Source organism: Furipterus horrens, unplaced genomic scaffold (genome assembly GCF_987537825.1).
Source record: "Furipterus horrens unplaced genomic scaffold, mFurHor1.1.pri manual_scaffold_17, whole genome shotgun sequence".
NCBI lineage: Eukaryota > Metazoa > Chordata > Mammalia > Chiroptera > Furipteridae > Furipterus > Furipterus horrens.
The window spans coordinates 68,665,915-68,738,003 of NW_028327187.1; the positions used below are offsets into that span (position 1 = coordinate 68,665,915).

The 72,089-nt window shown below is 39.2% G+C and overlaps 1 protein-coding gene across 1 annotated transcript; it reads right to left on the reverse strand.

Annotated features, from left to right (window-relative positions):
• Positions 1 to 20,141: 20,141 nt before the first annotated feature.
• Positions 20,142 to 23,507, reverse strand: SLITRK2 (SLIT and NTRK like family member 2). The gene has a single exon (XM_090264564.1). The coding sequence runs from the start codon at positions 23,505 to 23,507 to the stop codon at positions 20,964 to 20,966; it is 2,544 nt and encodes an 847-aa protein (XP_090120690.1). The 3' UTR covers positions 20,142 to 20,963.
• Between the last annotated feature and the right edge of the window lie 48,582 nt (positions 23,508 to 72,089).

Sequence of the window (72,089 nt, forward strand, 5' to 3'; positions counted from 1 at the left end):
TGTTCCAATGAAATATTTGTTTAAGGCTTCCTGGGACAGCTAAGAATCGATTGTAATTATGCTTTGAAACTAGATCCTCCAGTTTTTAACCCTTTCATGTTCACATGAGAGCCAGAGTCTTATTCACTTATTCATTAAGGAAATATTTATAGAAGAGTTATGTTCTAAAACACTGTCAGGTGTTGATGACATGAAGGTGAAAGGGACTTGAGAAATGAGGGCCATGGCCAAGGATTACCTAGATAGACTACTTTCACCTATCCTGTCTGCCTAACCATCATTTTGGGAGCCAGAAGGTACCTGATATTCATGCTGTAGCCAATATTCTGTCAACATCAAATTGTCCAAACATGCCCAGTAATTAGATCCAACAGAAATTATCTCAAATGTTCTTTATAGGGTAAATTTGAGAACAAACATACAATAGTATTTGAAAATCGAATTAATAAAAGTGATGTTTAACTAATTACAAAACAGTTGCCCAGAGAAACATGGATCAGGTGCATTTCTAACCTTCATTCAAGAATTACAATATTTATCTCGACGGTCTTTTGCCAGTATCAGCAGACACGTGTAACTTCCCGATGTTTTATATTATGTATGTTAGGAAAGGATATTTGTACATTACTTTCATTCCCATTCAATTTCAACCAATCGTTTTAAGGAATCATATAACCTACTGTACTAAGCACAAACTTTTATTCCTCGACAAAATATTTTAAAATGAGACTACTTCAAGTGTTTCAGCTACCCTGTGAGGGGTACATGAATAACTTGAATATATTGTGCATAAAGCAATGAATAATCATGAAAGAATAATCTGTTTTTAGTCCTCATGTCTACCACAAGAATCTGAAATCCTTTGTTACACATTTGTGAATGAAGCATACCTGGCAGATATATTATTCTCTTCAACCACATGCAAACAACCAAAAGAGTCACTTTCTTATAATATTACCACAATAACTGCAACAAATGCACACACATGCACTCCCGGCATGTCTCATGTTTTAACTTTAGACTTGGGGAATACAGTGCTAGCATCTATACTGATGAATTCATAATTTCTACTCTATGGATTTGCATGTAAATCTCTCTTATCTTTCAAATTTATTAGATCAGTTACAGTATTAGAGCTTTATGAAGAAAATCAGCTGGCTGTGGTGTGGGTGGGTTTGCATGCTGAGGGCAGTGGGAAATTAATAGACTTTCAATTCCTAGACAGATATCGCTATTTGAATTGCTTTGTTGATTTTTAAAAGTCCAGTACTGCTGTGGCAAAAGTGGCTCAGTTGGTTTGAGCGTTGTCTCATGAACCCAAAGGTTGCAGGTTTGATTCCCGATCAGGGAATATGCCTAGGCTGCAGGTTTGATCCTTGGTCAGGCACATACAAGAGACAACCAATCAATGTTTCTCTCTCACATCAATGTCTCTCTCTCTTCTTCTTCCTCTCTCTCCAAAAGCAGTGAAAAAAATGTCCTCAGGTCAGGATTTTACAAAAGTCTGGTACTCATGGGCATTCATAGAAAAGTATCAATATGTTTTTAAAACATCTAATTTTGTCCTTAATATATATTATGACCTTAATTTGTAATTATTTAAACAGTGTATATCAAGACAAAGCGGATGGTTCCAGTTATACTTTGTCACTAATTCTTAAGATTCTGAACAATTTTCTAATACAAATGTTCATTTTTAGTAAGCATTTATTAACTGAAAGCTAACTACAGCATAAAATAACTATGTAAATAGATTACCTAATAAAAGATAGTATCATTTGATCATATTTCCAATATCTCATTTTACCTACTAAAAGCCCAAAATATGACATTCATTTTTTGAAACAATGTCAATATTTGGCACAGCAGGCTGTTTACATGAGAGCTTGTTTCATTTGGCATTCATTCCAATAACTTGAGAACAATTATTTGACACTAAATCTAACAGTATTTGCATAAGTACTTTCAAGTTAAAATACTGTTAAAAATTCCAACACACACGCAATTCCATATTTTTACATAATAACATATATTTATTATAAAACCTGTGACTGTAAGCACTTTATAAGGTGTGAATACAAGAGTCACTCTACACTCTAATGAATCATGGCCACATCTGAGAGCAGATGCTGCTGAGCAGAAGAGTTCTGTGTCAAATTGAGTTTAAATGGGTTGGCTACTCAAAGTGTTCAGGAATGTTACTGCGCCATCACAGAATCACTTGACAGATCAATTCACACAAAACTGCAGCATATTTTCAAGTATAAGCCCTTAGCAACAGAGAAACTGGTAGCACAAGCAGCATTGGCAAAAACACACCCTTCTTATGCAGGTGGCCTCGGTTTTAAGAGAAGTTGATATTGAAAATCCAAATACAGAAAACGTAAATTAAGGAGTGATTATTTATATTATAAAGTGGTTTTCTACTTTATAAAAGGATTCACAAGTTTCCTCTAAATGGTAGCTCACCTGATGCATTGAAAATACAATTTGAGAAGGAAGGGGGAAGATGGCTAAGGAGTGAGGAGAGGCTGCGGGTTCAGGCTCCCGAGACCTGTCTGCAGTTTGGGCTAACTGCAGACAGAACATCTCAGTGAGCAGCTGGACACTGGCAGGAGTCGAGCCAAGACACTGCTGGATTAAAGAAAATCCATCTGGGAACAACCTGTTTAGTGAGGATAGCGGAGAAAAAGGGGACGAAACGGGATTCCTGACTGGGGCGGCTGCCGGAGTTGTGGCTGGAAGGACACAAAGGATTTTTGGCGACCACAGGCTACCCGGGAGAGGAGTTGGGAGGAGAGCGGATCTCTCCCCATTGGCAGAGGCCGGACTTGACCAAGTGGCATTGGAGCTGAAGGACAGGAGACAGCGTGCTACCAGGCAAGTGAGAACATAATTCTCCTTTATATTTTTCTCTAGTGGACGGTGGAGAGGGGAGGAAAGTTTGGGGGTGGTAGGCCATTCTTGAGGAGCGCAGGTGCAGTGGTGCACTCATCCACTCTCCAACCCTCCCCTTGGGTCACGGGGGCGAGCATAAGGAAGTGCCCTCATTCACTGGCCCAGGTGCACAGGGCTGTGAGTCCAGGTGACCCTGGGACACATGCCAACAGACAAAATCAGTGACCCAACGGGTGCAGGGAGGGCCCACTGGACACGCAGAAAACTGTGCGCAGTCATCCCTGGCCAGCCCAGTGGACGCCAGGCTGAAGTACCAGGCCAGAATCTGCAGCGCAGAGCACTTGCCCAGGCTCTACGCGTGCCTGCTCAGGAGGTGCGGGAACGGTGGGCAGCAGCGACTCACAGACACTCACATCTACTGAGCACAAGTGTCTGCGGCCCTGCCCTAAGAGGCGAAAGACCAACTCCCAGAACACAGCACTGCAGGCCTGGGCTAGCTCCCCAGCCGCTTGGGTGCACACCGGCACTCGAGACAAAAAACAACTCGAGGGCACGGAGCGCGGCGAGGCCAGCTTTCTAGGAGCGCTGCGCGGCAGGCCGGAGCTTACTTCCCCGGACACCTTGGGCATGCACCAGTGCTCGAGCCAAAAAAACACCTGGAGGGCTTTCCCGGAGCTTGGCATGGCCTCCTTCCTAGGATCGCGGCGCGGCAGGCCTGAGCTTAGTTCCCTAGCCGCCTTGGGCGCGCACTGATGCTTGAGTGAAAAAAAACACCTCGCCAGCTTCCCCAGAGCGCGGCATGGCCTGCTTTCCTGGAGCGCAGCTTGGCAGACCTGAGGTGGGCTCTTGGATGCCTTGCATTGCATCCTGCCAGCCATGTCGCGCACATCACTGCTGCAAGGAATAGGAATCTCTGACCCATCACATTAGACCAGCTGTGGAAGCAGAAAAAGAAGACGACACAAGAACACTGAACTGAGTAAAAATATTCCTTTTTTTTTTCTTTTTCTCTTTTTCCTTTTCCTTTTCTTCCTGAAAGAGGAGGGGAGGAGGGAGGAGGGGGAGGAAGGAGGAAAAAACAAACTATATCTCTAATCTGTTTTATATAATTTTTCCTTTTTATCCCTCTTCTTCAATTGCTGTTTGTTTGTGGGCCTAGTTTAGCCTCCCTTTCACTCTAAATAAATAGACTATAACTACTATTTAAATCCAATACTATATTATTCCACTTTCCTACTATATTCTGCACTCTTCCCTCCTTTTTTTCTATAGTTATTAACATACAACATAAATATTTCTTACTGTCTTGCACAGTCTCAACTATTATTAAGCTGTTATCCGCTCTCTCAAAAATCATATATTTCCTTCACTAAAACAACTTCTATCTATTCTTCCTATAGTGTAAAAGCTCTAATCTCTTTACATTTATATTAATACTGGCTCATTGGCTGATGATAGCAGGATAAAGGGTTTGGGATATTTTTGAGGGTGCGGGTCTCCTGCTGGGGCTGTGTGTTTATGTTTTTAACAGCATCTCTACAAAAGAATTCGAGATAAAGTGGATAGAGTGACTCTCAATCAACAACCCAGAAAGAATATCATAACAAAAAAAAAAGTCTGAAATATAACCAGACAGCATAAACAAACGATATAAAAGGTACCCCAAGAACACCAGGCTCAGGAGATCAAAGAGACTGCACCACTGAAACCCCCAGATCTACCATAAAAAATCTCATACCACAAAGATGAGAAGGCAAAGCACACAAATCCAAATAACAAAAACAAAACAAACAAGAAGAATCCAACATGGTAAGACGCAGAAACAACCTCTCAATGAAAAGAAAAGAAGAATCCCCAGAAAGAGAGGTAGATGGAATAGACATAGCCCAAATGTCAGACATGGAATTCAAAACTATGGTGGTGAAGAAGCTCAATATGCTCGAAAACATCAAAAACAACTATGACAACCTCCAAGGAAGCTACCAACAGCTCCAAGAAAATTACAGGGAACTTGCAGAGAACTACACCAGCATAAAATAAGACATAGAAACGATCAACAAGAACCAGGAAGAATTGAAGAATGCAATATCTGAACTGAAAAACACAGTAGAATCATTCAAAAGCAGACTAAACGAAGCAGAGGATCGGATTAGTGAGTTAGAGGATAATGTAGGTAATAATTCTCAAATGATACAGCAAAATGACAAAAGATTGAAAAAATATGAACAAGACATAAGGGAATTACAGGATAGTATTAAAAAAATAATATCAGGATCATAGGAGTAAGAGAGGGAGAAGAAAAAGAGCATGGAAATGAAAAACTGATAGGAGAAATAGTGATAGAAAATTTTCCGAACCTGATGAGAGAAAAAGTTATGCAAGTCCAAGAAGCACTGAGAGTTACAATAAAGAGGAACCCCCAAAAACCTACTCCAAGGCACATCATAGTGAAAATGGCAACATTCCATGACAAAGAGAGAATCCTAAAAGCAGCAAGAGAAAAACAGCAAATAACTTACAAGGGAGCTCCAATAAGGCTATTGACCGATTTCTCAACAGAAACATTACAAGCCAGAAGGGAATGGTCAAAAATATTTCAAACAATGAAAAAGAAAGGCCTACAACCAAGAATACTCTACCCAGCAAGGCTCTCATTCAAAATAGAAGGTTAAATAAGGAGTTTCTCAGACAAAGGAAGGCTAAAAGAATACATCTCCATAAAACCAGCATTGCAAGAGATGCTAAAGGGAATATTCTAAGAAAAAGGAAGAGGAAAAAAAAAAGAGTAGAGGAACAGAGATACAAAAGGCAAATGAATAAATACATGTCAATAATAACCTTAAATGTAAATGGATTAAATGCTCCCATTAAAGACATAAGGTAACGGAATGGATAAGAAAACAGGACCCACATATTTGCTGTCTACAAGAAACACACCTCAAAACAAAAGATTTACATAGACTGAAAGTAAAGGGATATAAAAAAATATTTCAAGCAAATGAACCTGAAAAAAAAAACTAGGGTAGCAGTCCTCATATCAGACAAAACGGATTTCAAAGTAAGGGCAATAAAAAGAGACAAAAAAAGGACATTTCATAATACTTAAAGGAACGATTCATCAAGAAGATATAACACTGATAAACATATATGCTCCTAACATAGGCACAACCAAAAACATATAGCAAATACTAAAAGACCACAAGAAGGACATTAACAACAACACACTCATAGTAGGGGACTTCAACATTCCATTATCAACAATAGATAGATCATCCAAGCAAAGAAACACCAAGGATATACAGACATTGAACAACACACTAAAACACATGGACTTAACTGATATATATAGAACTTTTTACCCCAAAGAAGCAAAATATACATTCTTTTGAAAGGCACATTGGGACATTTTCAAAGATAGACCACATAATACGACACAAAACAAGCCTCAACAAATTCAAGAAAATTGAAATTATATCAAGCATCTTTTCAGACCATAATGCCTTGAAACTAAAAATCAACCTCAGGGAAAAAAATCAAAGACACCCAAACTCATGGAGAATGAATAACACGCTCTTAAATAATAATCAGGTTAACAAGGACATCAAAGAGGGAATCAAAAAATTTCTAGAAACTAATGACAATGAACACACAACAGCCCAAAACCTATGGGACACAGCAAAAGCAGTCCTGAGAGGGAAGTTCATCGCAATACAGGCATATCTGAAAAGGCTAGAAGAATCTCAAATAAAAAACCTAAACATAAAGCTACAAGAACTAGAACAGCAACAACAAACGAAGCCTAGGGCAAAAATAAGAAAGGAAATCATCAAGATCAAAGCAGAATTAAATGACATAGAAACTAAACGAACAATACAAAAAATCAACAAAACTAGGAGCTGGTTCTTTGAAAAAATAAACAAAATTGACAAGCCTCTATCCAGGCTCATTAAGAAAAAAAGAGAGAAGAAACAAATAAACAAAATCAGAAATGAAAGAGGAGAAATCACGATTGATACCTCAGAAATATAAACAATTATAAGAAATTACTACAAACAACTATATGGCAAGAAATTTGACAACCTAGTAGAAATGGACAGATTTCTAGAAACATATAACCTTCCAAAACTGAATCAAGAAGAAGTAGAAAGTCTCAACAGACCAATAACAAAGAATGAAATTGAAACAGTAATCCAAAATATCCCTGCACACAAAAGCCCTGGACCGCATGGCTTCACAGGCAAATTTTACAAAACATTTAGGGAAGAACTAAGTCTTACCCTCCTCAAACTATTCCAAAAAATCCAAGAAGAGAGAAAAATCTCAAACTCTTTCTATGAAGCCAGTATTACCCTAATCCCAAAACCAGGTCAAGACACAACAAAGAAAGAAAACTACAGGCCAATATCACTGATGAACATAGATGCTAAAATCCTCAATAAAATTTTGGGAAACAGGATCCAATAATACATCAAAAAGATCATACACCATGATCAAGTGGGATTCATCCCAGGGATGCAAGGATGGTTTAATATTCGCAAATCAATCAATATAATACATCACCTAAAGAAAATGAAAGACGAAAATCACATGATCATATCTATAGATGCAGGAAAAGCATTTGATAAAGTACAACACCCATTTATGTTGAAAAGACTCAGCAAAATGGGAATAGAGGGAGCATACCTTAACATCATTAAGGCTATATATGAGAAGCCTGAAGCCAACATCATACTCAATGGACAAAAACTGAAAGCATTCCCCTTGAAATCAGGAACTAGACAAGGCTGTCCACTCTCCCCACTTCTATTCAACATAGTGTTGGAAGTCCTAGCCACAGCAATCAGACAAGACAAAGAAATAAAAGGCATTTAAATTGGGAAAGAAGAAGTAAAACTATCACTATTTGCAGACGACATGATAGTATACCTAGAAAACCCTATAAAATCCACTAAAAGACTACTCGATATTATAAGTGAATTTGGCAAAATAGCAAGGTACAAAATAAACATACAGAGATCTAAGGCATTTTTGTACACCAAAAATAAAATATCAGAGACAGAGACAAAAAAGAAAATACCATTAATTTAGCAACAAGAAAAATAAAGTACCTAGGAGTAAACTTAACCAAAGAGATAAAAGATATGTACCCAGAAAATTATGCAACATTGAAGAAGAAATTAAGGAAGATACAAATAAATGGAGGCAAATACCATGTTCTTGGATGGGAAGAATCAACATAATCAAAATGGCCATACTACCCAAAGCAATTTACAAATTCAATGCAATCCCTATTAAAATACCAATGACATATTTCACTGACCTAGAACAAATACTCCAAAAATTCATAGGGAAACAATAAAGACCCCGAATAGCAAAAGCAATCTTGAGACAGAAGAACACAGCAGGAGGAATCACGATACCAGACATCAAACAATACTACAAAGCCACTGTGATCAAAACAGTCTGGTACTGGCATAAGAACAGACATATGGATCAGTTGAACAGAATAGATTCTAGAAATAAACCCAGCCCTCTATGGTCAACTAATATTTGATAAAGGAAGAAGGAACATAAAATGGAGTGAGAAGAGCCTCTTTAACAAATGGTGCCAAAAGAACTGGATAGGGACTTGCAAAAAAATGAAACTAGACCACCAACTTACACCACACATGAGAATAAACTCAAGATGGATTAAAGACTTAAATGTAAGCCGTGATACCATAAAAGTCCTAGAGGAAAACATAGGCAGGAAAATTTCAGATATCACATGTAACAACGTCTTCACGGATACATCTCCCAAGGCAAGAGAAATAAAGGAAAAAATAAACAAATGGGACTACATCAAACTAAAAAGTTTCTGCTCATCAAAAGAAAACATCAGCAAGATGAAAAGGAAACCAACCATATGGGAAAACATATTTGCCAATGATATCACAAACAGGGGACCTATCTCCAAAATATATAAAGAGCTTATACAACTCAACATCAAGAAAACAAACAACCCAATTAAAAAATGGGCAAAGGACCTGAACAAACACTTCTCCGAAGAGGACATACAGAAGGTCCATAGGCACATGAAAAAATGCTCAACATCATTGGCTATCAGAGAGATGCAAGTAAAAACCACAATGAGATACTACCTTACACCTGTCAGAATGGCCATCATCAACAAATCAACAAACAACAAATGCTGGCGAAGATGTGGAGAAACAGGAACCCTACTGCACTGTTGGTGGGAATGCAGACTGGTGCAGCCACTATGGAGAACAGTATGGAATTATCTCAAAAAACTAAAAATGGAACTGCCATTTGAACCAGTGATTCCACTGCTAGGATTATACCCGAAAAATCGTGAAACCCTAATTCAAGAGAACTTATGCATCCCTATGTTCATAGCAGCCCTGTTTACAATAGCTAAGTGCTGGAAACAGCCTAGGTGCCCGTCTGTGGATGAGTGGATCAAAAAACAGTGGTACATCTACACAATGGAATACTATGTAGCGGAAAGAAAGAAGGAACTCCTGCCATTTGCGACAACATGGATAGAAGTAGAGAGAATTATGCTTAGTGAAATAAGCCAGGCAAAGAAAACAAAATACTATATGATATCACCCAATACAGGAAACTAAAGAGCAACACAAACAAACGAACTAAATAGGCAAAGACTAGAGTAGTAATCAGTAGGGGGAAGGGGGGAGGGAGAGAAGGGGGATAAGTAAGGGAAGGGTCTAGTCAAGGAACGTATATGAATGACTCATGGACATGGACAAAGGGGAGGGATATAATTGTGGGAGAAGGGATGAGCTGGGAGGGGGGAGCAATGGGGGAAAAATGGGACAACTGTAATTGAATAACCAAAAAATAAAATTAAAAAGAAAAGAAAAAGAATATAAGGAGATGTGAATAAAGATGAGTAATTAAAATTAAAAAAAAAAAAAGAAAATACAATTTGACTTACAAAACTTCAACTTACATGCAACTTTTTCACAACCATAGTGAGAAGCAAAGTACACTTATATACAGTATTTAATTTTCTCTCTGCGGATTTAGATGTCTTGTCATTGTATTGTTAAATAACCTCTTAAGGCAAAATGCTATATTTGAAGCCATTGATATATAAAGTAAATATTGTTTCTAACACATGGACACATCAGAAAATTTAAGTATCTTTGTGATGTTGTATTTACATTTTTAGGACGCATTTTTACAATGGAGGTCTTTAGATAGGCCATAATATTGGGCATTGTAATGCAGAAATTTGTTTTATTTTATTTTAGTGTTTTTTTTTCTTTTTTAGCTATGTAAAGAGATGGCAATGGTGGTTACAGTGTAGCTAGTTTATTTATATCAGTTTATGCTTCATTTGAAAGAGTCACTTAAAGAACGCAGCTTCCTGCATTTCATTACTGTTTCCAGCATTTAATCGGGGTGACTGTCATTCACATCCTTTATTAACACTAAGCTTATTGCCGGAAATACACGTAATGGGGCGGAGCAGAGATCCTGTCGATTGTATCTCTGCACCCCTTTAGCAAGCAGCATAGAGCCTTGCATCTAAGAAAAAAGCACTCAATAAATATTCACTGAATGAATGAAGAAATGACTGGATTGGGAGAAATGTCTGGACAACATGCCATCTAGTATGTTTCTGATATATTTGCAATCAAAATAAATTTCCAGAATATGAAAAGTCTCAGAAATTCTTTTTCTTTATACACTTTTGGTAAAATTCATAATATATTGATCCTTTGATGACATGGAAATAATTAGAAAATTAAATCATCTTAGAAGTCAGAGACAAAGCACAGGGTCATTTCCTTACTCACCAGTTGCTGGTGTGAACTAACATGGCACACAAGCTGACCAAACTCCAGAACCAATTATACTTCTGGCAATTGTGTCCAAACTAAGAAGGGGTACTTTTGAATGTTTCAATACAAACTTAGCCACAGGTATATTCAGAAACAATGAAAGCAACTAATTAAGAGCTATAATCAAGGGGAATTACCATATGTCATTTGTAGGGCCACACACACAAAAAAATATTCCAGGTAGAGCCAGGGGATGTCGATCACATCCTGTTGGCTGGAACTATTTCACTCTTCTGGTGCTCATGCACATTACAAGCCGCATGTGAAATAACAGTGAAATAGCAAAATCTAGCTATAGGAGATAAAAATAGAAATCCTAAAATAAAATATGTTTGAAAGCACTTGAGTGGATAAAGCAAAACAGTATAGTCAGTGGGGATGTTGAAAACTTAATGAACATAAAGTGTTTGTGATTGTATTATAAATTATAAACTGAAACTTCAAAGTATGTGATGTATTATACCTTAAACTGAAATACTCTGGGCCAAACTCAAATGATTTCATCTTAAAAACTAGTATAATAAGGCACAGATTTTTAAAATGTGAGAATCTGGAATTAAAAAATAATTATTAAGCAAACGAGTTTATGACTCTGAATATTTCCAGGGGGGCCTCTTTCAAATCATGTGACTAAGTGAATATTAAATTATCTTTATTTAAATTTAATAAATTCATTTTACTCTCATAGATCCCCAGTAGCCTCCAACAGTCTGCCTAGGACCAGACTGGAACACAATCTGATGCCACCAGGGTCAGATCCAGGAAGTGCAGAACAATCTAAGAAGCAGCAACAAACAAGAAGAGTCACAAAAATGGGGAGACAGAGAAACAAACTTACATCAAAATGAAAGGTAGAATCCCCAGAAAGAATGCTAAGTAAAATAGATGGAAGCAAACTATGAGATATGGAATTCAAAACATGGATTATGGGAAAGATCAATGAGCACAGTGGGCTCAAAGAAAACTACAAAGAACTCCAGAGAAACTACAAGAAACTTACTGAGTATTACACCACCATGAAAAAGGACATAGAAGCTATCAGGAAGATTCAGGAGGAAATGAGAATAAAATTTCTGAACTGAAGAACAAAGTAGAAGAAATTAAAAGCAGACTAGAGGAAGCAGAAGATCAGATCAGCTAAATGTAGGCCAACGTAGACAAAAACTCCCAGACAGTGCAACAAAATGAAAAAAGACAGAACTACAGTGAAGAGATTTTAAGACAGCTCCAGGACAACATGAAATATAATAATATGCATATCATAGGAACTCCTGAAGGAGAAGAAGAAGAGCAAGGGGTAGAACACTTTTTTGAAAAACGAATGGCAAAAAACTTCCCGAAAATGATGAGAGAAAAAGTCACGCAAGTCCAGAAAGCACAGAGGGTCCCAAAGAAGATGAACCCCAACAGGCCCACTCAGAGACACATCATAATTAAAATGGCAACATTCAAAGACAAAGAGAGGATCCTAAAAGCAGCAAGAGAAAAACAACTAATAACATACAAAGGTACTCCAATAAGGCTATCATCAGATTTCTCAGCAGAAACACTACAAGCCAGAAGGGAATGGCAAAAAATATTCCAAGCAATGAAAAACAAAGGCCTACAACCAAGAATACTCTACCCAGCAAGGCTCTCATTCAAAATGAAAGGTGAAATAAGGAGATTCCAAGACAAATGAAGGCTAAAAGAATACATCTCCACCAAACCAGCATTGCAAGAGATGCTAAAGGGTCTCCTTTAAAAAGATGAAGAAACAGAGAGGAACAGAGAGGAACACAAGTACAAAGGGGGAAAAATGACAATGGATAAGTACCTATCAGTAATAAACTTAGATATAAATGGATTAAATGCTCCAATCAAAAGACATAGGGTAGCTGAATGGATTAGAAAGCATGACCCACATATATGTTGTCTACAAGAGACCCAGCTTAGAACAAAAGATCCACACAGACTGAAAGTGAAGGAATAGAAAAAAGTATTCTAAGCAACTGGACATGAAAAAGAAGATGGGGTAGCAATACTTATATCAGACAAAATAAATTTCACAACAAAGGCAATAAAAAGAGACAAAGAAGAACATTTCATTATACTTAAGGGAAAAATCCATCAAGAAGATATAACCATGGTAAACATATGTGCACCCAACTTAGGAGCACCCATATATTTAAGGACAATTTTCAAAGACTTCAGGAAAGATATAGACAGCAACACACTCATAGTAGGGGAATTTAACACCCCATTTTCAACAATGGACATATATTTGAAGCAAAGAAACACCAAAGATATTGAGGCATTGAACAACACTTTAGATCAAATGGACTTAGTCGATATATATAGAACTTTTCACCCCAAAGAAGCAAAATATACGTTCTTTTCAAGTGCACATAGAATATTTTCAAAAATAGATGACATGGTAGGACACAAAATAAGCCTCAACAAATTCAAGAAAATTGAAATTATATCAAGCATCTTCTCAGATAACAATGGCTTAAAATTGTAAGTCAACCTCAAGGAAACAACTCGAAAACATTCAAACTCATGGAGAATGAATAACATGCTATGAAATAATGAATGGGTTAACAATGACATCAAGGAAGAAATCAAAAAGTTTCTGAAACTAATGATAATGACACACAACAACCCAAAACCTTTGCGAAACAGCGAAAGTAGTCCTGAGAGAAAAGATCATAGCAATAAAAGCCTACCTAAAAAAGATAGAAAAATCTCTAACAAAGAATTTAACTCTACAGCTACAAGAACAAGAGGAAGAAAAACAAACAAAGCCCAGAGCGAATAGAAGGAAAGAAGTCATCAAGATCAGAGCTTAATTAAATGACATAGAGACTAAACAAACAATTCAAAAGATCAACAAAAGTAGGAGCTGGTTCTTTGAAAATATACACAAAGTCGACAAGCCTTTAACCATGCTCATCAAGAAAAAATGACAGGAAAAAAAAAAATGACAGAGGCCCCAAATAAATAAAATCAGAAAATGAAAAGAAATCACAACCAATACCACATAAATACAAAGGATTTTAAGAAATTATTACAAACAACTGTATGAAAAAAAAATTGACAACCTAGAGGAAATGGACAAATTTCTGTAAACATATAATCTTCCAAAACTGAATCAGGAGGCAGAAAGACTTAACAGATCATAGCAACCAATGAAATTGAAGCAGTAATAAAAAAACTCCCTGCACACAAAAGCCTTGGACCAGATGACTTCACAGGTTAATTTTACAAAACATTTAATAAAGAACTAACTCCTATCCTCCTCAGACTATTCCAAATAATTCAAGAAAAGGGAAGACTCCCAAACACTTTCTATAAAGCCAGTATTACCCTAATTCCAAAACCAGATCAAGACACAACAAAGAAAGAAATATATAGGCCAATATTGCTGAAGAACATAGATGCTAAATTCTTCAACAAAATATTGATAAACCGGATCCAGCAACACATTAGAAATATTATACACCACGATCAAGTGTAATTCATCCCAAGGATGCAAGGATGGTTTAATATTCTCAATCAATAAACATAATACACCACATAAACAAAATGAGAGAAAAAAACAACAAAATATTATCAATAGATGTAGAAGAAGCATTTGATAAATTACAACACCCATTTATGACTAAAATTCTCAGAAAAATGGGAACAGGGGGAGCATATCTCAACATGATAAAGGCGATATATGAGAAACCTGAAGTCAACATGTCACTAATGGGCAAAAACCGAGCGCATTCCCCTTGAAAGCAGGAACAAGACAAAAATGTCTACTCTTTCCACTATTATTCAACATAGTCTTGGAAGTTCTAGCCACAGCAATCAGACAAGAAAGAGAAGTAAAAGGCATCCAAATTGGAAAAGAGGAAGTAGAACTGTCATTATGTGCAGATGACATGATAGTGTACATAGAAAGCTCTATAGACTCCACAAAAAAACTACTCGACCTAATAAGTGAATTTGGCAAATAGCAGGGTACAAAGTCAATATTCAGAAATCGAAGGCATTTCTGTATACCAACAATAACATTTCAGAGATAGAAATTAAAAGAAAAATCCCATTTACCATAGCAACAAGAAAAATAAAGTACCTAAGAATAAAGTTAACCAAGGAGGTAAAAGACTTGTACTCAGAAAACTACATAACGCTGAAGAAAGAAATTAAGGAAGATACGAATAAATGAAAGCATATATACCATGTTCATGGATGGGAAGAATCAACATCATTAAAATGTCCATACTACCCAAATCAATGTATAGATTCAATGGAATCCCTATTAGAATACCAATGAAATATTTCACAGACCTAGAACAAATACTTCAAAAATTTATATGGAACCAAAAAAGAGCCCAATTAGCCACAGCAATATTGAGGAAGAAGAACATAGTAGGAGGAACCACAATACCTGATATCAAACTACACTACAAGGCCATGGTAATAAAACCAGCCTGGCAATGGCGTAAGAACAAATATATAGATCAATGAAACAGAATAGAGAGCCCAGAAATAAATCTAGGTCTATATGGTCAACTAATATTTGATAAAAGGGGGAAGGAACATAAAATGGAATGAGAAGAGCTTGTTCAACAAATGGTGTTTGGAGAACTGGACAGGGATACGTAAGAAAATGAAACTAGACCACCAACTTACACCGTACACCAAAATAAACTCAAAATGGATCAAAGACTTAAATGTAAGTCGTGGCACCATAAAAGTCCTAGAGGAAAACATAGGCAGGAAAATTTCAGATAGTCCATGTAGCAACACTTTCAGTGATATATCTCTTAAGGCAAGGGAAATAAAAAAAAGATGAAACAAATGGGATTACATCAAACTAAAGAGTTTATGCTTAGTAAATGAAAACATCAGCAAGATGAAAAGGGAACCAACAGTATGGGAAACTATATTTGTCTATGATACCTCAGACAAGGGATTGATCTCCAAAATATATAAAGAACTTATACAACTTAACACCAAGAAGACAGACAACCCAATTAGAAAATGGGCAAAGGACCGGAACAATCACTTCTCCAAAGAGTACATACAGAGGGTCCATAGACATATGAAAGAATGCTCAACATCACTAACCATCAGACAGATGCAAATAAAAACCACAATTGGATGTCACCTCACTCCAGTCACAATGGCCATCATCAACAAATCAACAAACAACTTGTGCTGGTGAGGATTTGGAGAAATGAGAACCCTTGTGCATTGTTGGTGGGAATGCAGACTGGTGCAGCCACTATGGAAAACTGTTCGGGATTTCCTCAAAAAACTAAAAATGGAACTGCCCTTTGATCCAGCAATTTCAGTGCTAGAATTATATCTGAAATATTCTGAAACACCAATTCAAAAGAACCTATGCACCCTTATGTTCATAGCAGCACTATTTACAATAGCCAAGTGCTGGAAACAACGTAAGTGCCTGTCTGTGGATGAGTGGATCAAAAAACCGTGGTACAGTTACACAATGGAGTACTATGTAGCAGAAAGAAAGAAGGAACTTCTATCATTGGCAACAACAGAGATGGAACTAGAGAGAATTATGCTTAGCAAAATAATCCAGGAAACGAAAGAAAAATACCTTATGCTATCTCCTTTTATAGGAAACTAATGAACACAAACAAATGTGCAAAATTGAACCGGAGGTATGTAAACAAGGAATAGACTAACAGTAACAAGAGAAAATGGGGGAGGGATATGAAGAGGTAAGAAGGGGAAGGGTCTAGTCAAAGAACATGTATAAATGACCCATGGACAAGGACAACTGTTTGGGGACTGACTGGGAGAAAGTGTGGGCAGGGTGTGGGAAAGTAAGAGGGAAAAAATGTGGGACAAGTGTAATGAAAAAACAAACAAAAAAATTTTTAGTGGGGGAAAAATGAAAATACAAAGCATGGAAATGGAATTTCATTGAATATTAGGAGGACAAGGATTTTCCCTCACATTGTATACTTTTCCTCCTATCTAACCCCTCCAGAATTTGGCATTCTGAAGAAGTAAGTAGTGACATAAGGTTCTTTGCATAAAACTAATAAGACCAGTTATTAATAGTTGTTTTTTGACCAAGACGTTGACTAGAATATCCTGCCTAAAGGAGACATGCTTGGGCTCTGGTTGTTACCAAAAAGCCCTGAGGAACTACAATTGACTTTTGAAGGTAATAAAAGCCAGTGACATAAAATGCCTGGTACCTTGGTTGGTTTTGTGGTCCATGGCAATCTTTCCAGGGAAGGAATGAAGGTTGTTTTCCTGAAAGATGGCTAGAAGGGACCTTAAGGCACAATGGAAAACCTGAAGGACATGGAAAAGACAGATGTTTACAGGCAAGGCTGAGTGCCAGGTATGTGACTCAGCTTCTGTGTCCTGAAGGGTAGACTGAAGGTCACCTTAAATGTTCCTTGTGTAAGTTCTAGCAAAGCAGAAGTAAAGATCAGAAATGATCATTTGCTGCTATTGTTGTGTTTATGCAAATGAACAGCATAAATTAAAAATGGACCTAATGCAGTCCCTGTAATGACAAGGAGGGCAATCTTGAGAAAAATTGTGATTGAAGGAAAACCTCAATGCTCAGTGGTAGACTATAAAGTAGTGCAGCTAACTGTTTTTAAAGTTTCTTTTCATTTATAGTTTGTTTTCATTTGAAAGTTAAACTATGTCTGTGGTATCATCAAAGATGTTTAACTATAGGCAAGAAGAATGTTAAATGCCTTGCAACTGGATGCCTTTCCAATAAGACAGTCTTACAGATTTAGAGACTTGTTTGTGGGTTATGTTACATAAATTAACATGCGTTTTCTGTTTTCAAAGAGCATAAGTTGATGATCTAATTACCTGAGTGATTGTCTGTACGTATAGGCCTCACTTAATCCTGTCTGAGTCGCTGCCACTTGAGACTCAATGGTTTGGCTGAACTTAGTGAATGGGTTGGTGAAGAATGGAGTGGTCTGTGGGCTTCACTTTAAAACTGGTTTCTCTTTTCTATCCTAATGGCTTGGACAGAAAGGGCCCAGAGGTCTGAGAGCGGGGAAACCTAAAATGTTTCTCTCAGCCCAAACTAAGTATACTTGGCAAAAGTTTTCGACAGGTGAGATGTGCCTGGTACACCTTCCTCCAAAGAAGCCATTTTTTGCCCTTATGTGGGACATTGAAAAATTAATCTCTGCCTTTTGTTATCTAGTGGTTATAAATTGAACAATGTATTTTAACCCAGTTGCCAAATCTGTTGCCCCCAGAATACATCAAGTATGCCAACCTGTTAAATCAAGCTCGCCATTGTCCGGGGACTGCCATCTCACCTGGAATCTGCAGGATTCTTCCTCATGTGGGAAGGCTACAGCCCCCTCCACACTCCCACTGTTATTAGGGATTTCTGGACCCAAGGGTCATAGGACAGTGACCATGTCCAGCTCTAAGTAGCTAGAGGAGCTCAAGACCTTTGCCCACTGTCCTTTATAAGATTATAAAGGGTCTTAAGTCTGAGAGGGAGGGATTGTTATTTTTTATTGTTAAAAATTAATTAATTAATTATCTAAAAAAAAGAATAATATATGAAAGGGTGAAGCCAGAGAACTTGTATGTATGACCCATGGGCATCGATGGGGTGGTGTTGGGTGGGATTGCTGGGGGAGGGGTGTTGCTGAGAAGAGGGGAGCCGAGGGTAAACAATTGGAACTCTTGTAACAATATAATCAATAAATTATACTTAAAAATTCATTTTACTATCAGTAATTGCATTTTACAAGAATCACTTTACTTTCAGGAAAATAAGAACAAACACTGAAGTGGAATCATAAATTGGCATTTCTAGTCATATAATTTAAACCTAAAAACTATCTTAATATAATATGCACACAGATTTGCCTTCATAATCATTTCCAAAACATCTACCTCTGTATTCTGTATTTATCATTGCACCAAATGAAAACAACCACAAGAGTACTTTTGCAACTCTTGCATATATAAATACTTCACTCAAAAAAAAGTGCTTTCCAGGATAATTCTCCAAGTTCAACTAGCTTAACACTCTAGCTCTTTTTCTGTGAAATGTAAAATCTCTGTGCATTAACTTTCGTGTAAGTCATTTCAGCCCAGCATTTTCAATTTTTATCTAATAGATTTAAATATAAATTATGATCTCTAGTCAAAGAATGAATATGTTACCTTGTCACTGTAGATATTTAGAGATTTTAGGTTGAGGCATTTTTTCCTGATTGCCTTTTACATTTATGTACACACAATTACCTTCTATTGTTTAAAAAAAAAAAGCTATTTTGCACCAGTCATTATTAATCCAAATAATTTGGATTTAAGTAATTTATAATTGAAAGCCTATCACATAAATTGTTTATAGTGAAAGGCAATATACTATTAGTCGTTTTAAAGCTTTAAAAGTAAGTTATCAGTATCCACTTCAATCTCCACAGAATAATAAAGGATTATTATGTGCAGTAACCTATTTATGAAAAGGAAACAGTGTGCTTCTTTCAGATGCCATCAATTGCTTTAATAAGGATTTGAAAAGCTGGACTACTTTATATGCAGATCACCATCCCAGTTGTATAAGGATTTACAATAGACAACACAAAACTATTATTTGTTGTAAAGAAGGGCTGTTTGTTTAAATCACACAATAATGTTTGCATCTAAAAATTATTTACAGGCTAGTAAGGCCACATGAATGTTATATAGACTTCGTTATTTAAAAATCATTTTAACGCTAAACCAAAACAAAAGGCTTGATCAAACTGACTAGGAAAAATTCAAGCAACACATGACTAAAGAAGGCAGAAGAAAGAGGATGCTTACTTTCTGAGTTTAAGTACTTATTAAAGAATTTGAAGGTGCAGATTCGTACATGATTTGATAGTACCCATTGATAGCAATGTACTCAAAAGGAAATGCTGCTTTCTCTAAAGATGTGAAAGTTGAGAAAAATTTTGAATCTAAATTTTAATCCTAAAATAAAGTAATGTATACATTTATCTCTGCTGCCTTGAATTTGCAGAGAATTTACTCGGCAAGTTTTAATCTCACCTTTGAAGTCTTTCTTCACGGTATTTAATGGCTCATCTGTCTTTATTAAATGGGGTGTGCGGCGGCCTCTACTGGTGTGTGTTTATAGAAAATGTTTCAATAGGAAGAAAAAATATTGATTTCAATTAAAAAGTTAGAAATACAGACTGTCATTTAAATATATAAAAATATCTAATTTAATGCAGAAAAATATATTGCAAGTTGTGTAATGTACTCTTACATTGGGAAAACAATCTAAAACTCTGACCTTGTTAGTGTAAAATAATGATTTATGAAATGGCATTAATTGTTCAATTCACTCTGATATTGGGTTAAATATATTTTATTAATGAATTACTAATCCCAACTGAGGAGGTTAATTACCTCTAGTCCACTGTTAAATCTCCTTAGTTGACTTAAATAAAATCACTTAGAACAAATCCTGTGGAAAGGAAATATTTTACAGTTAAATCTATAAAATCCTTGAACTAGAATCATTTGATGACAGGCTGGTTTCTGTAACTCAAGCAAACTGTATGTTGACTTAATAGATTTAATATAGCTGACATTTCTATCTATTTTACAGTGTTTTAATTTCAAAATACAACACATTAAAATATGTTCAATTTATCGAAGCTAAAAGCAACACTTAAGTAATGTACTTAAAGTGCAAAGGCACTTTTAACACAAAGAAGTGAAGCCTAGTGGCTAATCTTGGTAACTGAAGATTCAAATACCTTATATCATTATTTACAAAAGAAGTTATAGTCGCAAAAGATCTCTGGAGATCTTCTACAAAATACACTAAATAACCACTTTTATTTGAAAAATTTGCTTTCTCTTTCTCCATTCACTATAATTTCCTCTCCCCATCCCTCATTGGAAAAAGAAAAAAAAACATAAACAAAATATATGAAAAACTTCACTGTAGAAACATTTATGGTCAATGATGATTCCTAAGGAGAGAATGAAAAAATGGGGGGGGGGCAAGGGAGAAATAATTTAAAGGAAAGCTTGAAAAAACAGTATCCTCACACATTTTCAAAGTCCCCCACTGATGTTGGGAAAGGGAGACCACAAACAAATTGGAAAACAAATGCCATGCTTCCAACAGTTTAGAGTAGCATCCTTGGATGCCATAGGGTTGTAAACAATTTCCGTTCACAGATGACTGATTGCAGTTTGTTTTTCCAGAACTTCGAGGTAGTCTGGTTCTGATTGAGGCTTAGCTTGCAGTAAAGGGTGGTTGGATTTTGACTGCCCCACAAAACATTTCCTGGGAGTTCCATATAAAATGGTTTTATTGACTCTGTCTTGGTTTTGGCTTCGTCGAGATTCATATGAAAGGGCGGACTGCTTTTTAGGTAAAGTACAAAAGTTATAGTGAACTAGTCCTGCACTGGGGAGTTCCTTGACTTGCTCAGAAATATTCTGATACAGCAGCTCTGGCTCTCTTGGTGTGGCCTGCTTTTCTAGCAACTCATTGGCACTTATAGTGTAAGCAAAAGTGGCTGGCTCAGTCTCTTTTTTCTCCTCCAGGTTTCCATAGCTGAATTCTTGCAAGTTTCGGTAATAGGCTACTGGGTCTCCTTCCTTCTGCATATAGATGGGGTTTTGGCACATCTGCCCCACAGGTGGGGGGATATAGTTATAGACATGGCCATCTGTTTTATCCTGAGTCTCGCTGTTGTAAGACCCATACTGTAACTGAAAGGAACTTACATCTAAGTTGTTGGCACTCCTCGGAACACTTGGTACCCCCTTTCGGCGTTTCAGTACAAAGACAAATAAACCAGCCCCAAAACAGACAGATAAAATAAAGACAACAAGCAATCCTAAAATTAATACAGAAAGTGGAACTTCAGTGTGTAGTTCAGGGTAAGAACTGGGAGACACACTAAGCGACCGAGGTGTGTTTGTATTGTGATCCATTGATAGAATGGTTCTCTCTGACAAGTTTGGACTGTCTGGACAGATAACCTCTCTACCCAGAAACTTCAGGATCTCCCCTGCATGCTTAGCAGGAGACTCACAAGTCACCTCATTGATGATGACAGGGGAATTGGCATGTTCTGTCCAGTCCTTTAACTCCATGATGTCACAGGTACAGTCCCACGGGTTCTCTTGCAGATCTATCTGGATAAAAGCTGGAAGCTGATCCAGAACCCCTTTCACAGGAAGGTGAGAAAAATGATTGTTTCTCAGATTCAGCCTGGTGAGAGCTGTGCCCCCAAATATATTATCAGGTAAGGACCTCAGAAGGTTGTTATTCAAAAACAGAAGCTGTAGGTTAATCAAAGCATCAAAGGTCAGTGGTTTGATTTCCTTAATGACATTATACTCTAAATAGAGATACTGCAAGCTATGCAACCCATCAAACATGGAAGGATACAGCACTTCAAGGTAATTGCCATTCAGATAAAGTCTGCGTAAACTCGTCAAGTTTGTGAAGGCACCTTCCTGAATGACTGCAATCCTGTTGTTTCCTAAATGTAGCAAATCCAAAGAACTATAATCTAAGAGGTCGTTCTTATAGACAGTTTGAAGATAGTTCCCTGTCAGGTAGAGTTTCTTTGGACTGGTAGGTTTGGGCTGCAGGTCAGATATATTAGTGAACTTCCTTTCTTGGCAGTTTACATTTAGACCATTATCTGTGCTCTGAGAGGTGCACACACAGCTACTGGGGCAGGTTAGGGGCACAGGGGACTTGGTCTGGTACACCATGATTGGGCCAAAGCTCTGCCTGTCTTTAGACACAGTGACCCGGGGAGTTGGCCGATTTCTCATTTTGGGTGGTCGGCTGGCTTTTGGAGCTCTGGTTGGGTTGAGAGCAGGATTCACTGTAGGCGACAGTCTTTGGACATGTGTGTCAGCATGGCTGTCCCTCTGACTGGAGTCACCAGTACTTTTTCTAGGACAGAGGTCTTGCCTGGTCAGTTGAGTCACATCTTTCCCATGCAATCTAAAGGGTGTTTCACAGACAATCTCCCCCACAAAAACAGTTATGGTGTCCAGCCAAGCCTTGAGAGGCAGTAAGTCACAAGTGCAGTTCCACGGGTTTTCCTCCAGCTGAATCTCCATGATCCCTCCAATATGTTCAAGGACACCAGCAAAAGGCATGACTTTCAGCCTATTCCCTCTCAGGTCTAAGTGGGTCAGCAGGACGAACCGGAACACATTGCTGGGAAGCGACAGCAGAAGGTTGTCATTCAGGATGAGTACTTTGAGCTTATTCAGTTTGTTGAATGCCCCTGCCTCGATGGCACTGATGTAATTGTAGTCAGCCTGGAGGTATTCGAGGCTTTCCAGGCCCAGGAAGGTGTCCTCCCTTAGCACCTCGAGCTTGTTGTTGTTGAGGTGTAGTCTCTTGAGTGTTTTCAGGCCACTGAACGCCCCGGTTCTGATCTCCAGCAGCCCATTATTACCTAGGTGGAGAGTCACCGCATTGGAGTAATTGACGAACTCATTGGGGTACAGTCTTGTCAAGAGGTTTCCATTGAGGAAAAGCTGGTAGATTCGATACTGGGGAGGCTGCAGCAGGCTGACAGTTGTAAATCCTTTGTTTTCACAGTTAATATTCAATACGTTTTCTTTCTCTTCGCACAGGCAGCGGATCCTGCAAATGTCTTTGGCAGTTTTGCGACTCTCTGTCTGTAATAACCCCGTCACGGTTAACGCACTGAGGAACCAAACTCTGCTCAACATCTTTAGGCACCGTTGGTGTCAGCTCAGGTACCTACAGGCAAACCTTGGGGAGGGGGGTGGAGCAGAAGAGAGCAGGAGAGGGGGGAGAAACAAGGAATCCTGATTAAAATGGCAAAACAAAGAGGCAGAGTTGGAGGGAGGGAGAATGTGGGGAGTGGACCACACGGCAGAATGAAATTACTGCGTTTTTAAAAGCGGTTTCTTCTAACACGTCCTCCCCTGCCGCCCCCAGCCCACCCACACACGCGTTCTCAAACACCCATGCTTGCACCTGGTTTCCCCGTGGGTCGCAGCCAGCCGAGGATTCATTAGTAACTTGGTTGTCCTACTAAATCTCTTCCTCCCCTGGGGTATCTTGAAGAGATCTGGGGGGGGGGGGTGGATCGCCTGTCCTGGACTCCAAGCAAAAATTGCTTTACTTTATTTTTTTTTAACTGCTCATAAAGGGGGTTGGAAAGTCAGGGGACTGGCGGCGGAAGAGGGGGAAGATGGAAAAGCAAAGATAGCAGGGCGTGGGGAGTACTCACACATCAAGAGAAGACGGGACCCCTCTCCTCTGCTGTCCTCCAATAGTTTAGAATCTTCAGAAAAAAAGAGGGAGAGCAAGGTAAAAGAAGACGCCCTTCTCGGGAGATGCCCTGCTTTCTGTTGGTTGATTTAATTTGGCTTGGGGATGCGCAGAAATAAGAAATCTGGCAGGCAACAGGAGAGAAGAGGAGGGTTGAAGTGCGGGGAAGCTAAGCTGACATGGACCCCGGGGTGTGATGGATAAGGAGGTCCGGGAGTTGGCAGGCAGTAGTGATGACCGAGCCTTGGGGCGCGCTTCCAATTCGGTGGCAAGTGACAGCAGTACGCCCAGCAGTTTGAATTTGAGAGGCTTTGCAGGGTCCTCCGGACAAGACAAGGGTGACGTCACGGGTGGAGGGGGCTGGCAGGGGATCGAGGGTGCACGCTGGGTTGGGGGGGGCGAGGGAGGGGGAAGATGCTTCCCTTTCCTGCTAGTAGTTTTGTAAAGCTCAAATCCCAGCTGCATCAATTGATTCTGAACTATTTCACCTCCAACCGGGCAGGTGGCGAGCACTGAAAAAGGCTCCTGGATAGAGGTTCTCTAGGAGGGGACCCCGCTAAGGGGCTGGCACCCTCCTATTGGTTTCTTTCACCTTATCCTCCCTCCTGGCCATACATACCAGGGGGAGGTCTCATTCTAGATTCCCAAGCAGAGGTCCAGCTCCCCGCCCCCTCTCTGTATGGATGGATGGATGTAGATGTGCTCTTTTGCTACAAGACTTACAAGACTGGAGCCCACCTGCCATCTTCCTAGCTCAAATGTTCTTGGTGCTAGGGTGGGGTGCGTGCAGTGGAGCAGTATGTCTGTGTAGGAGGAGGAGGGATTACCATAGGGGATGTATAATTTACATACAGAGTTTTGTTTCAGTGCTTAGAGAATTTCTTTCTGGGTGGTGACTGGTCAGATATTTGGCTGGATTCTGAAAGCCAGCTCAACATTAGTTTATGAACTGAGCTAAACAACTAAACCTTTCTCCTGAGGTTTACATTTAGTCAGACAATGAGGTTTAAATGTGAGCTTCTGCCAACAGGAAGAAGAGGAGTAGGTGTCACAAAGGTACTGCCAGGCTGAGCCTCAGCTGGGAGTGGTAGCCCACAGAAGGATGCCTAAGACCTCCAGACTTCAGGCAGTGGCCAAGAAGATAGAACAACAGAGGACAGCAATGCAGAAAGACTGGCTCCTGAGAAAGAGAGGAAAGATGAATGAAATCCAACCTGAGACCCAGTAAAACTGGGTTCTGATCTGCCTCTATGGCCAGGAATGTCACTTATTTCTGGATCTTCCTATTTTCATTGGCAAATGGTGTGGATTATATGAGCCATTACAGCTCTGACATTCAATTTAATTCATACAACTTTTCCACATAATTATTAATGGCCAACTGTTGGATTTTGCCTTATCTCATTTCTTCTTTGTTATCTTAAGACACCCCTGGACCCAGGAGTCTCCCAGTGTGGAGTCCATTTGTGAAGGTGAATGTCTGCTGTTGCCCAGAAGTGTCAACGGCTGTCTCTGGGGGGGTGGAGGAGAAGGGATAAGGCAGGAAAAGGAGCGAATGAAAGAGAGTGGAAAAAGGAATTGACCAAGCCATATGCCTGTCCCACAAACACTTCAGCTTGTTTTCCCTGTCTTTGGTCCCAGTCTGCTGCAGACAAAGTCAACACAAGGTCCCATTGCTGGGCCAAATTCCAAATAGAGACAATCACACAGGCAAAATGATCATCTGAGAAGGGAAAGCTCCTTCTTCTCCCCTCATCCTTCCCTATTAAACTCAGATTCTAGGGTTATTGACCCTTCTTCCCCAAGAAGAGCTAGGAACAGTTTATAAACTTAGGCACTAAGGCAACCTGTAGCTCTGGCAGTCTCCTCCAAAAATTTTCTCAGACTTTACCCCTTCTTTTCCTTAGGAGGAGAACCTTGAACCAGACATAATGAGCCTCCTCCCATTCTGTAATTCTTGTTCGGTATTGGGCAAGACTGTTTCTTTCTGGGGCCTCAAATTGTCATTCTCTATGTTAAAGGATGACATTGATATGAGCTGTCTTCAGAGGAAGTGGGGGCCTCCCACTCTATTGGAATTGCATCATTAGATGCAAGCAGAGTGATGCAGTGCGACCATGACTTTCTTTTCATAACCAAGAGATATTTGTTTCTACATAGTTGCAAATATTAAATGTATTTAGTTCCTAGAGAGATGTGGTGTGCTCATTCAGTCATTCACTTAACAAACATTTATGAATTAGGTCAATATTTCATTGAAGTACAAGCTAACATGAGAGCTGGACAAAACCTCTGAAATCAGATTCATTTTATAGAGGAGGACATTCCTCAACCAGGGTAAGTGCTTAAGTTCAAGAATATAAAATCAGAAACAAGCCAGGAATTCTGAGTCCCAGTCCATCAGCTTTCCAAAAAGCTCACTACTGCTTAGGATGAATTAGAGAAGAACTACCCAAACTTAAATAGTGGTGGTGGTGTTTTATGTAAATGTATTCTTTTTCAAAAATTGCATTTGAAAGTGAAATAACAAATATTTTAGTTCTCAAACTTGGTAATTTCCTTCAAGATATTAATGATACCGCCAATACTTCTTGAAACCAGTCCTTTCTTAGGAATTTCAGAGAGAGGGGGGTGTAAATAGATTGGGGGAAATGAGGACACTAGACATTCTTGGCAATGATAGTAAAAGAAATGCGGAAGTAAGCTAGCTGTGAAGAATGACACGGGAGACCTGAGGTGGTGTGGCAGATCTTCCTTTCATGGATCCTCTTATCACCTCTCCCTCTACGGCACTTCCCCGAGCTTCCCCAGCCGCTTTCCCAATCATGCTTATTGGGACCAAATCAGCCTCAACTAGATAAAACCCTTTAAGCAAGTTTCATTTGGCCTCGTGTTGCAGGGAAGAACTGCTGCAGTGCCCCTCTAAGGCGAGTGGGCTTTAAGGCATTGGGAAAGTGAACTAGGAGCCCTTGAGAGGCAAAAGTGGACACTAAAATAAGGGAAACACCACCTCTACTCGCTGGGATGAGGGAGGCATAAACCGGGGCTCAGTGGCCTCAGTCTCACTGACACTGGTCGCCAATGCTTCCCCAAGGCGCGGTAGGTTCGGCGGGCGCGCAATTTACCTCCACTCGGCCACCAAGCAGGCCATCAGGGGATTAGGAGACCCTAAACCTGCAGTGTTGTGTATGTGGGGAGGGTCAAGTGTCTGCCCGAGACTGCCTTCTCCACCCTCCCACCCCCTCCCCACCCCCGGCTCCAATCCCCAGCAAATGCCATTCTCCAAGGACTCTCCAAGTCAACCCAGGCGGGGGTGGCCGGTTGGCAAGTAGCGCATCCTTCAGGCCCTGGGGATGCTAACGCTAGAACAGTCCTACCTGTACTCCCTCTGGCTGATAGACCACTGATGCCCGATGCATGGCCTACAGCAGCGACGGCCACCCGCACTTCCCTCTCTCCGGGGCTCGTTTGGCGCGTGGGCCGCCCTCAGCTGTGGTGACTGCAGGTCTGTGCGATGCCCCCAAACCGATCACACCCTCGCGGACAGTCTCAGAACCAAACAGCCCCAATAGGGATGGGAGGCAAGGGCGGCCTCAGGGCGAAATCCTGGGCAGCCCGAGCTCGGTCCTCCCACGATGTTCCCTCTGCGTGGGAATCCGGTTGCGAAACGGGCAGGGGATCGAGCTAAGCCCGTAAACCGGCCTCGGCGCCGGCGCCGCCGGGTGCCCGAGTGTTCAGAACTTACCCAGTGAGCGCGCCTCCCAGAGCTTCCCCACGAGTCGCCCACAGCATCTGCGACCAGGGAAGGAGCAGGAGCTGACACAGCTTGGGACCGGCAAAGCCCGCGAACGACTATACGGCGGCGAACCCCGGCGGTGCTCTTGGGTAGGCAGATCCCTACTGGAGCCACTCGCCGCTGGACAGAGCTTCTAGCAGGAAGGAGGGAGGGAGCCGAGGGGGAGGAGTGAAGCGGGAGGGAGCAGGAAGCGAAGGGAGAGAGGGAGGGACTGCGGCCGGTCTCCCGCACTTATCATTCACCCGGCAGATCCAATGTCCCTGCTGTGTACCCGGGAAGGAGGATGTACCAGCCCACAGAGGAGCTGCAGCTCCATTTCTCGGAAAAGCGCAGCGACAGGCTGTCCACGCCTCTCTGCCCCTTGCCACTTCTACCTTGGGCTGAAGCTCAGATTTGGTCAAGGGAAATAAGGATGGCACTTGGTCGGTACCAAAGCCAAGGGGAGATTAATACCAACGGGTGGAAATTATGGGCAAGTGCAAGACAGCCAGCCCTCCAAGATGAACACCCTCCTTCTCCAGGGACACCTGCCTCCCTAGCTAGTAAGCGCCCAACTTTTAGGATTCTCAGCAGATATTTAAGGACCTCTTAGGAAGATGGTAAACAAGGAATTTCCATAGAATATGGGGCTGAGCTAGACTTCTGCCAATGTGTTAACAAAAACAAGACCCTAGCAGGGTCCCAGTCACGGGTTTCTTTTTATTCTTCACGACAGTTGCTTGGATCTACTAGAGCATAATTTTGTCCATCCTTCCTTCTTGTTTCCTCTTAGAGTAGTTCAAGTGGTTGTGACTCAATTAAAGGAAGGCTTTCAGTGAAAGGATCACTGCAGTTCAAGAAGGAGGTGAGGTTTTGGCCAAGAGCATTGGAGTTCCCTTCAAGACCTGCTTTTCCTAAGGTCTCTCTTCAACCTTCCCAGGGTGTTCCAGATGAACTTGCAGTTTATGCATCTAAGCCAAAGTCAAGAGTTTATTTCATGGTACCAAGATATTTCCCTCTAAGTCTTGGAGGGGAGTGGTCTTTTCTTTTCTTTTCTTTTTTCTTTTTTCTTTTTCTGTCTTTTTTTGTTATTGTCCTATTACAGTTGTCCCAGGGAAGAGCGATGGGGGAGTGGGTTTAAAGCTGTCATCATCCATATTCTTTTCATATCCACTCCAGAGTCTGTAAGAACCCTAATTCTTCAGAATATCCATAAGCTTGATGGTGGAGAATAGAAGAGGAGGCAAGAAGAGGGGTGCAAAATTTAGCTCTCTTGTTAATGAATTTTTGTTGGGATTTGTGTATTTTCAAGGTTATTTCCTACACATTTAAACCAGGTTCTCACAGCACTGACTTCCACCCTATTCTGTCCTTACCCTGGGAAAGTATTTCTGCTTCTCACTTCTCTTCTTGGCTTTCTTTTCATAATGGTTTTATGAGGAAACCATGCTAGACCTTTATAAAGGAAACTTACTGATAATTTTCTATTATGAACATATGCAGAGTTTACTTTAGTAATACTACAAAGAACAGTCTCTTATACTCATATCTCTTAGGTTTTAAGGGTCATTGCTGTTGCTTTTACTTCATCACTGAGTAGAACTTTTTGAGACTTCCTTGTCAGTCAGAAGAGCAATTTCAGAATAATACAGTTCTCACACATGCACATAGGCAGGCTATTTACAGTTACATATTCAAAAACATTGCCCTGCTTTTCTAATAGCTTTATTTGTGTAGAACATCTCACAACGCTTTTTGCTACAGACTATATCAGCAGCCTGGGCACATCATATTATTACTAACTGAGGATGGTTAATGCAGTCTCCTCTCTGTCTACCTCATTTCAGACCATGTTATCTTTTACTGTAGTTATTTAATGGGTGCTATAAACAACCACAAAACACAGACCTAAGAGTTAATTCACAGGCAGAAATAATGAGACAGTCATGCTGAAAAAAGAAGACAGTTTACTGAAAAATGTGGTGTGTCCCTAGCTAACAGGAACACACACAAAAGCAATAACTTGTATACAGAAAATATGAGGAGCATGGCACCAATGATAAAATCTGGTATTTTAGTTTGAACCAGTAGGAAAATGTATAATATGGCATGCATCAATTTTAATTAGCCTCGTGTGTTTACCATACTTCAGAAAAGTATTTAGAAGCCTGCCTTTCCACAAGGGATCGTGCTGATAGTAGATAAAATGAAAAATTGCAGACTTTTCTTTTTGTCAGCATCAAATTTGAAAGTAGATGGGTAGCTATTTTGAAGGGTGTCCTGAATGCACACATACACAAAAATGATGAGCTGTATAAAACTTTCTGGGAGGGTTGTTGTATAGATAATTTGGAGAGAATGAAGTTGGAAGCTTTGAGAATTTTAAACATACCAATTTATTTGAAAGCTGCTTTATGCTGATTTTTCTAAAAAATTATGTGTATTTTCTTCATCAAAAGCATGCATACTAGCCCTGGCTGCTGTGGCACAGTGGATTGAGCGTCAACCTGCGAGCTGAGCATCGTTGGTTCGATTCCCAGTCAGGGCACATGACTAGGTTGCACGTCAGGTCCCCAGTTAGGGTCGTGAGTGAGAGGCAACCACACAGTGATGTTTCTCTCCCTCTCTTTCTCCTTTCCCCTCTCCCTAAAAATAAAAAAATAAGTAAACAAACAAATAAATAAATAAATTATTTTTTAAAAAGCATGCATACTAATGTATGTTGGTTAATTAATAAAAGTGGCATGATTAATTCTTTGATGTAGTGGCATTGTAAATACATTTCTATATTTCTATGCTGTTCTCTATTTATTACTTCATATCATTGAAAGGTTTAGAAATCCTGATTACAAAGCTAGTGGGGATATAAAGAAATAAAATAAAATTTTGCTTATGGTTTTATATTTTTACTCTCAGATTAGGAGAAAATCATATATTTCATTTAGGATGAATTTTTTAAAAGACCTGTGCTCACATCTATAGGATGATGAAAATGTTCCGCAACTACTACATAGTTTTCCTGAGAATGTCTTTTCTCTCTTTCCACACCTATCCAGAACTGAAAGGTTTTAAAAAATAAACAAAAAGCAATACACAGTCGAAACCTCATGCAGAGTCAGAAATTCTAAGACAGATGTGAGGTGTTTTCAGAGATTACTGTCAGTTTTGAACCAAAGGTTTCTAGGAAGAGTTCAGACAGAGAGAAAAATTTCTAAATAAAGAAATGCAACACAGAGGGCATGCCCTTAAGACCAGTAATTATAGTTTAAAGATATTGTAGACTTTTGTTCTGTCATGTTATTGAAAGTGTAGATATTTTTAAATTCAATTCAATTATTTTGATTATTCTTGCAGGCATGTTGGTTTGGTTGGAGTAATGCTAAGCCAGGACCCAGGGTAGGTTGTCTTTTAATAAAACACATACCCGTACTCTTGGAAACCAACAACATGGGTTGAGATCCCACTTCTGCTTCATACTTGCCCTGGTACCAAGTACATATTGGGTTGGCCAAAATGTTCGTTCAGTTTTTAAGTAAAAAGACACATTTTAAATTTTTTTTCACCGGTAACTAATAACCTTAATGAACAGTGTATTCACCTTTTTGTCCCACTATCTTCTGTAATCTTTCAGGCAACTTCATAATTTCGTCCTCCCAGAACTTTTTATCTTTTTGAGCAAAGAACTGTTCCAGGTGCCTTTTGCAGTCTTCCAGGGAATTGAAATTGTTTCCATTAAGATAATTTTGTAAAGACCCAAATAAATGGAAATCTGAAGGTGCCTTGACTGGTGAATACAGCAGATGAATCAGAATTTCCCAGCCACGCTGTAACAGTTTTTGCCTGGTCATCAAAAATCATGCGGTCTTTCGTTATCCTGATGGAAGATTATGTGTTTTCTGTCAACTAATTCTGGATGCTTTTCATTAAGTTCTACTTTCAATTGGTCTTATTGGGAGCAGTATTTGTTGGAATTGATCTTCTGGTTTTCCAGAAGGAGCTCACAATAGAGGACTCCCTTCCAATCTCACCATAAACACAACATCATTTTCTTTAGATGAAGACCGCCTTTGGTGTGTTTGGGGTGGTTCATTTCACTTGCCCCATAATCTCTTCTGTTCCACATTATTGTAAAGTATCCAATTTTCATTGCCAATCACCATTTATTTTTAAAATATAATGTTTTCATTACATTTAAATAGAGAGAAGCATGCAGAAATAAGGTCAAGAAGTTTTTTTTCCGCTTAAATGGAACCCAAACATCAAAGTGATTAACATAACCAAGCTGGTGCAAATTATTTTCAATGCTTGATTTGGATATTTTGAGTATGTTGGCTATCTCCCGGGTGGTATAACTTTGATTGTTCTCAGTTAATGTCTTGATTAGATCGCCACAAACTTCAACTGGTCTACCCAACCATGGAGCATTCTACAGTGAGAAATCTCCAGCAGGAAACTTCAAAAACCACTTTTGACACATTTGATCAGTCACTCCACCTTCTCCACACACTGAACAAATCTTTTCCTGCACTTCAGTTGTGTTTTTACCTTTCTTTAAATAATAAAGCATAATATGCTGAAAATGTTGCTTATTTTCTTCTATCTTCAATATTAAAATGGCCACATAAAAATTCACCAATTTTGATACATTTTTAATGCCTGTCGATATGACAGCTGTCATAATACAATCTAACAAAATTATTTCAAATGAAGTTAAAGACAACTAGGCACTACTAGAGCCATCTTATGGGGGGAAGGAAGAACAATATTTTGACCCACCCAATACTACACCTCTCTCAGCTTCCCCACATGTCAAACTGGGTACTAACATCTGCCATGTGGAGTCAGTAAAGATGATATTCATACCAAAGCCCTTCAAAATTGTGAAGTGGTACACATATGTGAAGGAGCAACTGGAACTTAAGGATTCCTAATCTCACTTCTTAAAGTAAGTAAATTGTACAAAACAATGATTACAGTAATAAAGCAGTATTTTAATTTCAATTGGATACTAAAATCAGGATTAGAAAATTATTTATGATCCTGATTGGAGCTGTATGATGTCAAACATTCAAATCAAAACTTAAAAGCTTTCCAGCCTTCCCTTGGAGTTTTCTAAATAGTAATTGTATGTATGTACATAACAGGGATTGTTTTTTTTTTTTTTTTTTTTTGTCCTTGACACTACTTACATTTTGGACCAGATAATTATTTGTTGTAGGGGGGCTTCCATGTACAATGTGGGAGGTATAGCATCATTCCTGGCCTCTACCACTCTCCAGTAGCACCAGTATCTATCTCCATCTCCATTTCTATATTTATCTCTATTTATTTATGTTATATGTATACATGTTTTTGTTATATGTATATATATATGCTTTGTGTGTACATATGTAGTATGTGTATATATGTATGTGTATAAGCACCATATGCTTATTTATCACTTAAGTAAATGGAAGGAACATAATGTATATTGTGACTTAGTGACAGAACCAAATCAAGACATTAGGCTCTCTGATGCCTTGCTTTGTTATCTAATACACCCTGCAGCCTGCCACCTCTTATGCCCCAAATATCATGAGTGGAGGCAGGCAAGGTACACTAGTGCTGCTCTTCATGGAGAAATATATTTTCCATCATGACCCAGGACACTTTCATGGGTTGAAACAAAAGTTTCTGAAACAATATTACCCTTAGCATAGACATGCACCCTGAAACATTCTATTGTAGTTGATTTTTTAAATGGCCAGCTGTGGCCTACTAAATTGACTTTCTGACTGACTAATAAATTGTATGTTACAACTTAAAAAACTATTGACATACTGGGTTGGGTGGTGGAGGAAGGAAAAGTGGGACAAAACCAAGAAAGGGACAGTAAAGAAAAAAGAGAAGTATAGAAATTTAAAAAAAGGAAATGTGTGTTATGAAAATATATAGAAAAATTATGATTCTCAACCAATTCTATCAGCATCACTTGATACAATGGCACTTGCTCCCTAAGGGTTCCAGATTTCCCTCCTTATTGATTCAGTTGAGTGAGTCATCAGAACCATACTTAAGTTTACTTAACTTGGGAGTGAATATACACAGCAAAAGCCATTGATGTTACAGATAAGGGTTAGGACAGCATTAGTAGGTATTTCATTTATGTTGACACAGTCCATCCTATCAATCTCACTACAGCTGGAAGTTTGTCTGGAGTTACAAATTGATTTGTTCAGGAACAAACCAAATTTATTGAGTTTGACATGCATATCATTGGAATTGTAAAATGCAGTTGAGTCTCTGTACTAAGTCTTGTTGATTTTATTATTGTATTTATGTCTAGTTACTATAAATATATGGTAAACTGTGTGCTGTGGTAAAGAGCTTAATGCTGAGTCTGTTGGAACATTCAGAAGTGTCTGTATGCAAGATGCCCAGTTCTAAAGACTAATGTCCAGAAGAGCAACTACTAAGAATTTTCATTAAATATTTCTGATTTTTTAAAAGTCATCATTTTTAAAAAAGGAATAAGCTATTAATATTCAAAAATATCAAACATGACACACTCAAGATCTACCCTGAATTTTTTATTTGCACAAAATGAAGCAGGGTTTAGAAATTATGGGTTCAGAGGGGAAGTGCATAGCTCTAGAAAGTAAATAAAATCAATTCCAATGAATAGCTGTATGCAGCACTCAACCTTCATTGCAAATCAATGAGAAAAGATTTTTAATCATGAATCTGGAGTAATATCACAGTCAGATGTGATATCAGTTTTTTTTTTCCTTCTGATTTTTATCTCCCAAGAAGTTTCTTAAGTTGCATTACAATGACTTCTGGAACACACCCTTGTTCATCTGATTATTGAAGATGAGGTCACCTTTAAGTCAAATGCAATCATCTCAGGACATATGTCAAGCAACTTTTGCATCTGTCTGTGGTAGTATTGTGGTTCCTAGACAAATTTTCAAAATACCTTCAATTTTCATGACACTTTTGATAACCTAAATATCTCAAAGTTCTCTCAGAAAAATAGCCTAAAGTATATCTGAGGTAGAGGAATCACAGAGAATTTCTCTAAAATATCACTTTGGGGCAACCCCAGAAAACCATGACAAAACTGCAGACATGATTATCACCAGATTTGTCCCTTACTCTGAGCAACACGGGCACTCAAATACAGTATAGGGTCAATATCATTTTATTAATATTTTAAAAAGAAACAAAAAAGTTTTTTTTTTTGCTATATATCACTGCTTCAGAATAATAACTTCAATATGCTCATCCTTTAGCACTTTATATATAGATCTAGTTGGTACAGGTCAGAAAATAGCAGCAATTAAACTAGACAACTTACCATCATTTAAATATATTGAACTCCTTTTACTTAAATACGTTTTTTCAATAGAAATACTAATACTTAAGACATGTACAGTATTGCAAAGTTATGAATGTATGTTATTATTTGAGGCAAGAAAGGGCAATTGTCAAATTAATGAATCGATGTTCTGCTTATAATTTTTATAAAATATAATTATTCAACAGAAGATAACTCTTATTTCTTGAATACAAATAAATAGTACATTATAATTTTGGAAAAACCTGAGTCCCTGATATAAAGTTTCAGTTGCTTGGAATTCAAATATATGGCTTACTCAGGGGTCTGAACAGATCAACTATGATTTACTTTGACAACATTAGATGTACAGGCAAAAATGAAATAATTAAATTGCTCATTTGTTACCCTTGCTATGGCCATTAGCCAAATTAAGTCTTGAGCTATAAAGATGATATTGATCACAGGCCACACTGCTTTATCAAATTAGGTTTCTCCACTGATTTTCTTTTTAATTTTATTTTTTGTTTTTTCAACTACAGATGTCCCATTTTCCCCCCATTGCTCCCCCCACCCAGCACACCCATTCTCCCACAATCATATCCTTCCCTGTTGTCCATGTCCATGAGTCATTTATACATATTCCTTGATAAAACTCTTCCGTTACTTATCCCCATTCTCTCCTTCCTCCTCCCCACTATTGACTGTTATTCTGCTTCTTGTCCTATTTAGTTCGTTTGTTTATGTTGTTCTTTAGTTTCCTGTATTAGGTGATATCATATGTTATTTTTCATTCTTTGCCTGGCTTATTTCACTAAGCATAATTCTCTCTAGCTCCATGCATGTTGTTGCAAATGGCAGGAGTTTCTTCTTTCTCTCTACTGCATAGAATTTCATTGTGTAAATGTACCATTATTTTTTGATCTGCTCATCTACAGATGGACACTTAGGATGTTTCCAGCACTTAGCTATTATAAACAGTGCTGCTATGAACATAGGGATGTATAAGTTCTTTTGAATTAAGGTTTTTAAACTTTTCAGGTATAATCCTAGCAGTGGAATCGCTGGTTCAAAAAGCAGTACCATTTTTAGTTTTTTGAGGCAATTTCATACTGTTTCCCATAGTGGATGCACCTGTCTGCATTCCCACCAACAGTCCAGTAGGGTTCCCGTTTCTCCACATCCTCACCAGCACTTGTTGTTTGTTCATTTGTTGATGATGGCCATTCTGACAGGTGTAAAGTGGTATCCCATTGTGGTTTTAATTTGCATCTCCGATGGCTACTGATGTTGAGCATTTTTCCATGTGTCTATGGACCTTCTGCATGTCCTCTTTGGAGAAGTATTTGTTTAGTTCCTTTGCCCATTTTTTAATTGGGTTGTCTGTTTTCTTGATGTTGAGTCGTATAAGCTCTTTATATATTTTGGAGATCAGACCCCTGTCTGAGATATCATTGGCAATTATGTTTTCCCATATGGTTGGTTTCCTTTTCATCTTGCTGGTGTTTTCTTTTGCGGAGCAGAAACTTTTTAGTTTGATGTAGTCCCATTTGTTTATTTTTTCCTTTATTTCTATTGCCTTAGGAGATGTATTCATGAAAATATTGTTACATGCGATATCTGAAATTTTCCTATGTTTTCCTCTAGGACTTCTATGGTGTCCCTGATTACATTTAAGTCTTTGATCCATCTTGAGTTTATTCTCATGTGTGGTGTAAGCTGGTGGTCTAGTTACATTTTTTTGCATGTCCTTGTCCAGTTCTCCCAACACCATTTGTTAAAGGGACTCTTCTCACTCCATTTTATGTTCCTCCCTCCTTTATCAAGAATTAGTTGACCGTGTATTCCTGGATTTATTTCTGGACTCTCTATTCTGTTCCATTGATCTATATGTCTGTGCTTATGCCAGTACCAGACTGTTTTGATCACAGTGGCTTTGTAGTATAGTTTGATGTCTGGTATTGTGATTCCTGCTGTTGTGTTCTTCTGTCTCAAGATTGCTTTTGCTATTCGGGGTCTTTTTTGGTTCCATATGAATTTTTGGAATATTTGTTCTAGGTCTATGAAATATGTCATTGGTATTTTAATAGGGATTGCATTGAGTGTGTAAATTGCTTTGGGTAGTATGGCCATTTTGATGATGTTGATTCTTCCCATCCAAGAACATGGTATTTGCTTCCATTTATTTGTATCTTCCTTAATTTCTTTCTTCAATTTCACATAATTTTCAGACTACAGGTCTTTTAACACTTTCGTTGAGTTTATTCCTAGGTACTTTATTTTTCTTGTTGCTATAGTAAATGGTATTTTCTTTTTTGTCTCTGTCTCTGATATTTTATTGTTGGTGTACAGAAATGCCTTAGATTTCTGTATATTTATTTTTTATCCTGCTATTTTGCCAAATTCACATATTATATCGAGTAGTCTTTTAGTGGAGTTTATAGGATTTTCTAGGTATACTATCATGTCATCTGCATATAATCATAGTTTTACTTCTTCTTTCCCAATTTGGTTGCCTTTTTTATTTTTTTTCTTGTCTGATTGCTATGGCTAGGACTTCCAACACTATGTTGAATAGGAGTGGAGAGAGTGAACATTCTTGTCTTGCTCTTGATTTCAGGGGGAATGCTTTCAGTTTTTGTCCATTGAGTATGATGTTGGCTTCAGGCTTCTCACATATAACCTTAATTATCTTAAGATATGCTCCCTCTATTCCCATTTTTCTGAGTGTTTTCATCATAAATGGGTATTGTATTTTATGAAATGCTTTTTCTGCATCTATTGATATGATCACGTGATTTTTGTCTTTCATTTTGTTTAGGTGATGTATTATATTGATTGATTTGTGAATATTAAACCATCCTTGGATCCCTGGGGTGAATTCCACTTGATCGTGGTGTATGTTCTTTTTGATGCATTGCTGGATCCTGTTTGCCAATATGTTGTTGAGGATTTTAGCATTTTTGTTCATCAGTGATATAGGCCTATAGTTTTCTTTCTTTGTTGTGTCTTGACCTGGTTTTGGAATTAGGGTAATATTGGCTTCATGGAAAGAGTTTGGGACTTTTTCTTCTTCTTGCATTTTTTGGAAAAGTTTGAGGAGGGTTGGAGTTACTTCTTTCCAAATGTTTTGTAAAACTTGTCTGTGAAGCCATCTGGTCCAGGGCTTTTGTGTGACAAAAGATTTTTGTTTACTGTTTCAATTTCCTTCTTAGTTATTGGTCTGTTGAGAGTTTATAGTTTTTCTTGATTCAGTTTTGGAAGGTTATATGTTTCTAGAAATTTGTCCATTTCTTTTAGGTTGTCAAATTTCTTGCCATACAGTTGTTTGCAGTATTTCTTACAATCCTTTGTATTTCTGTGGTATCAGTTGTGATTTACTCATTTCCCTTTGTATCTGTGTCTCTCTCCTGCTTTTTACTTCCTTTTTTTAAAACATTCCCTTTAGCATCTCTTGCCATGTTGGTTTGGTGGAGATGAACTCTTTTAGTCTTCCTTCACTTGGGAAACTCCTTATTTCACCTTCCATTTTGAATGAGAGGCTTGCTGGGTAGAGTATTCTTGGTTTTAGGCCTCTGTTTTTCATTGCATAAAGTATTTTTGACGATTCCCTTCTGGCTTGTAGTGTTTCTGTTGAGAAATCGGTCGATAGCCTTATCGGAGCTGCCTTGTATGTTATTTGCTGTTTTTCTCTTGCTGCTTTTAGGATCTAAATTTGTCTTTGAATGTTGCCTTTTAAAATATGATGTGCCTTGCAGTGGGTTTGTTTGGGTTCCTCTTTATTAGCACTCTCTGTGCTTCCTGAACTTGCATGACTTTAGCTCTCATCAGGTTGGAAATATTTTGTGTCATTATTTCTCCTATCAGCTTTTTTATTCCTTCTTCTTCTCCCTCTTTTATTCCGATATTTCAAATGTTATTTTTCCACATGCTATCCTGTAATTCCCTTAGATCTTGTTCATTTTTTTTTTCAATATTTTTCATTTTGTTGTATTGTTTGGGAATTTTTTTCTACATTGTCCTCTCACTCACTGATCTAATCTTCTGCTTTGTTTAGCCTGTTTTTGATTGATTCTACTTTTTTTTTTCAGTTCAGAGCTTGTATTATTCATTTCTTCCTGGTTTTTGTTAATAGTTTCTATCTCTTTTTTTATGCTGGAGTAGTTTTCCATAAGTTCCCTGTAATTTTCTTGAAGCTGTTGGTAACTTCCTTGGAGGTCGTCATAGTTGTTTTTGAGGTTGTCAAGTATATTGAGCTTCTTCACCATCATTGTTTTGAATTCGGTGTCTGACATTTGGGCTATGTCTATTCCATCTACCTCTCTTTCTGGGGATTCCTCTTTTCATTGAGAGGTTATTTCTACATGTTACCGTGTTGGATACTTCTTGTTTGTTTTAGTTTTTTGGTTTTGTCTGCTTTGACTTTCCACCTTTGTGGTATGAGATTCTTTATAGGAGATCTGAGGGTTTCAGTGGTGCAGTCTCTTTGATCTCCTGAGCCTGATGTTCCTGGGGTAACCTTTATGTCGTTTGTTTATGCTGTCTGGTTATATTTCAGATGCTCTATGGTGGGATCTTCCCTCTTGCTAGTTGATTGAGAGCCACTCTGTCCACTTTGTCTTTATTTCTTTTGTGCAGATGCTGTTAAAAACATAAACACACAGCCGAGGCAGGAAACCCACACCTTCAAAAATATCCCCCAGCCTCTATACCGCTATCGTCAGCAAATGAACCATTAATATAAATGTAGAGAGGTTAAGGCTTTTATACTATAGGAAGAATAGATAAGAGTTGTTTATAAAAAAGAAAAATATGATTTTTGAGAGAGGGGACGATAGATTATTAATAGTAGCAAGTAGTGTTGAGACTATGCAAGACAGTATGTAATATTTACATTGTATGTTTAGAATAATAAAAGCAAAGGGGGAAGAATGCAGAATATAGTAAGAAAGTAAAATTGTATAGTATTACATTTATATGGTAGTTATATTCTATTTAGTATGAAACGGAGGCTAAACAAAACAGACAAACAAATAAACAAAAATTAAAGAGGAAGAATGAGAAGGAGAGATGGTATTAAACAAATTAAAGAGATAGTTTTTTAAAAATTTCTTCATATTAAAAATTAAAATTAAAAATAAGAAATTTAATTTTAAATAAAATACAAATAAAAAATTAAAATAGAAATAAAAGATTAAATAAATATATATATATATATATATATATATATATATATATATATATATATATTGTTGTTGTTGTTGTTGTTGTCGGCAGCCGTCCGTCTCGAGAGACGATGGTGTAGCTTCTTAAGAGTCTATCTGCACCGCCGAGAATGGCTGTGCAGTCCGACTCGGGAGTGACATGGTATCTGTCTCCTACCGTGTTGAATCGACATCTTGCGATGACGCTGAAGCTACAGAGCCTGGGCAGGGTGATATGGAGGGTCTGCTGTTGCCCATGCAGCAGACCCCCCCTCTCTTCGCAGCTGAAGGATCCAAGGGAAAGACGGAGTCGATACAGCTTGGCTTCAGGTGCGCCGCAGGAGTTGCCGGTGTTGACTACAACGTCAAACCGCCTTAGGGACTCCGGCTCCGGATTTTCTGTCGGGGTTTACTCCCTTAGCCTTTCCCCTGAAGAGGTATGCCGCAAGGCAGCGGAGGTTTTTTGGAGTCAGAGTTTTCCTTCTCTGATGTATATATATATATATATATATATATATATATATATACACACACACAAAAGGAAAGTTTTTACTCAGTTCAGCCTTTGTGTGTCGTCTTCTTTTTCTGGATCCACAGCGGGTCTAATGAGGCGGGTCAGAGGTTCCTGATCTTTGCAGGTTTGGAGCCTGTTTGGAGCTGGCAGGGGTTCTTGTGCGTGCACACACGTGCCTGCACAAGGCAGCCTGCATGCTAGCTTCTGGCCTGCTAAACAGCGCCCCGGGAGTAGGTCTCTTGCCCCTTGGGGCAGGGCCCCAGACACCTGTGCACCGTGGAAGTGAGCGTCTGTGTGTGAGTCACCACCACCTGCCATTTCCGCACCTGCCTGGGCAGACATGAGCAGAGCCCACGCAAGTAGTCTGCGCTCCGGCATGGTGGCCACTGGGGCTGGCCAGGGGTATCTGCACAAGGTCTTCTGCGTGTCTAGCAGGCCCTCCCTGTGTCTGTTGGGGCACTGATCTTATGTATGTTGGGGTGTGTCCGAGGGGCACCTGGATGCGCGGCCCCGTACACCTGGGCCAGTGAATGAGGGCACTTCCCTGTGCGTGCCCACTGAACCCAAGGGGAGAGTTGGGAAGTGGGCGAGCGCTCTTCTGCACCTGCGCTCCTCAAGAATGTCCTGACACCCCCAACATTTCCTCCCCTTTCCCCAGTCATCATCGGCAGCCGTCCGTCTCGAGAGATGATGGCGTAGCTTCTTGAGAGTCTATCTGCACCGCCGAGAATGGCTGTGCAGTCCGACTCGGGAGTGACAATCCCTGCCGCACTTGTTACAGGTGAAGGCAGATGGCTGTTGTTGCTGCTGTTGACGCTGCTTCCGCCTCGATCTTTTCTGGACCGCCTCCTCGTTGCGCGCAGCCTCTGCACGTGACGTACCTTGCCTGACCGCGAGCCTCCAGGCTAGGCGGTCGTCTGCTTGAACTTCCCATGTGTTGAGATTGATGGAGCATTGTGTCATGTCCTTTTTACAGATGTCTTTGAACCGCAGTTTTGGGCGCCCTGTCCTCCTCTGGCCTTCTGCTAGCTCGCCGTAGAGGAGGTCTTTGGGAATACGGCCTGCATCCATTCTTTTGACATGGCCGAGCCACCTGAGGCGTCTCTCCCTAAGAACTGCATGCAAACTGCTCATGTTGGCTCGCTTCAGCACCTCGGTGTTGGGAACCTTATCCTGCCAGGCGACATGCAGGACGCGTTGCAGGCACCTCATGTGGAAGCTGTTGAGTTTCCTTTCGTGCCTTGCGTAGGTGGTCCACGTCTCGCTGCCATAGAGGAGAGTGCTGAGTACGCAGGCTTGGTAGATGCGCAGTCTGGTTTTCTCAGTGAGGCTGGAATTGTTCCACACTCGCCGGTTCAGTTTGGCCATAACTGTGGCTGCCCTGGCGATTCTCCGGTTGACCTCCAAGTCGACTGACAGAGAGCTCGAGATGGTGGACCCGAGGTAAGTGAAGTCATTGACAACCTCCAGGGTGTATCCGTCGATGGTGATGCATGGGGGAGTCCCCGTGCCTTGAGCCATAACGTTCGTCTTCGTCAGGCTGATGGCTAGTCCGAACTCCTTGCATGCGTGGGAAAGGCAAGTGACTAGCTGCTGGAGTCCCTCTTCGGAGTGTGATGTCAAGGCTGCGTCGTCGGCGAAGAGCATCTCACGGATGAGCACCTCTTTGATTTTGGTCTTGGCTCGTAGACGGGCCAGGTTGTAGAGCTTGCCATCGGATCTGGTGTGAATGAAGACACCCTCGCTGCAGTCCTTAAAGGTGTATTGGAGGAGCATGGAGAAGAAGATTCCGAACAGCGTAGGCGTGAGGACGCAACCCTGCTTTACTCCGCTGCTGACTGGGAAGGCCTCAGAGGTTGCGCCGTTGTAGGACACCGTGCTGTGCATGTTGTCGTGAAAGGACATGACCACAGCAAGCAGATGTGGTGGACAGCCAATCTTCCGTAGCAAGCTGAAGAGTCCGCTTCGACTGACCAGATCAAACGCCTTCGTGAGGTCGATAAAGGCGAGGTAGAGTGGTTTATGCTGCTCGTGACACTTCTCCTGCAGCTGGCGTAGGGAGAAGATCATGTCCACTGTTGATCGGCCAGCTCTGAAGCCACACTGGGACTCTGGGTAGACGCGGGAGGCAAGGGTCTGCAGGCGGGCAAGAGCGACCCGGGCGAATACTTTGCCGACGACGCTGAGGAGAGAGATGCCCCGGTAGTTGTTGCAGTCGCTGCGGTCTCCTTTGTTCTTGTACATGGTGATAATGTTGGCGTCTCTCATATCCTGAGGGATGTAACCCTCCTTCCAGCAGAGACAGAGTAGATGGTGGAGCGGCTGTAGCAGGACTGGTTTCCTGCTCTTTAGGATTTCTGGAGGGATTCTGTCGCTTCCTGGTGCTTTCCCGCAAGCGAGGCGGTCGATGGCTTTGCTGAGCTCTGCCGCAGTAGGTGGGGTGTCTAGCTCCTCCATGACTGGTAGGTCTGGGATGGCGTTAAGAGCAGTGTCTGTTATGGTGTTCCTCGTTGCGTACAGCTCGAGGTAGTGCTCGGTCCACTGCCGCATTTGCTGTTCCTGGTCAGTGATGACCTCACCTGTCTTGGACTTAAGGGGGCGATCTTGGAGGGGATTGGGCCTGTTGCCTTCTTGATACCCTCATACATTCCTCGTGCGTTGCCTATATCAGCGGCTTCCTGGATGCTTCTGCACAGGTTTAGCCAATAGGTGTTGGCACAGTGGCGGGCGGTCTTCTGGACTTTGTTCCTGGCAGCCCGCAGAGCTTGAAGTGTACTGGGAGTGGGCGTGGCCTTGTAAGCCAGTAGGGCCTTCCTCTTAGCCTCGATCACGGGTTCCATTTCTTCCCAGTGAGCCTCGTACCACTCAGCGTTCTTCCGCTCTTTCTTCCCGTAAGCAATAATGGCGGAGTTGTATATGGCGTCGCGGAGACGTGGCCAATTGGATTCAATAATGTCATCTGCCGCCATTCCCTCGCCGAGTGCATCTTCCATCCTGTTGATGAATTGCTGGGTCTTAACTGGGTTGCTGGCACAACTGGTGTTGATGCGTGGGCGACCTTTCATCTTGGAGTGGTGCAACCTCTTCGATGTTATGCGCACCTTGCTTACCACGAGGGCATGGTCCGTGTCGCAGTCTGCACTGTGGTAGCTGCGGGTGAGGAGGGTGCTGCCAATATCCGTTCTTCTGGTGATGACGAGGTCAAGCTGGTGCCAGTGGCGGGAGCGGGGGTGCCTCCATGACACCTGGTGGATCTCTTTGCACTTGAAGAATGTGTTTGTCACGCACAGGCCGTGGTGACACGAAAACTCAAGCAGTCGCTGACCATTTTCATTGATATTTCCTCTCCCAAAGTTTCCGAGGCAGGTGGGCCAGGCCATGTGGTCGGCTCCTACCCTTGCGTTGAAGTCTCCAAGGAGATAAAGAGCGTTACTTCTGGGGATCTTGGATAACGCTTCGTCCAGTGCATGGTAGAACTGCTCTTTCTCTTCGGTGGTGGCGCAGAGGGTTGGGGCGTACGCGCTAAGAATGCTGACTGGGCCGAAAGTTGTTGACAATCGGAAGGTAAGTAATCTCTCTGTGCCTCCTGTGGATGGCTCTATGGAGTTAACAAGCGTGTTCTTCACAGCGAACCCAACACCGTGCTGTCTTGGTTGGTCCGGAGACTTCCCTTGCCAGTAGAAGGTGTAGTTGGTTTCTCTGATAGTTCCGTTGTCGGCCAACCGGGTCTCCTGTAGAGCCGCAATGTCGATGTTTAGTCGTGCCAGTTCCCTGTCGATGACGGCGGTTTTCCTGGCACCATTGATCCACGGAAGGTCTGCAGTAAGTCCGGGACACATGGTCCTGATGTTCCAGCTAGCGAGGCGAAGAGCTGGAGGCTTCTTTCTTGTTGTTTGCTTGGAATTGCCTGGTGCGAGTGTTTTGTGGCCCACTTTTCAAGAGACGCCTCTCTGATCCCCACGCACCCAGTGGGGCAGGCGAGCCATGGCGAGACGGCACCTAATTGGCTGGGGGCTGCCCAGCTTGAGGCGGGCGGTAGCTGTCCAGTGAGGTGCGATGACCTCTCCCACCGTCAGAGGAGACCCCTGGCGCTTGTTTCCTTCGCCAATCGGATGAGCTTATAACCGGTATCTGTCTCCTCCCGTGTGGAATCGGCATCTTGCGATGACGCTGGAGTGTCCTCTCCAGTGAAGCTACAAAGCCTGGGCATGGTGATATGGAGGGCCAGCTCTTGCCCATGCAGCAGACCCCCCCTCTCTTCGCAGCTGAAGGATCCAAGGGGAAAGACAGAGTCAATACAGCTTGGCTTCAGGTGCGCCACAGGAGTTGCCGGTGTTGACTACAATGTCAAACCGCCTTAGGGACTCCGGCTCCGGATTTTCTGTCAGGGTTTACTCCCTTAGCCTTTCCCCTGAGGAGGTATGCCGCAAGGCAGTGGAGGTTTGGAGTCAGAGTTTCCCTTCTCCTTAGCCTTTCCTCTGAAGAGGTATGCTGCAAGGCAGCGGAGGTTTTTTGGAGTCAGAGTTTTCCTTCTCTGGTGTGCCCTGACTGGAAGATCGAACCAGCGACACTTAGCTCGCAGGCCGACGCTCAATCCACTGAGCCAAACCAACCAGGAGGATGAAAATTAGAAAATGCCCAATACATGGAGTAAAATAACAAACTGCCACAAGCTAGGTGACTTTAATAAGCCACTTAATAGCTCATTGCTTCAACTTTCTCAACAGAAAAATGAGGAAGATAGCAAACAGCATATCCAGAACCATCTGTCTCCCATGGGGTTATTATTGTAAGGACTGAGTGAGTTAATAGAAATAAAGCACTCAAGAAAATTCCTAGCATATGGTCATCTCTCAGTAAGTATTGTCTATTCTTATTATCACTAATTTGGTGACCTCAGATCACTTCCATTTCCTGAGATTCAGTTTGCTCATCTTTAAAATGAGAACAGTGCTCATCATAAGCTGGCTCTGAGCATTACATGTGAAAGCACTGAGAAGGCCCACCTTTTCCGGGAAAGGCTCCCTCACGTTTGACCCAAGGTCTGGACTTGAAATGCTATCAATACGAGGATATCGTCCTCCTGCCTCTGATCATTAAAGCAGTTTCACACGCCAGTCACTTCTGCTACTATAGTAAGCACTTGTTTTTATCCCATAGAAAATGTCAGCCTCTTCCAAATTCAGCTTTAGAAAACTATATGTTTCTGTAAACATATAGTTACTACATAATTGTGCAAGTGTAAAGAATGACTAGGAAAGGCAAGTACTATACATATAACTTAGTTCTTTGAGGCATACTTAGAAATACTGCTTTGTGGAGCTTTAGTTTACTCTTGGAAGAAGGAATTCTTTTAACTAAACTACACCATGAGAGAGTGATAACTATACCAATGAACCATAAGGATTTGCAGGCAAGAGGACAACGTTAATACTTTTCACCCTTTGCAAATCTGAATTTGCTTCCTGTGTCTTATACACTAATTTGTTTAGTAAAACCACATACTAACAGAAACCAAACTCCTTTCCCCAGTACACAATAAAAAAAATAAAAATAAGGAAAAATCACGTTTACACGTGCACAGCAGTAAGCTGTTACTTATCTTTCAGTGCCAGATGCCACCTGGTCCTCTCCTGGCTCTGCCAGAGGGCAGAGATCTGCTCTCCTCCCGACTCCTCTCTGGGGAAGCTTGTGGTCGATAAAAAGTCTTTGTTTACTTTCATCCACAGCTCAGGGAGCCACCCCAGTCAGAAATCCCGTCTTCTCCATTTTTCCTCCACTATCCTCACCAAACAGGTTGCTCCCAGATGGTTTTCTCTATTCCAGCATTGCCAAGGCTCTACTCCTGCTAGAGTCCAGCTGCTCACCAAGATGTTTGTCTGCAACTAGTCCAAACTACAGACGGGTCTCGAGAGCTAGAAAGTGCAGCCTCCCCTCACTCCTCCACCATCTCCTCATTCTCCACTGATTTTTAACTAAGTGGTTTGTCTAAAAGAGTCCTAAAACACTAATAAAATTTAATACCGTATATGGAGTTAAATTATCCAAAATTTTTATCAATTTCCAGTATTTATATGCATAGTATCTTACATAATTAAAAAAATCTACTAAGAAATGTTGATATAACAAATAATTCTATGTAGAAAAGTATCAAAAATGCAGCAGAGTAAGGAAAGGGATCTACAACTACAGATCTACAAAACTGTTTTCACACATGCTCAATTATTATCTTTCTTTGAAATACCAAAGCAGTTAGTTATCTTTAAGAATTTTTTACTTGCAAAATGTTAGTTATTGTTTTCAGTATAGATGTTGTTTAAAAACACTTGATAGCTTACGAATCTGTGTTTTGTATATAGACCTGCTTGCTTTCTTTGATTCCTTCCTTCTCTCCTTCCTCCCTTGTTTTAAATTTAGTTAGGGAAAATTTTCACCCACAATTAGATGTTTTGTTACAGAAACTATGAAAAATACAGGAAACAGTCTATATCCCAAGAAAATGATTATTGAAATGGGCCAACACCACATAAACCTTTCCACAATAAAGATGCCATCCTGATTTCTATTTTTATTGAATTTTCCATAGACTAGTAGAATAGTAGAGCTGGATGGAGATTGAGATTTAGTGTATATTACCATGTGATTTGTGTGCACCTTCAGCATCCATAACCCTTGGGTTTTTGGTAAACATGCAGATTTGGGCCTCATCCTATATTCATTGAACGGAATTGTTGGAAATGGAATTTGGGCATAATTTTTGTATATGATTCTCAAGGGAATCTGATGCAAATTGAAGGGCCAGTTGTAATCAAATATCTTATTTTATAGATGGGGAAACTCAGGCCCAGAGATTGAAATGATTTATTCAAAGTCACCCAGGCAGAACCAAGAATAAAACTCAGATCTTCCATCTCTCATATAAATGCTGCTGCTTGGTTGGTTGATGTTTTGATACTTTGGTTTTATAATTATGCTTTTTCATTGATAAACAGTGTTAAAATTGAATGCAGCACAATAAACTCTGCTTATGAACCATGTTATAATATGCCCATAAAAGTGGTTTCTTTGCCAGCCACATGAAGCTATAACATCATATTTTCAAACTCTTTTGACAAAAAGTTTATTGCTATTTATTTGTGCTTTGAGTGATAAACTATATAAAATGCAACAAAATGTTTGATACTTGTTGAAAAACTAATGATTACAAGCCTTGAGATTGAATCTGAAAATATTTACTTTATTACTGGCAGATAGATGCTAAAATGTTAAATTTAATAGAGTCTTAAGTTGTTTTTATTTCACGCTACCATACACTAGGTCTACTAAATAACTTTGAGGATATTGCAGGGAGACTCATGTCCATAACAGTTTTTTTTTTTTTTAAATTTTGCTTTCTTCTTCAATTCAGAATTTTGAGTAAAGTTATGTAAACCCTTCAGAATACTGGAGGCTGAGGATTTTATCTTGAAATTCTCTTGACCTATAAGTATCAACTTCAAGAAAATTTATTTTAGAAACTATTGAAGATAAAATAAAACATCTAATTAACATTTAGGAGGGAAAGATATATATATCCATTTCAAGTAACCTGACCTGGATTTCAGCAGCAGAATCTATTCTTGACATATCTGCAACTCATTTTAATTTATAATAGGTACTGTGTGTACACGCTCAAGGAAGAATGGGACTTAACCTCTCAGAGTTGCAAAGGTGAACTGATTTAAAATTAAACAATATTTTTGTAAAGAGACACTTCATTTGGCATGATCTAATACTGCACCAAATGCATGTGATTGCCAAGTACAAATTATCTAAAAAAGTTGAAAGGACTAGTGATATTTATGTGTCCCATCTACATTACTATGTTTATCTTCAAGAAAAATGCAGTGATTGCTTGTGTGTGAGGTGTAGACATTAGAAAATATGTAGGCTTTGGAGTCATACAAACCTAAGTTTGAATCTCAGCTCAATAATCTAACCAAGAGTGTGAGTATGGGCAAGTTACTTAAATTTTGTGAGTCTCACTTTCTTCCTTTGTAAACTCTGAGTAATTGCACTGGCTTTGTGAGAGTTGTGAGAATAATAGAAAACAGATATAGGGAAAGATGGTGGAGGAGTGAGGGGAGGCTGTGCTTGCTTGTTCTTGAGACCTGTCTGTGGTTTCAGCTGATTGTTGGCAGAGCATTTTGGTTTACATCTGGATAGTGGTTGGAATTGAGCCTTGGGACTGCTGGCAGCAGAGGAGCATCTCGGAGTTACCTGTCTCGTGAAGACTGCAGAGGAAAAAGGGGCGAGACATGAGTTCTGGCTGGCTTGATTGCCCAAGCTACAGCGGGCAATGTGCAAAGACTTTTTAGCGACTTTAGGTTTCCCCCAAGAGGAGTCAGGGGTGGAAAGCGAGGCTCTGTCCACCAGAAAGCCAAGAGTGGTCAGGTGGCATCTGGTTCTGAGAAGCAAAGAGCAGCGTATTTTGTGTGTGTGTGTGTTTGTTTTGGTAGTTTTTTGCAGACCAAGGAGGAAAGGCTAGTGGTGGGGTAATATTCTTGAGGAACACATGTGAAGGAACACACTCGCCCACTCCCGACCCCCTGCTACAGGTTGAGTGCGAGTGCCGGAACGCTCTGGTGGGCCCATCCCGGCCTGCAACCAGCCTGCACCAAGTGATGTGCAAAGTGTCCATGGTCTGCCTGTTCTTGTCCTTCATGGTGCAATGCACTCACTCCTGGCAGAGGTCAAAGGATGGTGAAGTTAACTAGAGGCACTTTGTAAAAGTTTTGGGTGTGGGCTTTGGAGAAAGAACTAGGAGAACAGTGAACTAGACCACAGTGCAGAATCATCCCCGGTGCTATGGGAGAAATCACTTAAGCAGACTACTCTCCTCCAAATAGCATCAGCTAGAGGCAGCATCTCAACAACTCTATACAAGATAGTCACACCAAAAAAGCAGGAAATAAAAGCAGGTCCACCTAAAACAGAAACAGACAAGAAGAACCACATAAAATGGGGAGCAGGAGAAATAAAACCCCATCAAAAGGAAAGGAGAAATCCCCAGGAGGGATAGATGAAATAGAGGCAAGTAAACTATCAAACATGGAATTCAAAACAATGGCAATGAGGAACCTCAATAAACTCAACAAACTCAGAGAAAAAAAATGAACTCCAAGGGAAATAAAAAAAGCTCCAGGACACCTACAAGGACTTACTGAGAACTACACCAGCATGAAAAATGACATAGAAATGATCAATAAGAGCTGTGAAGAAATGAAGAAAACAATTTCTGAACTGAAGAACACAGTAGGAGAAATCAAAAGCAGGTTGAATGAAACAGATGACTGGATCAATGAGCTAGAAGACAACATAGATAAGAATTCCCAGACAGTGCAACAAAATGAAAAAAGACTGAAAAAGAAAAAGAGGGTTTAAAAGAGATTCAGTACAATATGAAATGCAACAATATCAGTATCATGGAGATGCCAGAAGGAGAAGAAGACCAAGAGATAGAAAACTGGATTGAAAAAATAATGACAGAAAACTTCCTGAAGATGGAGAGAAAAAGTCTCACAAATCCAGGAAGCACAGAGGTTCCGAATGAAAAAAATCCGAGGAGACCCACTCCGAAGCACATCGTAATCAAAATGGCAACATTCAAAAACAAAGAGAGATTCCTAAAGGCAGCAAGAGAAAAACAGCACAACATACAAGGGAGCTCCGATAAGGCTATCAGCTGATTTCTCAACAGAAACACCATAAGCCAAAGGGAATAGCACAAAATATTTCAAGCAACAAAAAACAAAGACCTACAACCAATACTACTCTACTCAGCAAGGCTCTTTTTCAAAATGAAAGGTGAAATAAGAAGTTCCCCAGACAAAGGAAGACTAAAAGAATACATCTCCCCTGAACTAGCATTGCAAAAGATGCTAAAGGGCCTACTTTAAGAAAAAGGAGGGAAAGAGAGAGGGAAAGGAACAAAGGTACAAAAGGAAATGAATAAATACCTGTGAATGATAGCCTTAAATGTAAATGGCTTAAATGCTCCAATTGAAAGACGTAGGGTAGTGAAACAAACAAGACCCACATATATGTTTGTTTACAAGAGACCCACCTCAAAACAAAAGATCTACGCAACTGAAAATGAAGGTATGTAAAAAAGTATTTTAAGCAAATGGACATTAGAAAAAAACCTGGGGTAGCAATACTTACATAAAACAGATTTCACAGCAAAGACCATAAAAAGAGACAAAGAAAGACATTTCATAATATTAAGGAAACAATCCATTAAAAAGATATAACGCAGGTAAAAATATATGCACTCAAAATAGGAGCACCGAAATATGTAACAAAAATTTTTAAAGACTTCAGGAACGATATAGACAAGAACACAGTCATATTAGGGACTTTAACACACCAATATCAACAATGGGCAGATCTTCAAAACAAAGGAACACCAAAGATATTGAGGTATTGAAAACACTCTATATCAAATGAACTTAGTTGATATATATAGAAGTTTTACTCAAAATAAGCAAAATATACATCCTTTTCAAAGGTACATGGGACATTTTCAAAGATAGACCACATGGTAGGACACAAAACAAACCTCAACATATTTAAGAAAATTGAAATTATATCAAGCATCTTCTCAGATCACAATGGCTTGAAACTAGAAATCAACCTCAAGGAAAAAATTCAGACATTCAAACTCATGGAGAGTGAATAACATGCTATTAAATAATGAATGGGTTAACAATGACATCAAGGAATAAATCAAAACGTTTCTGGAAACAAAGGATAATGAACACACAACAACCCAAAACCTATGGCAAACAGCAAAAGCAATGCTGAGAGGAAAGTTTATAACAATGTAGGCCTACCTAAAAAGGATAGAAGAATCTCAAGTAAAACAATCTAATCCTACAACTATAAGAATTAGAGGAACAACAACAAACAAGCCCAGAGTGAGTACAAGGATGGAAATCATCAATATCAGAGCAGAATTAAATGACATAGAGACTAAACAAAGAATTCCAAAAACTAGTTCTCTGAAAAAATAAACAAAATCAACAAAACTTTAGCCAGGCTCATCAAGAAAAAAGAGAGGATCCAAAAACAAAGTCAGAAACAAAGGAGGATAAATCATAACTGATACCACAGAAATACTAAGGATTGGAAGAATTTACTATGAACAACTACGACAGAATTTACTATGACAAGAAATTTGGCAACCTAGATGAAATGGACAGATTTCAGGAAACATATAATCTTCCAAAATTGAATCAAAAAGAAACAGAAAGCCTGAATAGGCCAATAACAAGGAATGAAATTGAAACAGTAATCAAAAACTGGCACACAAAAACCCTGGACCAGATGGCTTCACAGGCAAATTTTATAAAACATTTAGGGAAGAACTAATGCCTATCTTTCTAAAACTATTCCAAAAAATTGAAGAAGTGGGAAGACTCACAAACTTGTTCTATGAAGCCAGTATTACCCTAATACAAAACCAAGTCAAGACACACATAGAAAGGAAACTACAGGCCAATGTCGTTGATGAACATAGATGCTAAAATCCTCAACAAAATATTGGCAAACCAGATTCAGCAACATATTGGGATGCAAAGATGGTTTAATATTCACAAATCAATAAATGTGATAAACCACATAAACAAAATGAAAGACAAAAATTACATTATCATATCAATAGATGATAAAAAAGCATTTGATAAAGTACAACACGCATTTAGGATGAAAACACTCAGCAAAATAGAATAGAGGGAGCATACCTCAACATAGTAAAGGCCACATATGAGAAACCTAAGGCCAACATCATATTCAATGGACAAAAACTGTAAGCATCCCCCCTGAGATCAGGAACAAGATAAGGATGATCACTCTCTCCACTCCTATTCAACATAGTGTTGGAAGTTCTAGCTACAACAATCCGACAAGAAAAAGAAATAAAAGTATCCAAATTGGAAAAGAAGAAGTAAAATTGTCATTATTTGCAGATGACATGATAATATACATAGAAAACCCTATAGACCACATGAAAGAACTACTCTACCTAATAATTGAATTTGGCAAAATAGCAGGGTAGAGAGTCAATATTCAAAAATTGAAGGTATTTCTGTACACCAACAATAAAATATCAGTGATAAATAACAAGAAAAATATCTCATTTACTACAACAACAATAATAATAAAGTACCTAGAAATAAACTTAACCAAAGAGGCAATAGACCTGTACTCAGAAAGTTATATAACACTGAAGAAAGAAATTAAGGAAAATACAAATTAATGGAAGTACATACCATGTTCACGGATGGGAAGATTCAACAATATTAAAATGCACATACTACTTAAAGAAATTTATAGATTTAACACACTCCTTATTTAAATATCAAATACATATTTCACAGAATGGGAACAAATACTTCAGAAATGTATATGAATCCAAAAAAGACCCCGAATAGCCACAGCAATCTTAAGAAAGAACATAGTAGGAGGAATCATAATACCTGATGTCAAGGTATAGTACAGAGCCACTGTGATCAAGACACTCTGGTACTGCCATAAGAACAGACATATAGATCAATGGAACAGAACAGAGAGCGCAGAAATAAACCCAGGTCTATATTGTCAACTAATATTTGACAAAAAAAGGAAGGAACATAAAATGGAGTGAGAAGAGCCTCTTCAACAAATGGTGCTGGGAGAACTGAACAGGGAAATGCAAAAAAATGAAACTATACCACCAACTTACACCATGCACCAGAATAACCTGAAGATGGATCAGTCTTAAATGCTATCTGTGACACTATAAATGTCCTAGAGGAAAACATAGGCAGGAAAGTTTCAGATATCCCATGTAGCAATATTTTTGCCAATATACATCTTAAGGCAAGGCAAATAAAGGAAAGAATAAAATAAATGTGACTACATTAAACTAAAGAGTTTCTGCTCAGCAAAAGAAAACATCAGCATGATGAAAAGGGAGCCAAATATATGGGAAAACATATTTGCCAATGATAACTCAGACAAGGAATTGATCTCCAAAATATAAGTAACTTTATGACTCAACACCAATGGGACAGACAGCCCAATTAAAAAATGGGCAGACTCTTCCAGCCAAGATGGAGGCTTAGACAGACACGCTTGGTCTCCCTCTACAACGAGAAAGGAATACAACTACCTCACAAAAAAGATAACCAAAAATTCCAGAAAATAAAACTACATGGAAGCCCAAAGTATGAAGTTATAAACCAGCAGTGCTCACATGAATGGGTAGGATGGGTGAAATTGAAACCGGACTGGAAGGTCGGGCGGTGCTGTTTGTGGTAGCAGTGGGGAGAATGGCAGGGGAAACAATTCTGGCTGCAGTTGAGCCCAGCAGCTTGCGACTCCAACGTGGAGAAAAGCAGCCCCCTCATTGCATCGGACGATGAGGCCCAGAGCGTGGGAGGATGGATCCCGGTCTCCCAGCAGAGAATAATGGCAGGAATCCATCTTGGACTCCTGCCCCCACAGGCAAAAAAGGTCGGGATAGCCGCCGGTCGTCAGGTAGTGACAAGTACACGGGGCTCTGCCCCCCACAACCTTCCCAGGAAGCAAAGCGAAACACAAATCTGTCTAAATGAAGGAGACAACGATTGAAATCCCGGTGACGCAGCTCACCAGGCAACGGATGAAGAACCTGACAGATGAACTAATAAGAAACCTTTCAGAGGTTCAGTTCAGAGCTACTGTTATAAGGTGGCTTACAGAATTAGCAAAAGATTTGGAACAGGACAGGGAAGAAAAGAAAGCCACTCATACTGAAATAAACAAAAACACATATGAGACAATCAATGAGGAAATAAAATCCAGAGATCAAACCAACAACTGGAACAAAAAGAAGGAACAAACAGTCAACCAGTGCAGAAAGAGGAAACAAAAAGTAAGGAAAGTGAGGAGAGGATCAGAAACCTCTGGGAGAGCTTTAAGAGATCGAACATTCGGATTATAGGATTGCCAGGATTGCCAAAGAAGAACTAGAAATTGAAAAATTATGTGAAAAAATAATGAAGCAGAACTTCCTGAACTTGGGGAAATAAATCGCCTTACAGGTCCAGGAAGCACAGAGAGTTCCAGAAAAACTGAACCTAAGGAGAACCACTCCAAGACACATTATAATCAAATTGTCAAAAATTAAAGATAACGAATCTTAAAAGCAGCAAAGGAGAAGAAAGGGGTCCCAATTAGACTATCAGTTGACTTCTCAAGGGAGACCCTGAAGGCAAGAAGGGACTGGAAAGAAATATTCAAAGCAATGAAAATCAAAAACCTACAGCTATGAATACTCTGTGCAGCGAAACTGTCATTCGGAATAGAAAGGCAGAGAAAGTGCTTCCAGGACAAAATAAAACTGAAGGAGTTCATTAGATCCAAACCACTATTATATGAGATGTTAAAGGTACTGGTTTAGAAGGAGAAGGATCAAAATGATGAACATTAAAATGAAAACTGCATCACAAGAACAACAACAGAAGCTAGGGAATCGAAACAAAGGCAAACTAAATAGGCAACAAGAGTGGAAAAAGAAGTATAGGTATGGGGAACATACTGGGGGGAGGTCAGCATGGAGGGGGAAGGGGGAGAGGGAGGGAGATGGTATAGGAATTAAGAAGAAGCATAGTTGGAGGAAATGGAATAGACAGGAAGAGGTTGAAAAGAACTATATACACAACCAATGGACATGGACTAAAAGGGGGAGACAACTGGAGGGAGGGGGCCACTAGGTGGAGGGGGACAGAGGGAAAGAAAATTTGGACAACTGTAACAGCATAATCAGTAAAACATATTAAAAAAATAAAAAATAAAAAAAAATGGGCAAGGGACCTGAACAAACACCTTTTCAAAAAGGACATGCAGAGGGTTCATACGCATATGAAAGGATACTGACCATCACTAGCCATCAGAGTGATGCACATAAAAACCACAACGAGATACCACTTCACACTGTTCAGAATGGCCATCATCAACAAATCAACAAACAAGTGCTGGCGAGGATGCGGAGGAAAGTGAACACTAGTGCCCTGCTGGTGGGAATGCAGACTTGTGGAGTCACCATGGAAAACAGTATGGAATTTTCTCGAAAAACTAAAAATGAAACTGCCTTTTGAACCAGCAATTCCATTGCTAGGATTATACCTGAAGAATCTTGAAACACCAATTCAAAAAACCTATGCACCCCTATGTTCATAGCAGTGCTATTTACAATAGCCATGTGCTGGAATGAGACTAAGTGCCCATCTGTAGATGAGTGGTCAAAGAACTCTGGTACATTTACACAGTGGAATACTATGCAGCAGAAAGAAAGAAGGAACTCCTATCATTTGCAACAACGTGGATAAAACTAGAGAGAATTATGCTTAGCAAAATAAGCCAGGCAACAAAAAACAAATACAATGTGATATCACCTAATATAGGAAACTAAGGGACAACACACCAAAAGAGCAAAATTGAAACAGAGGCATGTAAACAAGGATGAGGCTAACATTTACCAGCAGATCAGGGGAAGGGAGCAAAGGCGGGTAAGTAGGGGAAGGGTATAGTCAAGGAACTAATATAAATGATCCATGGACATGGACAATGGAGTGGCGATTGACTGTGGGAGAGGGTGTGGGCCAGCTTGTGAGGGGTAATGGAGAATAGGTGGGATAACTGTAATAGAAAAACAATAAATAAAACAAAAGTTTCAAAAGAAAACATATTAAGTGTTTCCTACTGTGCATTACATTTAGTAGATGAAGAAGGAACTCATTCCTTTTTCTAGTGTCCTTAGTTTGGTCCATAAAGTAAGGAATGCCATCTTTTATGGAAATAACAGGAAAACAGGGTTTTCTTTCTCTTTCTCCAACCCCAGTAGAGAAGAGACCTTCCTAGTGACTTTAAGTGAGGAATCTGAACTAGCTTTGTTCAGTGCTTTTGTGTTCTCCTTCTTTCAGGCCACCTGCCTCCAAAATATGCCTAGAATTTCCTGGAACTGGGTGACTAAATTCAATTCAGAAGTCTTTGATGGTGAGTCTAACTTTGGCCATAGACCTGACTAACTAATTGAATTCAAGGTTAATAGTATAAAGCTGGTATTTTGATCTCCATCTGTATGATACTTTCATTTACTTCTCAATTTGTTGTGAACACAAAGTGAATTTCAAGAAGTGAACAGGTGTCACTCCCAAATCTTTAAAAGTAGACAATCAAGAAATTATAGTTATTATAGGATCTTTTGACTTCACCCTCATCCTTTCTAGAGTAATAGTATATACTCAAAATACAAAATGTCCTTATGGGAGATTACTATATACTCTAGTTATTTACTAATTAATTGGGAAAATTACTATTAATATATTTTATCTAAGTGAGTAGCGTGATTTGGCTCATAGTTCATCAAAACTAAAATTATTGTTACAACTTCAAAACAAAAGGAAATGCTATACTTGGTGCTTCCTCAGGATCAGTTCTGCTTAGTCATGTATGCATTCTTTTTAAACTCAGAAATTGTCTATTATAGAAAAACTGGATTTAGAGGTATTATGAAGTAGTAATCTTTATCACAGCAAGATCAATGTTCTTATTGTAACTTCAACTAGTTTGTGGGTGTGTGTATGTGTGTGTGTGAGAGAGAGAATTTAATTGTTATTTATACTTTGTGACATGAATAGCCACAAACCAAAAGTATATGAGTTCCAGAGAAAATATTAGCAACAGAATCTTCGGTGCTGGGTAAACTGAAAGTTCTTTATCACTTTTTCTCTTTTGAGAATTAGCAGAGTGAAAGTATGGAGAGAGAGAGAGAGAGAGAATGCACATAGCATACAGAGCATAACATAACAAATACTTTTCATCCCACCAACCAAATTAACAATGTAAGGAAGACCTAAACAAAATACAAACAATATTATTAATATAAAAATAAACATGTGAAGATTCAGGTGAAGTCAACTTTGTATCCTATTCCCAGTTCCATTCCTTTCACTTCTCCCCAAAGAAAAACACCAGTATGTGTAGTTCCAATCCCTTTTGTATATAAACAGTATATAGGATTGTTCTGTGAGAAAACACTGTATATCATTCATTATTTTTAATTTAATATTTCTTTTAGGTATTTTCATATTGTTGCATAGAAAACACATTCATCTTAACTGCTGTGTGGTACTCACATGTAAAGGTCAAATTTTATTTATCAATTCCCCCATGATATAGATCTAAGTTGTTTTCATTTTTTTACTAATATAAGAAGCTATATTTTTGTAATAAACACCTTTTCTTGTTAACTTATCTTCAGTATTTTGAATAGGTGCTCATTTTTATTCTGTATTACAGACTCCTGCTTATATTTCATGGCATCTAATGCTATTTATAGCAGTGTATTTAGTTATTTTATTCATTATTTACTTTTTTAAAATGGCTACTCCCCCCCACTAGATAAGAAGGTCTGTATGCAGAAACTGGGTTTGGTGTTGCTATTGTTCACCAATTAGTGTATGTTAGGTGCCTGGCATATGTCATACAGTCAATAAATACTTGTTTAATAAAAAAAATGAAAGGATAGCAACAAATGAACAACGTTTTTCTTAGGGTAAATTCTATGCCAGGAATCTCTTCAATCTTTCACACAAATAGTATTCTGGAAAGCCTGCTCCATTAGTTAATTAAAAATACCCAAACTGGTCTGGCCCTCCATGGTAAATGTGGCATAGATTTAAGCTTGTGTTTTTTCTACATGTGGTATAATCTACCAAGAAATCAGACTCCAAGTGAACATGTCATTTTCTTGAACCCTAGAGCCACATATAATAAAAGTGACTGCCATTCTTCATGATTACAAACTTGTCCTAAGAAATATTAAGATAGACCTTTTAGACAAGTAAAATCTACCACAGCAGTTATTACTAGTAACATTTTTGTGTTTTTTTTCCATTACTTGCTGAGTCAATGAAGCCCAATTTTTATTCCAGTACATTGTCTCCCTGAATAAAGTCTATCATAACCAAACTTCTCTGCAGCTAAGCATGGTCATGTGATTAAATTCTGGCCAATGAGAGTGAAAGTGCAATTTGGAAGTTTTGGGAATTCTTCTTATAAAGGGAGGTGGATCCTCTTCTTATGCCCCAGTTTGATTCTCTTCCTACAGTCATGATGGACCATAAGATTAAGGTTACCATTTAAACTGATGGAACAGATTCTTAGAAAGTTCCTAAGAACCACGTGAAACTATCATATCAAACTAAAATTGTTTGCCTGTGATATGTATTTTTTGAGAGATGGGAAGGGAGAGAGAGGGGGCGAAACATCGATTAATTGCCTTTCACAGGAACTCTGAGTGGGAACTGAACCTGCCTCCCAGGTGTGTGTTATGACCAGGAATCAAACCCATAACTTTCTGGTTTACAGGATGATGCTCCAACCAACTCAGCCACACTGGTTAGGGCTCCTGCATTTTCTTAAATATGAGGATTAAACTTCTCTATTCATATGACACTAATCCAAACAGATGTATTTAGCTAAAGCAATGCCTACCTACATATCTTGTTTGCTAGGAAATTCTGTATCCATATCTAAGTACAATCACTCTGGATTATTGAACTTGCATTAGTAAAGTAAGAAATGAAGCTTGTCTTTACAGCTTGTTAAAAGCTCATTAATTTGATTTTAGAGATTATTTTAATGCAGTCTGGGCTTGTAGGGGACTGTTCTATGTGGATTCAAGAATTGTAGCCCAAGCCATGAACCAGGCTCCTAAGAGCCTTGTAAGATTGACCGGGACACTGGGAAGGCCAGGAGCAGGCATGACTCGAAGGTCACTCAGAATGTTTCCATAAGAATTGGATTTAAATAATGCATATTATGCTTTAGAACTTGCTTTTCTTTTCTTATCTCTTAGTTAACTATAAACAGTGTGCAGCAAAAAATGTATGAAGCCTTGCACCTGATGTCATTATGGCATCATGATGTTTAACAGATAATGACACAGACTGGTCACTATGTTCTTTACATTGATATCTGTAATCAATAACTGTCAACTGTAACCCAAGCATCTGAAAGTTAATTGATGATTTACAAATCTTGACCTTTTATCTCCCAAATCTCTCCTCAATAAAAGGGTCTAGGAAAGAACATTCGAGGCTCTTCTCCACTAGAGAGATTTGGCACCTCTCCTTCTCCCACATGAAAGACAGTTTCAAGGTAATTTTGTTCTCTCATCCATGATTCTGAAACCTCTGTTGGACAGAGTTCCCAACGAACTGGGGTGTTGGAGGAAGCCTGCCTCATAGGCTGAATTTTATCTTTATACTATCTTAAAAATCCTTCAACAAATCAGCAGAGTAGTTTGTAGCTTGTTTTAGAAATCAACTGCTTTCTAATTGAAACTTGACAGCTTCTGATTTGCACAAAAACAGTTAATGTACTAATTTTAAATTTTAAAATCTATTTACTAAAATAATATGGAAAAACCATATTATTGCTAGTCATAGTGTAGTGAGGTGGTCCAATACTGAACCTCAATATTTTTGATTCCTTGATGGCTGGCATCAGAAATAAAACTGCTTTTCAAAAATTTCAGGAAATTGCTTCCTGGAGCAGGAAGAGTGAAAGTGGGCATGTGTCTTTGGAGTAGGTAGTCGTTGTTCTGGAAGGAATTAATTGTGAGCTTTATTGACATGCAGAAGTATGTTAAGTGTTTATTCTTTGTCCTCTCATACTGGAAGAAATCTAAGTGTAAATAATTCTAAGTAGAAAGCGAACAATTCTAATAATACAAAAGTCTACTTTTAGTGGAGGTTGGAGGGATGGGAATCCAAGCCTTCACAGATATAGCGAATTTTTCATTTCTTCTGGCATGACCTGAAACAGAAGCTTAAAAGCCTTGGAGAGAGAAAGACGATGGAAGAAGAAACTCTTGACAGCTGGCTTGCAAGAAACCCTCCATATTGGAGTGTGTCATAAGATATAGGGGAGCAACTATGTCTGATATTGACCTAGTTTTTTCCTGCATTTTAATATTCGTATGAAATTCTCAATTTTCCAGAACAATGAGTTAATCACTGAAATCTGGTTTCATATTTGTGTTAGCTTTGAGAATTGGAGTGGCTTGGCATAATGATAATTAGATGGAGTAAAGTCAACAGTTATCTAGGGAAACTGGGTTTAGCATCTTGGAGCCAAATGTCACAGGGAACAAATAGGAGAGATAGATTTATAGTCCTCAGGAATCATTTGAAATACACAGGAGTACTGTATTACACATGGTCATCTAGGATGAGATTTCAACTTATTTTAGGTACATATTCAAAAATTGAGATTCTTAGAACCTTGGAAAACCTTGGGGCACTAGGGTTCCATAATAATACAACTGGTATTTCTGTTGAATGTCTATTCTAGGTCCCATGTAAAATACTTAATAAACATGATCTAATTTGTTGCTCATAACACCTGAAAGGCAGCATTATATTTTTCTATTTTTTTTTTTTTGGTTTTTCTTTTACAGTTGTCCCATTTTTCCCCATTGCTCCCCCTGACCCAGCCCACACCTTCTCCCACAATCATATCCCTCCCCGTCGTCCATGTCCATGAGTCATTTATACATGTTCCTTCACTAAACCATTCCCTTACTTATCCTCATTCTCTCCCTCTCCATTCCCCCCTAATAACTGTTATTCTGCTCCTTGTTCTATGTAGTTCATTTGTTTATGTTGTTCTTTAGTTTCCTGTATTAGGTGATATCATATGGTATTTTTCATTCATTGCCTGGCTTATTTCACTGAGCATAATTCTCTCTAGTTCCATGCATGTTGTTGCAAATGGCAGGAGTTCCTTTTTTCTTTCTGCTACACAGTATTCCATTGTGTAAATGTATGACAGTTTTTTTTCTACAGATGGGCAATTAGGCTGTTTCCAGCACTTAACTATTGTAAACCGTGCTGCTATGAACATAGGGGTGCATAAGTCGTTTTGCATTAGGGATTTAGGATATTTGGGGTATAATTTTAGCAATGGCATCGCTGGTTCAAAAGGCAGTTCCAATTTTAGATTTTTGAGGTAATTCCATACTGTTTTCCATAGTGGCTGTACCAATCTGCATTCCCACCAACAATGCAGTAGAGTTCCCATTTCTCCACATCCTCACCAGCACTTATTGTTTGTTGATTTGTTGATGATGGCCATTTTGACAGGTGTAAAGTGGTATCTCATTGTGGTTTTTATTTACATCTATCTGATGGCTAGTGATGTAGAGCATTTTTTCAAGTATCTATGAGCCTTCTGTATGTCCTCTTTGGAGAAGTGTATGTTCAGTTCCTTTGGCCATTTTTTAATTGGGTTGTTCATTTCTTGATGTTGAGTCATACAAGCTCTTTAAATATTTTGGAGATCAATCCCTTGTCAGAGATATCATTGGCAATTATGTTTTCCCATATGGTTGGTTTCCTTTTTATCTTGCTGATGTTTTCTTTTGCTGAGCAGAAAATCTTTAGGTTGATGTAGTCCCATTTGCTTATTTTTTTCTTTATTTCTCTTGACTTAAGAGATGTATTAGTGAAGATATTGTTACCTGGGATATCTGACATTTTCCTGCCTATGTTTTCCTCTAGGACTTTTATGGTGTCACGGTTTACATTTAAGTCATTGATCCATCTTGAGTTTATTCTTGTGTGTGGTGTAAGTTGGTGGTCTAGTTTCATTTTTTTGCACGTCCCTGTTCAGTTCTCCCAGCACCATTTGTGGAAGATGCTCTTCTCATTCTATTTTATGTTCCTTCCCCCTTTGTCAAATATTAGTTAACCATATAGTCCTGGGTTTATTTCTGGACTCTCTATTCTGTTTCATTGATCTATATGTCTGTTCTTTTGCCAATACAAGACTGTTTTGATCACAGTTGCTTTGTAGTATTGTCTGATGTCTGGTATTGTGATTCCTCCTGCTGTGTTCTTCTGTCTCAAGATTGCTTTTGCTATTCGGGGTCTTTTTTGGTTCCATATGAATTTTTGGAGTATTTGTTCTACGTCTGTGAAATATCTCATTGGTATTTTAATAGGGATTGCGTTGAATGTAAATTGTTTTTAGTAGTATGGCCAATTTGATGATGTTGATTCTTCCCATCCAAGAACATGGTATTTGCTTCCATTTATTTGTATCTTCCTTAATTTCTTTCTTCAATGTTATGCAATTTTCAGAGTACAGGTCTTTTAACTCTCTGGTTAAGTTTATTCCTAGGTACTTTATGTTTTTTTGTTGCTATAGTAAATGGTATTTTCTTTTTTTATCTCTGTCTCTGATACTTTATTGTTGGTGTACAGAAATGCCTTAGATTTCTGTATATTTATTTTGTACCCTACTATTTTGCCCAATTCACTTATTATATCGAGTAGTTTTTTAGTAAAGTCTATAGGGTTTTCTATGTTTACTATCAGTCATCTGCATATAATGATAGTTTTACTTCTTGTTTCCCAATTTGGATGCCTTTTATTTCATTTTCATGTCTGCTGTGGCTAGGATTTACAACATTATGTTGAATAGGAGTGGAGTGGACATCCTTGTCTTGTTCCTGATTTCAGAGGAAATGCTTTCAGTTTTTGTCCGTTGAGTATGATGTTGGCTTCTGGTTTCTCGTATATAGCCTTAATTATGTTAAGGTATGCTTCCTCTATTCCCATTTTACTGAGTATTTTCATCAAAAATGGGTGTTGTACCTTATCCAATGCTTTTTCTGCATCTGTTGATATGATCATTTGATTTTTGCCTTTCATTTTGTTTAGGTGATGTATTATATTCATTGATTTTCAAATATTAAATCATCCTTGCATTTCTGGGATGAATCCCACTTGACTGTGGCGTATGATCTTTTTAATGTATTGCTGGATCCTGTTTGCCAATATTTTGTAAAGGATTTTAACATTTATGTTCATCAGTGTTATTGGCCTATAGTTTCCTTTCTTTGTTGTGTCTTGACCTGGTTTTGGAATCAGGGTAATACTGGCGTCATAGAAAGAGTTTAGGATTTATCTCTCCTCTTGGATTTTTTTGGAATAGTCTGAGGAGGATAGGAGTTAGTTCTTCCCTAAATGTTTTGTAAAATTTGCCTGTGAAGCCATCTGGTCCAGGGCGTTTGTGTGCCGGAAGAGGTTTTTTTACTGTTTTAATTTCCTACTTTGTTATTGGTCTCTTGAGACTTTCTACTTCTTCTTGATTCAGTTTTGGAAGGTTATATGTTTCTAGAAATTTGTCCATTTCTTTTAGGTTGTCAAATTTCTTGCCATACAGTTGTTTGTAGTAATTTCTTACAATGCTTTGTATTTCTGTGGTATCAGTTTTGATTTCTCTTTTTTTGTTTCTCATTTTGTTTATTTTAATCCTTTCTCTTTTTATCTTGATGAGCCTGGCTAAAAGACTTGTCAATTTTGTTTATTTTTTCAAAGAATCAGCTCCTAGTTTTGTTGATCTTTTGAATTGTTTCTTTAGTCTCTATGTCATTTAATTCTGCTCTGATCTTGATGATTTTCTTCCTTATTCTTGCCCTGGGCTTTGTTTGTTGTCATTGTTCTAGTTCTTGTAGCTTTAGGGTTAGATTTTTTATTTGAGATTTTAAAATAATTTTCAGGTATGTCTGTGTTGATATGAACTATTCTCTCAGGACTGCTTTTGTTGTGTCTTATAGCTTTTTATTTTATTTTATTTTTTTGTTTTTCAATTTCAGTTGTCCCATTTTTTCCCCATTGCTCACCCCCCCCCCCCAGTCTGTCCCATAAGTTTTTGGGCTATTGTGAGTTCATTATCATTAGTTTTCATAAATTTCTTGATTTCTTCTTTGATGTCATTGTTAACCGATTCATTATTTAATAGCATGTGATTCATTCTCTATGAATATGGATGTCTTTGGATTTTTTCTTTGAGGTTGATTTCTAGTTTCAAGGCATTGTGGTCTGAAAAGATGCTTGATATGATTTCAATTTTCTTGAATTTGTTGAGGCTTGTTTTGTGTCCTATCATGTGATCTATCTTTGAAAATGTCCCATTTGCAATTGAAAAGAATGTGCATTTTGTTTCTTTAAGGTGAAAAGTTCTATATATATATATATATATATATATATATATCAGTTAAGTCCATGTGCTTTAGTGTATTGTTCAATGCCTGGATATCCTTGGTGTTTCTTTGCTTCAAAGATCTGTCTGTTGTTGATAATGGAGTGTTAAAATTCCTAACTATGAGTGTGTTGCTATTAATATCATTCTTGTGGTCTTCTAGTATTTTCTTTATGTATTTGCATGCTCCTATGTTGGGTGCATATATGTTTATCAGAGTTATATCTTCTTGATGGATTGTTCCCTTAAATATTATGAAAAGTCCTTCTTTGTCTCTTTTTTATGGCCCTTGCTTTGATATCTGTTTTGTCTTATATGAGTATTGCTACCCCAACATTTTTGTCATGTCTGTTTGATTGCAATAATTTTCTCCATCCTTTCACTTTCAGTCTGTGTAAATATTTTGTTTTGAGGTGTGTTTCTTGTAGACAGCAAATATGTGGATCCTGTTTTCTTATCCATTCCCTTCCCCTATGACTTTTAATAGGAGTATTTAAACCATTTACATTTAAGGTTATTATTGACATTTATTTATTCATTTCCCTTGGTACCTGTGTTTCTCTCCCTCTCTTTTTTTCTTCATTTTCTTAAAGCATTCCCTTTAGCATCTCTTGCAATGCTGGTTTGGTGGAGATGTAATCTTTTAGTCTTCCTTTGTCTGAGAAAATCCTTATTTCACCTTCTATTTTGAATGAGAGCCTTGATGGGTAGAGTATTCTTGGTTGTAGGCCTTTGTTTTTCATTGCTTGAAATATTTTTCACCATTCCCTTCTTGTTTGTAGTGTTTCTGTTGAGAAATCTGTCGATAGCCTTATCAGAACTCCCTTGTATGTTATTTGCTGTTTTTCTCTTGCTGCTTTTAGGATCTAAATTTGTCTTTGAATGTTGCCATTTTAATTATGATGTGACTTGGAGTGGGACTTTTGGTGTTTCTCTTCATTGGGACTTTGTGCTTCTTAGACTTGCATGACTTTTTCTCTCATATGGTTATCAAAATTTTTTGTCATTACTTTTCCTATAAGCTTTTCTATCCCTTGTTCTTCTTCTCCTTCTTTTATTCTTATGATCCGGACATTACTTTTTCTCATGTTGTCCTGTAATTCTCTTAGACATTCTTCATACTTTTTCAATCTTTTTTCATCTTGTTGTATTGTTTGGGAATTTTTTTCTACATTGTCTTCTAACTCAGTTTTCAATCTTCTGCTTTGTTTAGCTTGCTTTTGATTGATTCTACTGTGTTTTTCAGTTCAGAGATTGTATTCTACATTTCTTCCTGGTTCTCATTAATAGTTTCTATGTCCTTTTTTTATGCTGATGTTGTTCTCTGTAAGTTCCCTGTAATTTTCTTGGAGCTGTTGGTAATTTCCTTGGAGGTGGTCGTAGTTATTTTTGAGGTTGTTGATTACATTGAGCTTCTTCATCACCATTATTTTGAATTCTATGTCTGTCATTTGGGTTATGTCTATCCCATCTACCTCTCTTTCTGGGAATCCCTCTTTTCCTTTCATTGGGAGCTTGTTTCTGCCTCTTCCCATGTTGGATTCTTCTTGTTTGTTTTTGTTTTTTGGATTTGTATGCTTTGATTTCCTGCCTTTTTGGTATGATATTCTTTATAGGAGATCTGGGGGTTTCAGTGGTGCAGTCCCTCTGATCTCCTTAGCCTGATGTTTTGGGGGTACACTTTATGTCATTTGTTTATGCTATCTGGTTATATTTCAGATGCTCTTCAGTGGGACCTTCCCTCTGGCTGGTTGATTTGAGAGTCACCCTGCCCACCTTTTCTTGAGTTCTTTTCGGAGATGCTGGTCTATTTAGGTGGGCCAGAAGTTCCTGATCGTGGTGGCAGCGGTGTGCGCCTGCATGCGGTGTTGGTTGCTCTACCCTTGCGCCTGCTGGGTCGTGTGCCCGGGTAACACCGGCGCACAGTGGCCAACGCATTTGTTTGGCGCCTGTTGCAGCCAGCCAGGGTCCTTGTGCGCATGCGCACACGCATGCAACAGGGGCCTGCACGGTTTCTTCAAGCCTGCTGAGCCGTGCTAGGGGAGTTGGTTTTAACCCCTTGGGGCGGGACCCCGGACACCTATGCATGGTGGAAGTGGTTGTTTGTGAGTTGCAGCTGCCTGCCGTTCTTGCGCCCGCTGTTCTTGCACCCGCTTCGGCGGGCACGAGTAGCGCCTGCGCCAGTGGCCTGTGCGTTGGTTTGGCACCTATGCTGGCGGACCAGGGGTGTCTGCGTACATTCTCCTGTGTTCCCAGCTGGTTTATTTTGCACCTGTTGGGGCGGGGCCGCAGACACCTGATCATGGCGGAGGTGGGAGTCCGTGCCTGTCTGCTGGCGCGTTCATTTTATGGCTGTTGGGGTGGGTCCGAGGGGCACCTGGATGCGGCAGCCAGCGACTTGGTTGCATGCCTGAGCCAGGGGATGAGGGCACCTCCCTGTGTGCGTTCGCGTGACCCAAGGGGAGGGTTGGGGAGTGGGCGAATGCACTTCTGTGCCTGCACTCCTCAAGAATCTCCTCTCACCCCTAACCTTTCCTCCTCTCTTTGCAGAATACAAGAGAAAAATATAAAGGAAAAACACATTCTTACATACACAGTAGTGTGCTGTTTCTTGTCTCTCAGCACCAGATTCCACCTGGCCCACTCCTGGCTCTGCCAGTGGGCAGAGACCTGCTCTTCTCTCGATTCCTCTCTGGGGAAGCCTGTGGTCACTGAAAAGTCTTTGTGTGCTTCCAGCCACCGCTCAGGAAAATGCATTATCTTCTTTAACAAAAGAGGCAACTGCTTAGAAATATTTTGATTGGAAATTTGTCATATTGTGTGTTATTGTAATGAAAGTTTTTTTTTTCTTTGTTTTTCTTCCCAATAGTTCACACTGGCTTTCCCTGCATTAAACATATACTGGTGACATTTGGCAGTCAGATTACAATAAACTTTCATGAATTACTGGCCAATAGGATTCATTTCCAGGGAAAACATAGAAATATCTGTGGAATTCCAGAGTTTTAAAAACATAATAATTATGTTTAAAATATGCATTGGAAGATTTTTGTAACTTATAGTTAAACTAAGCTTTATTTTTAATATAGTGGTATATTTTGTTTTGAATCATGATACAAAATAACAATGAGAACATTGTTTAATATTCTAATATTAAGTGACTAAAAGTTACTATTAAGTTTCTGCCTGGGAGAAAGGAGGAGTCAGGTAGACGAGTTCAAAACCTTTACTGAAGGATGTTCAAGCAGGTGGGCTGAGTCCAAGCAGACTGCAACCCCAAGGGAAGGGAAAGAGGGATTTTTAAGGGTGTGGAGCAGACCCTCAAGGGGATGGGTCACCCTGCTGGTCAGCTCCAGAGTCCATGGTATAGGTGTTTGCTAAAGAACAATATCCTCTGATTAGGGATAACTTTCAGAAGACTTATGGTCCTTGTTTCTGGGGAATGATTAAGGGAGAGGAGAATGGGCAATGGAGATATAGCTAGTCCTCAGCAGAATGCCAATTACTATGTCCTATGTTAATAGGGAACCTTGTGATTGGGTGCATGGCTGGTGATGCAGACACTCTTTGTTTTGGCACAGGTGGTGGCTGAGGTCCTCCAAGTCTCAGTACATTCTAACAGTTACTAGTATTTACTAATGATTTTTATGATTTAAATTTTATCGACATGTTCTACAAGGAGTAATGTGTCTGTTGCTATTGTAGTATACTGTATGTAGACTTACTAATGAATAAATGCAGCAAAAATAAGACTTTATTAGTAATGGATAATAAAGGCAGGGGAGGTCTTTTATGTATATTTTGTTGATTATATTGTTACAGTCATCCTAATTTCTTCTCTCTTTACTCCCTTCCACCCAGCACCCCACCTACCTCCAGCAATCCCATTCCTCTTAGCTCATGTCCATAGGTCATGCATATAAGTTCTTTGACTTTACCCTTTTCTGTACTATTCTTAACATCACACTGTCTATTCTGCACACTCCTACTATGCTTCTTAATTCCTGCACCATTTCCCCACTTTGTCCCTTCCCCCTCTCAGCTAACACCCCTCCACATGTTACCCATGTCTATGATTTTGTTCCCACTCTAGTTGTGTGCTTCATTTTTGTTTTTATTTTTTTAGATACTGTTCTTGATAGTTATGATCTTTTGTCATTTTTAAATTTATTTATTTATTTACTTATTTTCTTAGGGAGAGGGGAAAGGAGAAACAGAGGGAGAGAAACATCACTGTGTGGTTGCCTCTCACTCGCGCCCCCAACTGGGGACCTGAAGTGCAACCTAGTCAAGTGCCCTGACTGGGAATCAAACCAGTGACACTTGGCTCGCAGGCCGGTCCTCGATCCACTGAGCCACAGCAGCCAGGGCTAATATTGTTGTCATTTTAATGTTCATAGTTTTGATCTTCTTTTTCTTAAATGTTTCCCTAACATTTCATATAATAATGGCTTGGTGATGATGTACTTTTTAAGCTTTACTTTGTCTGGGAAGAACTTTATCTTCCCTTTCATTCTAAAGGATAACTTTGCTAGATAGAGTAGTCTTCATTGTAGGTCCTTCCTTTTCATCACTTCGAATATTTCTTGCCAGCCTTTTCTTGCTTGCAAAGTTTCTTTTGAGAAATCATCTGATAATCTTATAGGTAGCCTTTTGTAGGAAATTATTTTCCTTTCTCTTGTTGCTTTTAAGATTCTCTCTTTATATTTAATTTTTAACATTTTAATTATGATATGGCTTGGTGTGTTTCTCTTTGGGTCTAGTTTGTTTGGGACTCTCTGTGTTTTCTGGACTTGTATGTCTATTTCCTTCCCCAAATTACGAAAGTTTTCTTTCATTGTTTTTTCACATGATTCTTCAATTTCTTGTTTTTGCTCTTCTCCTTCTGGCACCCTTAGGAATCATATGTTGGTGTGTTTAAAGTTGTCCCAAAGTTTCCTAAGCTTGTCCTCATTTTTTTTTCCAATGCTGTTTTCTCCTTCTGTACTGGTTGACTGTTTATTTCTTCCTTATGTTTCAATTCATTCATCTGAACCTTGGTTTCCTTCCATTTACCACTAGTTTTGAGTGAATTTTCCTTCGTTTTACTTAGTATAGCCTTCATTTCTCCCCTGTTGTACTTAACCTTGTCTTTCCAGTATGTGAGCATCGTTATCATCAGTGTTTTAAACTGTGCATCTGTTAGGTTGGCTATCTCCTTGTCACTCAGTTCTCCCACTAGAACGTTGATCTGCTCCCTCTTTGGTGCCATACTTCTCTGTCTCCTCAACTTGACAGCTTTCTGTGTTTTAGGTAGAGCTGTTGCACCTGTTATGTCATAAGGGGCGGAGCCTTAGGTATTGGTCAGTACAGGGCAACCCATTTCACTATGTTATGCTGCTGTATGTGGGGGAAGAACCTGAGAGAGAACAATGCTGCTTGCCCTACACTTTCCTCTTCTCCAGACACATCTCCCACTTTCTGTACGAAATTAGCTGACTCCACTGAGAGATCAGCAGTTTCTTCCTCCACCCAACACCAAATGGTTTTCACAGTCAGAGGCAATGTGGCTCTCTTTTCCTTCGTGCTGGAACTGTGAGTTGCATGGTCTGGTTTAGGGCTAGGATCGCTTCCAAGGTTTAAAGTGTATGACTGCGGTTTTTGATGCTACTACATCCCCTGTGCACCTGCTGCAGCCACCACCAGCTGTATTGCTGATAGCTGTCACCGTACCACACTGCACCGTTCTCTCTATGCCCTGGATCTGCCCCTTCTACCTGTCTGGCTAAGTATTTCTTCTTTATTTCTTTGTTTGTTGAACTTTCATGTAGTTCAATTTTCTGAATCTTCTGGGTTTTTGTTTGTTTGTTTGTTTGTTTGTTTGTTTTCAGTTCAAATTTTCTTCTTAGTTGTGAGGAAGATGCAGTGTGTCTATCTACACCTCCAACTTGGCCATAAGTCCTATAAAATTGGTAATGTCTTAATAGTGAGCATTATTATAATTGGTGATTCTGCTGATTTTCTTAATATTTTTTACTGTTTTGCTACTCTTTTACTAGGGAGGATTTAACATGTATTTCTTCTTTTTTTTTCTTTTTTAAACATCTAGATGGTTGAAGATTATATGCAGAAATGCACTCAAGTGCAATTGAAAATGCCTGGCAATAAGAGCTGATTGGCCTTTCCTTAAATTAGGAGAAATTCTTATAGCCTTTGAAGAAAAAGAGCTGTTGGTTACAAAAGAGAGTAGAGTGTGAGCTTAAGTGAGCTCTTTGCGGAGTTTTTTTTTTTTTTTTCTTTTCTTTTCTTTTGTCACTTTGTCATATGCACTGTGGCACACAATTAACTAGTGATTTGGTATGATTTGAGAAAGAGGTGGCTATAGTATTCTTATCACTCTTCTGCCTCCAGTACCGTCTAACTCCCCATTAAATAGTTTGTTAGTGAGCTACTGGTCTTAAATATTCAGTGTAAGTTAGCACTGTAGCCTTCCATGTCAATGAAGATTCAAGCGGGATATAGAGGTGGCCAGGCTGCATGGAGATAAGTCACAATATGAACAGAGCTTAACCTAGATATTTGGTGGGGGCACAGATCCTGATAATTATAGAACCAGTCTTATTCGTAGGCAGGAGGTGAGGTAGTTTCAAATGATTTGGCAGACTGAGGCATGATCCCAAAGAAAACTCTGGGCAGAATCAGTAGAAAAGAGACACTCATGCTGAGCATAAGGCAAAAATAAAGCAGGCCGGTATCAGACTTTGGGATTAGGGTCTAGATTCCAGCAGGACTAATTTCTAATGAGTCTTGAGGGTGCTTCTGGAACTTATAGCAAAGTCAGCACCCAAGAATGTAAAACTTCTTTGACTGACTGTCCCTAATACCTGGTAAAGGAAGCTGGGTCTCTGTGTATTCAGAAGCCCCCATTGCCCATAGCGTATGATGATACCACACTCTCTGGTTATATTATGAGCTGTGAATGGTTTGGAAAAGCAATTTTACTACCTGGGTTTTAATTACTTCTTAGGCTCATTGTCATCCTCTTCTTTACAAACTTCTCAGCCCAAGAATCTAACTTTCTCCTCTTTCAGGTCTTGACAGCTG

Excerpts from the sequence above, each read along its gene's own strand:
- SLITRK2 (XM_090264564.1), bottom strand. The coding sequence starts at position 23,507 with ATGTTGAGCAGAGTTTGGTTCCTCAGTGCGTTAACCGTGACGGGGTTA.